At 41.8% G+C, this 72,089-nt stretch overlaps 2 long non-coding RNA genes across 3 annotated transcripts; one reads left to right on the top strand and one right to left on the bottom strand.

Annotated features, from left to right (window-relative positions):
• Positions 1 to 15,898: 15,898 nt before the first annotated feature.
• On the bottom strand, positions 15,899 to 56,761 carry LOC138878948 (uncharacterized). 2 transcript variants are annotated; one of them, XR_011402666.1, is made up of 4 exons: positions 56,165 to 56,761; positions 18,326 to 19,446; positions 17,218 to 17,305; positions 15,899 to 16,141 (listed from the first exon to the last, which is right to left on the bottom strand). It is a non-coding gene; the product is annotated as an uncharacterized lncRNA (long non-coding RNA). The 2 variants fall into 2 exon arrangements; XR_011402665.1 differs by lacking the exon at positions 15,899 to 16,141 and having other exon boundaries at positions 16,950 to 17,305.
• On the top strand, positions 19,653 to 26,828 carry LOC104240834 (uncharacterized). The gene is made up of 3 exons (XR_714549.2): positions 19,653 to 19,761; positions 23,428 to 23,490; positions 26,541 to 26,828. It is a non-coding gene; the product is annotated as an uncharacterized lncRNA (long non-coding RNA).
• Positions 56,762 to 72,089: the final 15,328 nt, after the last annotated feature.

Genomic DNA, 72,089 nt, shown 5'->3' with positions numbered 1-72,089 from the left:
CGAGCGGGCAGACTCGATGAAACCAAATCTATTCTACAAACTATAAGACCTCAATAGTTATGGTAAAACTGTAAGACCTCAAAAGGAATGACAAACTGTAAGACCTCAACAGGTAAGAAAATTCAAAATACCGAAGTTTAGGCTATACGTCGCATTTGTAAGAATCCCGAAAGGGCATACCCTCGGTGTAGACACCTAAACTATCACTCGGGAACAAAAATGGCTCCGGCCAAACGCATGTGACTATGGTCAATATGGATGATACAACCAAATTAACGTGACTCGGGGACGCCCGACCGTCGCTAAACAAAATCGCAGGCCACTACTTCGAATATTCTTTGGAAAGAATCGATTAAAAACATGCTTCCCTCCACAGGCAAACGAGCTTCGACCACGTCAGCTCCAAATCACAAGGCTTAGACATACTCAGCCTACGAGCTATGAACCTTCTAAGGTGCTCAAACATCACTGATAACGACTTGAAATCAAGGTTCTTCCAGAACCGACGACGAGTCAGGAAAAATTATTTAAAAAGACCTTAACGAGTGGAAAACAAAGCCAATAAAAAGCCCACGGGCAAAAGCATAAGATCTATTGTTGCCAGCCAAAACGAGCCCCCGGGCCGCACACTAAAAGGTCTCAACAACCAAAACAGCGTATGAGCCACTGTCACCAGTTTGAAAATTGACAATTTGAGGAATAAAATGAGCTCGAGTCGTAACCCGATTCAGAGATCGGATCCAAAATAGTTAACTACACATGTCTAAGGGCCACATATATAGAAGGTCGCTTCGACCTAAGGAGGAATAGCCACCATCGCGAGCTCATACAAACGCAAAACTCGAGTGTAAATTAAGCTCGAGTCGGATCCCGACTCGAAGACTGAACCTGAAGATGGTTAAAGCACGCAAGCCCAAGGGCAAGTCCATGGTCGAATCGACCCAATTGAAACTTCAACAAGCAGAAATGCAGAAGATACAAATTACGGGGTTCCCCCTCTTATTTCTATATATTGATGATGGAGCGCAATCTCAGCCTACGGCATATAATGAAAGCTATATACACAACAAAGAAGGCAGGGAATAGACATTCTCCCTTTTTTCGGCAGCAATGGCCCGGTGGTCTCCTCCTTATCATCCTCAGCATCGGACAGTAGGAACTTGGCATCGTGCTCCTCTCCTTTGGCTTACTCGATCTCCCCCGAGAGATCAAAGCCCCTGGAGTGAATCTCCTCGAGGATTTTCCTCCGGGATCTGCACCTCACATACTCCTTGCTATTATTTGCACGATCGAGGATCTTCTTCAGCTCAATTTTAGCAGCGGAGCGCTTTCTCAATAAGCTGCCATTTTTTGTCCCTCCCTAGTATTATTCATCATAACCTTGGCCCAGACATTCACTACCTCGGTTTTCGCCCTCGAAAGCTCGGATGAGAGTCTTGCGATCATCTTTGCCCGAACTGAATCATTTGCACGGGCGGTCTGAATTTGCGCCTCAAGAACGGAGACCCCGGCCTAAGCCCTCTCTTTGGGCACAAAATGGGCGTTCACATGCGCCTGCAGCTCGGTAAATTCGCATTTGGCTTTGCTAACCTAGCCCCAGAGTTGTTCCAGCTCATCCGCCTTATCCTTCAACTGAAATAGCAAAACATCAAGGCGGCAAGAAAAAAAGAAAATGTAGTCCAGCGCGAAATGCAGGATACCTGTTTCTCCAAGAGGGCCTCCCGGGCTCGGCTTCGGTCTACCTTACGTCGTAAAGAGACGAGCTGGCTTTCCTTTGCCGCACAAAGAGGTTTGAGGGATTTCTCCCTATCTCGATCCTCCCACAACGGGGCCTCGCAACAAAGCAGTTCAGCTTTGAGCCTATCAAAGGCCTGAGAAAGAAATCCAGATAAATAAAAAAAGAGGAGCGCAGGGCTAGAACATCCTTATAGCAGTCAAAACTCACCATAAGGACAAAGCGCTGAGCCTCGCCGAAGGCCGAAGCAACGTATGGTGATGCACCAATCCCGAAAGGTGGCTGGTCGGCCGAATCGCTTCCCCTTAACCGTTGCGAAGAAGTCGCCTCACTACAAGCCTTCTCACACCCCGGAGCATCTTTCCTTTTACCGGCGCTCCTTGACCCTGGGGCCAGCAATCTCTCCTCCTCCCTCGGGGAACTCGGCCTCGCTTCAAAAGGATTTTCCCGGCACCTGCAGAAGATAAATCAGATGAGCCAGAAAGAAGGAAGCCATCTCTTAGAGGGGCAGAACGCCAGACACCTACCATGATGCTTCGTCTCCCATCTCCCTTTTGATAAATCTCGCCACCGGCGCCTATCGTAAATCAAGCAAGCTACCAACTTACCTGACCATTTGGCTAAATTGGGGAGCTCGCCGGTCAAATAATGAGTTTCTATAAACAAAGAACAGAAATATATCATTACGGGGCCAACCTCATGTTGAGATAAAGACAGTCCAAACAGAGCACTTACATGTGAATTTCCATTTCTCAGGAAACGGCAAAAACTCTCCAAGGATAACATCGGTCATCTGGATTCAAATGAACTGATTCATCCAATCATGATCCTCATCCTCCTCGCTGCCGATTGCAGGAGCTCGGGTGGATCTACGCTGAAGAGCAATCAGGCCCCGATAGCACAATGGCGGGTACAACCTCATGAGGTGGCTGAGGGTGAATTCTATCCCAGTTTTGTCAACAAAATATCTTATCGACTGCACTATTCTCCAAAGAAAGGGATGAACCTGTGCCAACGTTACTTGATATCTTCTATAGAAATCAAGCACGACCCGGTCCGAGGAACCCGTCGCAAGAACGTGAATATACACACTCAAGAATCCCTCGAGGTTTTCCTCCCTCATTGATGGCCCAGAACATTGGGAGGCCTCCCCGGTGTGACAACCCTCTTCGAGGCAGGGCACCCCGAGCCTCGCTCTCCCGACACCGGAGGCGAGCCGCTGGTACCGACCAAAGGTGAAGCACAAGAGGGACTCCCCTGCATCCGAGGATTAGGCATCGAAGCAGCAGCCATGACTATGGCAGAATAGGGGGAAGAAGATGAGGATCCAGGCAAATATTTCCTGAAAAAGGGAAGCGAAAAGACTAGCACAAAGCGCCAGGCTCTGCAGAGGAGATAGGCTTATCAAGAACTGCAAAATCGCCGCTTAAGAGGCAATGAGAAAATATATAGAGGCAAAGCGACAACTGCTCGCTTTCCTAAGAGGGACAATTAATTTTGGCCGCATTAACGTCACCCTCTCCTAGGGGAGTGTACTGGTAGAATCACTCTGTACCCCACATGACTCATAAAACTGCGGGACCTTGGGAGATCCCCGACATCATAAATATCGGTTTGGGAGGACTGTTTTGTCCAGAGAAAAGTCCTCGAAGGGCCGATGCCGGAATGCAAAAGAAAAAAAGCAAGTAGAAGGGCTAACAGAATGAAAGCTCCATTTATACATTGACAAAAGGAAAAAATGTCTTTACACTATCCTTTTCCCGGGGCAGGGAAACATACGAAGCAAAAAGAAAGGCATACAAAAAGGACTCGGAGACTACTCCTCGTCACTATCATCTTCGCCCTTATTAGGGGAAATCAAGAGTGCCAATCTTTCCTCCACTGCACGAGCCTCCTTGAGGTTAGCTAACAGGTCGAAGCCCCTGGCCCCGAGTTCTTCCAGGGTCTCTCTCTTCTCCTCCGCTTTGGCATGCTCGATAGCTCAGATTAATTTCTGCTCAGCTGCCATAGATATGTCGCAAACCATTGTATACGGTGTGGCCGTGTCCTCCAGATAAGTGGTAGCATCTCGTTCGGCCTTGGACTTAGCCACAACCAAAGCAACAATCTCCCTGCGAGTGTCCGTGAGAAGATCTCGGGATGTCACCAATTCCCCGGCCACTATCTCTTTTCGCTCTCTCAGCCCGGAGATCTCCGCTTTCAATTGACTAATCTGCAAGCCACTCTGCTCGACCTATGGGAGAAGGGAAGTCAATGAATATATGAATCCAAAACATATGTGAATACAGGGTAAAAGGTCGAGTGTGAGTAAGGCAAAATACCTAAGCAGTAAGATTGGCCTTCTCCCGGAGCACCGTCTCCAAAGCGACCCGAAGTTCTCCCAACTCTTTATCTCCCCGGGCAGAGCGAGACTCAGAATCCTCTAGCTTCGAAACAATTTTCTTACGCTCCTTTTTATGACAACAAAGTTCCCTGCGGAACCGAAGTATGGCATGGTCATACATCTCCTTGCACTGCGACATAACGAAAAAGTTAGAAAGACGATGAATAATTCCTGAGAATGAAAGAAATACATGAGGAATGACTATCACCTACTGCATGGACTTCTCCGCCGCTTTAACGGCTCCAGAAATATCAAGATCATCTCTGTCGATTGCACCATCAAAAATGTTGGCAATAAAGTCTCCTCCTTTGGGAGGAGCCCCAGCTGTGGTGCCGATCATCCCTTGGGTATCCCTCAGTTCCCCTGATGAAATCAGAAAGTTCGAAATGAAGTCGTTCGGTTCACCGATTTCTCCAAGTGTCCACCCCCGTTCCAGGAAGGCCCTGAGCTCCGATCCATCGGGATCAATGCCAACGATCCTCCTAGCAGAAGCTACACAGAATCCGGCTGTGTGATTCGAAACTACATCAACGTCCTCTTCCAGGACCCCCGGCCCACGAGCCCGGCCGAAGCCAGCCATTCCGGACTTAGCAGCCTCCAACCGGGATGCCTGCAAGTCTCTCGCACCGGACCTTGTTCTCCACCTTAATGGACTTCCATTATCGTCCTCCCCTTCGATATCAGGATTCAAACCTAAGGTTAGAGCAGCAGTCCCATCAGTGGCTCGGCGCTCGGGTGGCTCGGCCTTCGTGCTAGGCTCCAAGGCCTCTGCTTCACCATCAGGGGGCGTCCTCATCTTCATATTCTCGCCAAGACCTGCGCCAACACAATAACCATGATACGCTTTCGCTAAGGGCTTAGAAGGAAACACAAAATACGAAGCATAGGTGGTGAAGGAACCTCACCGTGATTCTTGGCCACCCAATGCTTCTTAGCCAGGACGGTCCAAGACCGAATGCAGTACAAGAATCTCTCGCTCAACCACCTGATCTTTCCCGACAAATCTGGGACCACCTCCAGATGCCAAGCAGCGGATGCAGAGAGCACACAAAGATTATTGTGACAAACGAACGAGTAGTCGAAAAGTGGCTTAAGGGAAAATCGGTTACGTCGGGCATTCCACCACTCCGGGAAGGGCATCCTCTGGGCCGGGATGATATCTGAGGTCCTCACCCGGATAAACCTTCTCATCTATCCTCAGTCCTTCCCCTCATCAACGCTCGTGATAAAAGAATTTTTGGACCGTTGGCAGAGCTTGATTAAGCCTCGATACAGTCGAGGGCGATATATTCTGATCAGATGTTTAAGGGTGAAAACATCACCTTCAACCCCTTTGGTGAAATGTCGAAGCATCAACACTATCCTCTAAAATGAAGGGTAAATCTGACCATCTGTCACCTGGTATCGGTCGCAGAAGTCAAGAATGATCGGGTCGATTTCCAAGGGAGGAGATTCGACGGATTTATCTGGGCCCAGGGTGAACAAGTAAGTGTATACATAAAGGAAGTCAGCCTTGAAGTCAGTAATATTATCGTTGGGACCGAGAATCTCCACCTCCACTACCTTGCTCCATCGGTAGTCCTCCCTCACCTTGCTAACATCGATCACGATGCTAACGTATCAGGACACGTGCTCACACCGGCCCGACATAGACGAGGGAGTCTCGATGTCAAAATCCTTCAAGATGTCGAGATCGGGTGGGGTACATTGTTCTAAAGTGGGGATCGATCTGGTTTCTTCCTCATATGATCGGGACTACGATGTAACGTCGTTCCGTCGGGGAACTGTCCTAGAAGTTCTAGCCATGTCAAATGGTAAAAACCCTTTTGTGAAAAGAAGAAAGAGTGTCAAATACAAAATTCTGACTCGTGGGCTTGTAAGTGAGGTGAAAATCGGAAGTGTCTAACAACAGGTACATTTACAGGAATCGTTGGGGAAGCAGAAGGGATGAGCTGATGGCAGTTCGTGGTTTTCATGATTACCACATCTGACGGAAGCCTTGCACAGTTCTCTAGGACATGGCATTTGATTCTCTTAGATGGTTGACGTCACAACAACAATGACCTCGAGACGACAGTTCAATATCATTTCCTATTACTTCACTCTAGGAAACACGAAAACTATCTGTATGCAGTGAAATCGGGTGGGGGGTCTATTTCCCACCATTAAGGTACATTCGCGAAGACATATCAGTATTTTGAGGTTGCAGGATTACAATCGAGCTCCCTCCCTCAAGGTTCATCCGCGACCCAGCAAAAGATTCCGATGATAGGGAATTTGTCCGTGATGCAACGAAGGTATCGAGGACGGGGGATTCCCGAGGCAAGCAACTAGAATCAGTAAACACTAGTACCATGCCTAGCCGTCCCATCCCTGTATCTTTACATTCAATGCACTTTGTACTATATGGTATTCCCTCTCCTATATAAAGGGAATCCATGCCACTTTGTAAAGGGCTGATGTTGCTCCATTTCTCCAACTATTCTACTCAAGTGCAATAATATATCTCTTTCTCTCTTCTTTCTAACTTGCTCGTTCTCGCTGGCCCGAGGCCACTTTAATATTTATCACTATCTTACTTATTCTTCATTTTATTGCTTGGCATTGGGTATAACAAGCCTTATTTAATTATATCTTAGCTGTTATTCTATTTTTAACTGTCCTCGATAGCTCGAGCTCGACCCTGACGTCGACCCCGAGGTCCCCCATCGGTCAGTCCTATATCCGGGCAGCAGGCCCCTCGGTTTGATTACTGCCTCGTTTTAGCTTGCATTTCGTCACTAAACTTCATATTCTGAGCATCAACTGCTCTAAACAACTAGCTCAAGAATAGATCATGTATTTTTAGAATGTCATTTACAAATTTAATTGTTGTTACCATTTTCACAGTAAATAATCTCAATACTCTGTTATTCTGTTCATACTTTCTAGTGGAATACTTGTTTGATTCGAAGGCGATCTAGCTCAAGGATCAAAGCAATACATCTCATTTGGTTTGCTTTATTTCCGTTTAATTTTATTATCAATTTTTGTTTTCTCTTTGTTTGTGCCAAGTAAAAAGGTGTCCTTAAAACTATAGTATAAATTCAATTGTTATCTGTTTTAAGGTTAAATAGTTTGGCGCCCACCGTGGGGCTAAGGATAATAGTGACTTCTCGGTATAAATTTTCTTAACACACACTATTTTACACTTGTTCATTGAAGTATCTTTGATTACAGGATTTAAAAATGTCAAACTCTCAGTCAGCACCTCAACACATTAACAATGGTCTCAGCCACCACGCGAAAATGAGAACATTGCACCGGGAAACGTTGTAGCCCCTGCTGGCCTCGATGGAATTCTGCCTGATAATCCAATCGACATCAGTTCACATGTAGACACAAGTGGAAATTTGTCCATCAATCCCGAAAGCAGCATTCGAGGGGGGTACCCGATCAGCTACTCAGAACGCACATGGCGGTGAAGATGGCGGGATCAGCCTGCATGGTGATCTTTGAAATGTTGCAGGCCCAACAGATAGCAATAGCCTAGCTCCAAAATCAAAACCACACACCGAGCAAGGTCGAACTCGAGCCATCCTAGGAAGTTGTACCCAGGGTCAAATCAACTGTTAGGAAGTCGAATGAGAAGGAATCGGAGATCGATCTTGCTATCATAAAATTCTTGAAGAACTGACAAAGCAAATCAAGACAAGGTAAAAGAAGATCGAGGAAAATGAAAAGAAGGTGGAAACCTACAATTCCATGGTCAACCAGATCCCGGGGGCTCCACCAATATTAAAAGAACTAGATTCCAAAAAGTTTGTACGAAAACCTTTCCCCCCGAGTGCAGCTCCGATACGGATCCCAAAGAAGTTCCTCATGCCCAAGATTCCTAAAAATAATGGGATGACTGATCCAAATGAACACGTCACCTATTACACGTGTTCTATCAAAGGTAACGACTTAGGAAGACGATGAGATCGAATTCGTCTTACTGAAAATATTCGGGGAGACTTTATTGAAGGGTGTCATGATATGGTATCATAATGTACAGCCTAATTCTATTGACTCATTTGCTATGCTTACAGATTCTTTTGTAAAGGCACACGCTGGGGCCATTAAGGTGGCAACAAGAACGCCGGACCTTTTCAAGGTAAGGCAGATTGACAATGTGATGCTTAGAGTATCTCGATTCCAAATGGAACGGATGGATTTGCCACCGGTCACCGACGATTGTGTTGTTCAAGCTTTCGCTAAAGGTCTCAATGTTTGGAGTTCCATAGCTTCATAGCAGTTGAAGCAGAATTTGATCGAGTATCCAGCTATCACTTGGGCAGATGTACATAATCGGTATCAATTGAAGATCATGGACAAGGATGATCAACTAGGGACTCCTTCTGGGTCTGTTTATCCTAACATGCACGTAAATAGAATTGAGAGATACTGATCGAGAACCAAGGTGAATTAGAGATCGATATCAACTATATAATAGGAACCGTAGAGGCAACGAATCTGGGCGAAATTTAGCACGGAATGAGAGGAGAAATGATCGAGGTCAAATTTCGCGGGGACTTGGTTCTGAGGAAGGTCACATTAAATAATCAGGTATGACCCCATTTCAATTCTTTCTATTTTTTTACTAACACTTGTAGGTTGTTGATGAGGAGCGGCACGAAGCCTTAGGTCTTAAAGCACGCGTTGAACTCTTTTTCCCTTGAGCCATTTTGTCCCCATTTGGGTTTTCGGGAAGGTTTTTAACGAGGAAACAGTGGTTCGTGCTAACTTAGAATCAAAGGCCGATCACGAGCCGGTGCAAAAACAGCATTAATAGTATCTGAGGTTCCTCTACAATCAACCTTGAATACTGGAGGGGGGGGCGTTGCCCTTGGATGTCAACTTTGTTGTGAGAAAATTACTTTATAGTAAAGGGGTGAAATTTGTAAGCGCCAAAAGATCGAACAAATCGTTCCCACATAGATTGCTCGAGTCCTGGCACAAAACATGTACGCATGTGTAATCATTTTTTACAAGAATAAACAAAATTAGTTTTCCTTGCAATTACCTCATGTCTTGGAAAATTTTTTCCTACTTTACAATTCCATACTTTCAATCTATTATGTAAACGAGCTCAAGGGCTGATCATAACCAGAGTTTGGATAATCACCCCCACATTCGGGGATTGCCTTCCAAAAAATAAAACCCGAACATATACGTGCTATTCAGCGTCGAGGGAATAAGACCTTTTAGGTGACCCTCAAATTTTAAAGGCCATGGCTGCCCCACTCGGGGACTGTTATCTCAGGCAAGCCCAGATAAAATGGGAAAACAAGTCCAATCGGCAGATCCCAAGCTAAAAGGCTGCGACAAATTTATCACGGCACGGAGATATCCGAAACTCGTAACAAAATAGGCCTTCAAAAAAGAAAAAGTTCTTTCACAACCAATTCTAAAGGCTACACTTGGTAGAATCTTAAACTTAAGATATTTTGGGAGAAATCATCGGTTACTTCGAAGATAATGCCTTAACCAAGAAAGGTATAAAGACAAGGTTTTGTTCGAACCCTCGAACACAACCTTATTATTTCATGCTAAGCCATTCCAACCTTTATAAATACGAATGATAAAGCAAATGAAAAAATTTGAGAGCAAAAAAGGGTACACCTTAACCCGAGTTCGAGCAAATTCTCACTCGAGGACTATCTATCAAGCCAAAGGGCTACCTTATTTAGAGTTCGAGCAAGTCCTCACTTGACAATAAAGCCTAAGGGTTACTTTTACTTCGAGTTTGAGCAAAATTCTCACTCGGGGACTATCTATCAAGCTCGAGGGCTACCTTATCTTGAGTTCGAGCAAGCCCTCACTCGACCACAAATCCTAAGGGCTACTTCAAGTTCGAGCAAATCCTCTCTTGACTATTAAACCTCAGGGCTACCTTATTTTGAGTTCGAGTAGGTCCTCACTCTATCATTAAACTTAAGGGCTACATCAGCTCAAGTTCGAATAATTATTTCGGGGTCCATCGGTTAGAAATGGTCGAGGGCATTACTTATTTCCTGTCCATACCATCTTAAACCTTGGACCCTCAAACACAAATTTATAATTTTATGCTAAGGTGTTTTGAACGTTACATAAATTAATAAAAAGACAACATATTCAGAAGCCATGGAAGGGAAAAAGTTTTATATATTCATCAAAACCTTTTTACAAGGGCAACACGACCCAATTGAGGTTCTTTACAAAAGGCCAAAGCCGCCTTGACATAAATACAAAAACTATTTAAAATCCTAAGTGGCATGATCATCTCCGGGAGTGGAATCTCCACTCTTGGTGTTTTTTGCACTTTCGTATTCACTCAAGCTTTCATATTCATCATCATCATCGGGATAAGCTAATTTCCCAGCTTCAGTTTCAAGCTTCTTAGCGTTCTCGATCTCGGTTGAGAGATCAAAGCCCCGAGCATGGATTTCCTCAAGAGTCTCCCTTCGCGATTGACATTTGGCATGCTCGGTAATCCTCTCTGCTAGAATCTGAGCGGCCTCGGTAACCTCCTTTGCTCGAACTTGAGCAGCATCAGCATTGTCCCGGTAGATAGCCACCACTGCATCAGCATTGGCCTTGGTCACTTTGACCTCCGATTTCGCCGCTTCGATCTCTGTGACCAGTGTCTCCCAATCGGAAATTGATGAACCCAATTGAGATGGGAGCTCCTCGATTATCTTGGCTTGCACCAAGGTTTTCTCTTTTATACTTCGGAGCTAGATTTCAGTTGAGGCTAGCTGGGCCCAGGCAGTTGCCTTTTCTGAGGCCAAGTGATCCATGTTCTTCTTCCATTCTTCAGCCTCAGTTTTTATAGTTTCTACCTCATCACGGAGCTGCCCGATTATGTGAATCTTTTGTTGGACCTACGGGTTCAGATCTTTAGTTACTGTGCCCGATTTGTCTTCAGTAATTTCAAAAATTCTGTTTACTTGCTCAACTAGATTGGCATGCTTTTTTTGGGCCATCTCTAAATCAGCTTGAAGGCTCTTAACCTCCACTTTTCTTTGCTCGCTGAGAAGTTCGAAAGCATCCTTCTTCTCGGTAAGACCCTGGATCTCGGCCTCATACCGGCTCAACTCCTCTCAGGATCGGACGAAGGCCTCATGATGAAGCACCGAAGCCTGCAAAATACGGAAAAGAATATTATATAAAAAAGCATAAGTGCAGAACTTGAAATTGTCAAAGATATCTAACGGTGCCTGATTCAACGCCTGTTGAGCTTCATTAAACAGGCAGGGCATCTCCATTTCGTCCATCTTAGCCTGGTCCTCTTCAGTTACCAAACACCAAAGATAGCTACCACCCCTACGGGGGCAGAAAGGACTCGAGCATCCTCCGGGACCAAGATGATAATTGATCACTTGCCCTCGATATCGACACTTGGAGCTGGAAACCGATTGGTCAGTTTAAGGCTCAAGGAAGCCTCGCTCGAGCTCTTCCTCGGTATTTCCAAATCACCCAGGCCGGTGGCATCCTCCACTCCAATTAAGTAACCGCGGAAAGGGTCCTCCGCTTCATGGACCTCTTCACCGTGGCTAATCTCCACCGTCTGAGCTTTCTTGATCATTGACTCAGTAAATGAAGGAAATGAAGGAGAATCCTCGATATTTATCATCCAAGTGAATCTTTTGAGGCGCCTTCATCTTGGGAAGTCTCGGGCCTAGTTTCTACATCAGCATCAACCGCCTCCTCGATAGCTTCTTCACCTTGAGGCAAAGCATGTTCGACCTTTTATGGTTTGGGGACTTCGGCTAAGGATCCATCAACGTCGTCAAGTTGAGGCAGAGCAATTTCAGCTCCCACAGGCTTAGTAGTTCCTTGAATCTCGGTGCCAGCTCACACACGGGTCACCAACCCGAAATCTTCTTTTTCTTCTTTTTCTTTTTCTTTTTCTTCTTCTTCTTCTTCTTCTTCTTCTTCTTCTTCTTCTTCGGCCTCATCCCTTAGCCATTGGACTGACTCCAGAGTTAGGGGGATAATGTGCTCCTTGGGTTTACAAGATATTTTCTTTTTGGGTTTCTGCCCTTTAGAGTTCGTGGAAGTCGAATCCCTTTTCCTCTTCTTCTCCTTCACCAGCTTCGAGACAGATGGTGGGGGAAGGATTTCTTTATCACCAGACGAGGGCCTCATCGTCACTTCCTTCCCGAGACTTACAAAAAAAGGGAAATGTGTAAGCTTGGAAAAATATTCGAACAATGGCCAAATCATTAAGTGAGGAAGAAAAATTTACCATGACCACAAGCCTCCATCGACCCTTCGCCAAATCCGCCATGCACACTCAGCATGTGTCAACTATGATATTATTCTCCTGACCCAGTGCTCGAGTTGAGGAACCGCACCCGGCATCCAGGCAACAACTGCATCAAGTAAAACACTAACAATAAAAAAGGTGAAAAATAAAGACAATAAATATAAATTAAGTACGACATTATACTTACGATTCATATTCCATTTCTCAGAAAATGGCATACTCTCGGTCGAGATCAAGTTCGAGGTCTTCACTTGAACAAATCGGCCCATCCAGCCCCGGTCTTTGTCCTCATCTATGCTCGAGAAAGGTGCCCTGGTGGCCCGATGTTGAAGCTTTATTAGTCCTCCTCGATATAGTTGAGGGATATATAGACGTATGAGGTGGTCAAGGGTGAAGGGAAGCCCATCGACTTTGCTTACGAAGAAACGAAATAGTATCACTATCCTCCAGAAAAAAGGATGAATCTGACCGAGGGTCACCTTGTATTTATTGTAAAAATCTATGATAATCGGATCCAAGGACCCATCGTAAAGGGGTAAGTGTAAACACTTAAGAACCCTTCCACATGGATGGTGATTGATTCTTCTGGAGCAGGCACCACCACATATTTTTTTACCTCAATTGTAGTCTTTTTTAACCCGGGAGAGGAGTTTATCGGTTATCGAGCATATGTACCTCGACACCAACTCACATCGCCCCGGCACCGAGGAAGTCTTTTCAACCTTGAAGTTAGAATTGATGACACAACCCCCGAGAAAAAACTCTTTGGGGCATGGTTCTGCCGCCGATTCCTCACCGTCCGACCATGATGATGAAATCAGTTTTCTTTTGCGAAACAGTTTTTGAAGTCTTAGCCATTTATCCTTTACGAATGAAGAAAAATGGAAAATGAGAAGGAACACTTGGTATTTTGTGATGAGATAAGCGAAGAAACACTAGAGATTTGAAAATACAAAGCTTTGAGGGAGGCAAAGGATTTTGAAGGTTAGAGCAAAGAGGATTTCAAAGTAAAGTTTGGGCAAAGAAGAAAGATATATTTATAAGTTTAAAATGATGGTTCAAATCCGGTAGTGGCCGACTGTCGACTGGCACGCATTAAATGACGGGGCAACTGTATCTACGAGATGTTTCAGTTACCTCTGTTGCTTACGTCACAGTGTATTGAGGTAAAAATCGAGGGCTCAAATTATTTCTTGTCATTACTCTCCAAAAACGAGGGGACTATCTGTATACGATCAAAATCGGGCTTGACCCTTTTATGATTAATCAAGACCGGGGCAATGACAGGCCAGGGTTCGACCCCATGTCATACCGAACAGTGACACAAAATTAGATGGCCAAGCTCGTTACTTAGGGACCGATCGAGTTCGAGACAAGCCAAGATCGAGACCGAGCATGATAGAGATCGAGCAAGATCGAGAGAAGCCTGCCGAGCCAAATAACGAAAAACCAAGATATCTGCGATCGAGCGAAGATCACGGCGGAAATCTCGGCATGTATCAAGAAGAGGCCGATTAATCAACTAATTATGGGATTTCTTACCATATTTAGGATTGTATTAAGAGTAGGACTCCCCTACTATATAAAGGGGGTTTGATCATTTGTAAAAGAGAGATTGACGTTACGTAAAGCAATATACTATCTTCTTCTTAAGCTTTCAATACTCTGTTATTCTGTTCATATTTTCTAGTGAAATACTTGTTTGATTCGAAGGCGAACTAGCTCGAGGATCAACGCTATACATCTCATTTGGTTTGCTTTATTTTTGTTTAATTTCAATATCAATTTTTGTTTTCTCTCAGTTTGTGCCAAGTAAAAACATAAAATTCAATTGTTATCCGGTTTTAGAGTAAACAGTCTTACTATGCTAGTATCAACGACGTGTTTAAAAGAATTCACAAGAAAATTCTTTAAAATCCGGCCCAACATGGGTCGAGCCCTAAACTTATCGTTCAAGGTCAATCTCAATCTTTACTTGCGAGAAGACTAGCCCATTGAGGTTAAAATAATGCTATGTTTTAAGCAGATTAGACTAAGTGAAAAATACATAAACTTGCTTTATATAATTTTTAAGCATAGCTCTTTTCTTCTCTTATTTGAATATTTTCACCAAATGGTCTACGCATAACAAAACATATTATAGCACAAAACAAATTGTCCTAATTCCAACTATGTATATACTATTGTCTAGCTAATAAACGACCACTGAGCATCAAACAGAACTCAAAGAAAGTATAATGTCTGTCTATATTATTGTCTTTCAAAGTTTTCATATATCTCTTAAAAAATATATTTTAAACGTCTCACTTAGTTAGCGGCCATTAATTGGAGCATAAGCAACAAATTTGACGAAAAATACTTCCAGTTTCGGTAAAACAACAATATTCTGAAATAAATTCAGTCTGCCAATATTTTTGACAAGAGCAAGCAGTATTAATTATTGAACCACACGCATTTTCTCTTCATGATCACGAAGAGTTGTTTAAAACTTCTCAACGATGCAGCACCAAAAGAAATGTTAATTACTCGGTAATCTCAATCAATTACCTTAAATACACCAAAATAAAGAGTGAATACTACGAAGAATTTAATGGCATTGGTAAATGGATGATAGTATTGGTTTCGTGGTACGGAGAAGCCAAGAAGGCTTAGATCTCATAGTACTTAGAAGTTTGTGAAATTAAAGCTGTGGCTGCAATTTTCACGCTCTTAATAATCGCTATTTGGGACCACAAGAGACTATTAGTACTCCAAATAATTAAACCAAAGACAACAATGATCGAATTTTATTTAACGTGATTCTTCCTAAATCCTTAGAGGGTTCATTAGCAGTATACTAATCTTATTCTTATATGTAACTGTTATTATTTGAGGTGTCGAATGATCTTTTCTACTACGAACTCTTTTTAATTTCCTCTGGTATCTTTTGGTGCTTGTAAAGTTTTACGTACTCTTTTAAAGTAATGTTATATAACCTTCGTTTTTGTGGTTTAGTTGTTGAATAATTAGTTCTCTCGCAAAATTAAATCTTTTCCTGTTCCCCCCTTGGAATTAGTTTTTAAGATGAGTCAAATTGAGTGGTTAAATGAGTCACGTTAAGAAAGCTCAAGCTTATACACATTGGCTCACAGGATGCTCCAATAAAGTCCGAATCAAAGACCTAAGCCTACGTGAATGGCAAATATAATGAATGCAAAGTTATCAACAACAACAACAATGACCTAGTAGAATCCTACAAGTAGGATTTGGGGAGGGTAGTATGTACACAGATCTTACCTCTACCCCATCGGGATGGAGGGTCTGTTTCCGATAGACCCTCGGCTCAACAAGATGCAAAAAGACTATATATCAGTACCATCAACAAAAAACATAGAAATAATAACAACATCACAAGAACCAGTAAATAGATGGAAAGCGAATGATAACCAGTAAATAAGGTCTGACACTATGAAAACGGAAGAGTAGCCTCACTAGTATGAGTTAGAAATATGCTCAACTACCTCCTAACATATAGCCTTAATGCTCAGCCACCAGAACTTCCTATCGAGGGTCATGTCCTCGGAGATTTGAAGCCTCGTCATATCCGGCCTGATCATCTCTCCCCACTACTTCTTAGGCTGCCCTCTACCTCTCCTTGTACCCACCAACGCCAACCGCTCACACCTCTTTACCGGGGCATCTGTCCTTTGTACATTCCCGAACCATCTGAGTCTAACTTCCTGCGTCATGTTGTGAGCACGTAATGTTTGCCCTGCGAAAATAACTCCTACTAAATCCACAAAAAATAAATTTTTTCTAATTGTTTTTCATTTTATAGAATTTCTAGGAATTTCTTCTTAATTGTTTGTTTGCATTTAATTGTATTTTTTGTGCATATTTAATATCTTAAAATCATAGAAAACACCATAAAAAAATTTAAATCTTCATTTCATGACATCTTAGGTTTAATTGCATTTTAGAAATTGATTACTCATTAATTGTTAGAACTAATACATTAAAATCAAACAAAATACATTAGTAATGTTACATGCATTATTAGTTGTTTAAATTGGTTAAGCGTTAGAAAATAAATAAGGTTAATTTTACAAATTAGATTTAAGTTAAGATTTGATTAAGGACTTTAACTAATTTGTTTAGAATTTAAAAAAAAAAAAAAAAGAATGAAAGAAAGGAAGGTTTTGTTTAAGTGTTATTTCGAATTCGGCCATAGCAGCTTCAGTTGGCCAATTGACCAAAATCTGCCGAGCCCAATCCCCATAAGTCCAATATGGTACAGCTCCCTTTTTAATCAAAACGACCCCGTTTTCCCTTTTTGCTATTCAATCTTAGTTGTTGATCCCCCAGATTAAACGAGTTGCAACTCCTCACCCAAATCTCTTATAATTGTCCTAAGACCACCCTGTCATGATCCAAACTTAGGGAGCGCGACCAGCGCTCAACCGAGTGAACCCGACTGAGCAAGCCTATTAGATTCCTTCTACCCAAGCTCGCTCATAAACAAAGAGAGGACATATTTCAATTAATTAGATAATAGGGAGATCATGCATAAAATACTACGACATTTCATTAGTTACTTCATTAGTTTGTGTCTCCAAAATATACATCCTTTCATTACATGAAGTGGATTAAATAATCCAACACAACATGATTCGTTTGAGTTCCCCGGCACCCATATACATATAACCCACTCTATCTCTACGGAGCCTCTAAAAGTTAGGAAAGAGTGTTAAGTTAGTATTGGCAACAATGCTCCGGCTATACCTCAAAACGTAATAGTAATATGAACAAAAGATACAATACATGACCCCGGGAAGAAGTGGGGCTCACCAAGTCTGCTGGGAAAAGGATGTACCACTATCGCCGATCAACACTGTATGCTGTGGACCACCCGCATCCATTTAAAGATGCAGCACCCCTGGCAAAAGGGATGTTAGTACCATCGAATAGTACTAGTATGTATAACTAAACACCATCTCATTAGGATGAACAATAATACAAAAAGGAATAATCATGAAATCAATAGAAGCCTTAAATAATACCATAACATCTCACATAAGCATTCAAGTAATTTCCATGATTTTAGGTTGGGAGGTCTTAAGCACCAATATATCATCACTCACAATACCACTGTACCTTTATACGAAATTCGATCACAGCCCGATCGGCTAGGTCGTCTCCTTTGAGACATCCACCACAATCACAGTTTAAATTTTAATTTCCAGTTTTAATTTCTAGCACACTCACCACCATGTGTGCGGTATGGCGTTTGATCATGGCCCGATAGGCTAGGCCGTCTTGCCCAAGACATTACCATTTTCTATCAATCATCTTATTTCATACTTGGCTCTTGGTCACATTTCATAATTCAAGTTATTTTTCACATCCCAACATTATCATCATCATCAACAACAACAAGGCTTTTCATTCAAGCCTTTGTTTACACATGTGCACAATTTAGAATCTAAGGCACATAAAGACCTGTAACGACCAAGCCAGTTGTTTCATGAGTTACCGCTCCTTTTCTCCCATTTCTACTTCTTGTTGTCTTGTTCAACTGTATTATGTGTTATCGGGTTGGTTGGCTCGGGTTCCGAAAGGTTTTGGTAAAGTTTGAGACACTTAGTCTCTTTTGAGTAAGCTTAAATTAGAAAAGTTAACCGGATGTTGACTTATGTGAAAAGGGGTCGAATGTGAATTCCGATAGTTCGAATAGCTTCGGGAGATGATTTAGGACTTAGGAGTGTGATCAGAACATGTTTTGGAGGTCCAGAGTAGATTTAGGCTTGAATTGGCGAAATTGGAATTTTGGCATTTTCCGGTTGATAGGTGAGATTTTACACAAAACCCCCAATCTCTCTTTTGAAATCATCAACCAATAACCAAAAACGAGGATATATTCATGAAATATAATCAATACCGAGTAGAGAACACTCACCCCGATCCGTATGGTGAAAATCACTTCAAAAATCATCACTATCCGAGCTCCATAGCTCCAAAATGCAAAAAATGGCTAAAACCCCCCAAAAATAGAGTACTTAAAATCACTGGACGGATTAATGAATCGTGATAACAGAAATACCATCACGATCGCGAAGAAGAAAAATGCATTGCCCCAGAAATACTCTATGCGATCGCAGAACAACCTTGCGATCGCGAAGAACAAAAGGCACTGCCACAAAAATGCAATACGTGGTTGCGATACTAACCACGTGAACACGATGACCACAGCCGTCAAAGCTCCATGAATGATAACCATATAACACGATCGCATTGAAAAATTCTCTAGCTCTCAGCTGCCCACTCTCAACACTACGTGGCCGCAATTCCTCATCCGCGAATGCGGTTCTACAACGCTCCTAACTATGCGAACATGTTCTTTAAGTCGTGACCACGATGAAGAAAGTGCCCAGCTCCAAATTTCCTCTACGCGATCGCATCCCAATCTTCACGATCTCGAAGGACAGTCGAGGCATCAGAAATCAGCAATGAAAACATGAAGAAATATGGTCTGAAATCAATCTGAAACACGTTCGAGCCCTTCAGAACCCCGTCCGAACATGCCAACAAGTCCCATAACATAACACATATCTAATCGAGGCCTCAAATCATGCACAACGACATCAATATCATGAATCACACCTCAAATCAAACTTAATGAACTTTTGAACTTTCAACTCCCAAAACTCGTCCGGAACCACATCAAATCCACCTGGGATGAACTCATATTTTGCACACAAATCCAAAATAATATAACGAAGCTATTCAAATTCTTGAAACAACAACCTGAACTTGATATCATCAAAGTACACTCTCGGTCAAACTTATGAACATTCCAAACCTTCAAATTTCTAAGTTTCACCAATTAGTGCCGAAACATTCTAGAGATATCCAAATGCAAATCCGGGTATACGCCCGCGTCCAAAATTACCATCCAGATCTAACGGAACCACAAAAACTCCGAACAAATGTCAAATAATAGAAAGTCATACTTGATCAACTCTTCTAACTAAAAACTTCCCACTTGAGAATCATTCTTCCAAATAAATTCCAAAACACCTGAAAACGAAAACAGACGATTCACACAAGTAATAATACATCACATGAAGTTACTCAAGACTTCAAATAGCTGAAAGGAATGCAAAAGCTCAAAACGACCGGTCGGGTCGTTACATGGTCATTACACCTTAATTGCTCACCTAACAATACCAACAACACCTAAGAGAATTGGATACAATCTGATAGAAAGAAAGAAAGAAAAAGAAAAGCTTTAGATTTCCTCACTATGTTCTGAGTTCGTCTATTGCTCGAGCTTGAGTTTGGATTCCTAAATGGCTAGACAAAACTCTCGTTTGGTTTGCTGCCCAGCAGAAGGTCAGTGTACAATGACACTCCCTTTTCTTTCGATCATTTGTGTATATTTGGTGATTCTAATGTCTTCTTTGCTAATTTCCTTTCGCTCATGATATCTTAGTAATCTTATGATTGCTTGCTATGTCTTCTGTTGTTCTCATTGATCTAAGACTGATTATTCTCCTAATAACTTATGATTACCTTAGTGTTACTAGTTAATATGTGCTAATGAAATGTATGGCTTAACTAGATAAAATTTCCTATATTAGATGATATAACTCCTGTTGAACTATCATTATTAGCTAAAAGACTTCTGATGTTTTTCATGGCTGTTCTGCTAACTATGCCACCATGCTTAGCTAACCTGATTAAGTTGTGATCTTTGACTTATTTGATGTCCTATTGAGATTTTATGTCTACTACATATGCATTACATTGATTTTGGGTTAATAATGTTATACCACTTGTTGATCCATGCCATACTCTTACCCTGTCTACTTTGATAATGCTGGAACTATGCTTGTTGTGCACACCTAAGAATCTAATGCAAGTCTGTTGTCATAGCCTGAACTCACTAACTTGGCTATTACATTATCTGCCTATCTAATGTATTTTGTAATCTTGTAACTCTTTGGAAACATCATTGTGTATAGGTTTGAGTGTCTTCTGTTAATGCACATGCTTATGTGTTTACCCAGTTACACTCATGGACTTCATGTTTTCCCCTTTTAGAAGGATTCATGCTTAAACTATTATACTTTTACTTAAAACTGCTTTATAGAAGAATAAGTTAAATCTTGTTTGACCTAATAACTTAGCAGCCTGAGCTATGTGAAAATCTAACATAAAACTACTGTTGTCACGTATAGGCCTATGGAAACCTATTGATACTTGTTTTTCTTGTTCAGGTGAACACTGCACCATTCTTGGTTGATATCTTGGCTTAAAAAAAGACTTAATTGTGAACCTGGATGTTTGATTGATGATCTGATAGATTAGTCAACATGTTACCAAATTTAGACTAAATCTAAACTGATTACTCGACCTAATTTGATGTCTCTACTTGTTTAAGAAAGACTGTTAGTATACGTATTCAATATAATGAGGATTCAACCATGTGTGTGGGAACTCTAATTGTTCTGAAGATAGATTGAAATGATTGAAGCATTGTGAACTTAGTTAAAGACTACTAAGAGTTTGAATCTCACAGTAGGACTAATGAGGTTAATGAGCATCACTTAATTATGCATTTTGGATTAGTTTATTGGTGGTCGCCATGAATTCACCCTGTTCTAAATTTGTGATTAGTCTTTGTAACTGTTCTAATATATGTGGAATGTTCCTGAACATTGTTAGTATCTGCAGTATTTGACCTTTACCTTATCAGCTCTGATTTTAAGGATAATGGTGTAATTCCTTAAAGTGTTCATGTCCCTGCATATTGTTCTCATGTTGACTGTTAAGTGAATACCTCATTTACATCTAAACCTTTGGGAAAGAGTGAGTTTGAGTGATTAAGGGCATTTAGGTTGGGACCTAGTTTGTGGTAAAGGTGCCCGTCCCTGACATAAGTACTGCTCGGGGTTCTTGACACCCTTGTGCACTCTGAAGTGCCAGAGATTCAAAGGGTACCCTGTCCACGAATAAGGTTTTGCTCCATGCTCTTAGTCATTGACTCTCACTAATCCCTTTAGGATTAATACAAATAAAAGTTGGTCTTCACTCTAATTATGTCTATCTGATATAGCATTATCTTGCTGGATCTCATGTTGGCTTCACTATACTCTTTAATAAGGCCTATGTGATACAACTTTATTTTGTTTGGCCTAATGTGGCATCACTACCGTATTCTCTGTCTCTTTTATGCTTGTTTGAATTTGGGCCTGCTGAGATTCTTCAGAACTCAAGGCCCAAGTTCCAGTCTAGGGTCCATTTTGCTGAGTGGAGTCTGCCGCAGTTCGTGAACATGCTGGGCTTGGACGACTGGCCCAATCCGAAGAGTCCATTTTTTCTTCCCCCTTTCCTTTAGACAACAAATATTAGTTGCACATTTCTGTGTATATCTATATAATGCTAACATTAATATTGCATATTTTTTTTTTTTTTTTATCATTTTAGGAACCTAGGCAAACCAAGCACCATAGGTAAATAAAGGAAAAGAATTTGAGTTTGTATATTCACTGAAATATCTCGATATCTTTGACTATTTACTAATATCAAATAAGAGGCACCGTTTTAACTATCACTAACTATTTTCATGAAGCTTTTTCAGAGTTTGGACAGATTTGATAAACGAACAACCTTTTTTTTTTTGAAAAAGAATTAGAACTGAATGGGTGTTTACAAGACTGATTTTCGACAAGTAAAATCAATATAGCTTCTAATTCCGAACAAACACCTCCAAAGAGATTTCCGGAAAAAACATAGATTTAACGGGAAGTAATTTTCAAAGGTATAACCATGATGCACCTTCTAGTATTCTTTATTCCATTAAATTGCACAACTTAGCCGCAATGTTTCAAGAAATAAGATTTTCAATACATAAAGTCCTTCTCAATTTTTTAGATACGTTGTCTCAAAGCATTTTCACAAATTACCTAAAACCTATGCTCCTCTTTCTTCAATGTAAATACACTATTCTCTTTTAAAACAAGTAGACTTTCAAGACAAGATTTAGAATAGTTTTAAACCTCAAGCACTTAACTAAGCAGAATATATACATTTACTTCCTTAAACCTAGCCTAAGTCTTAAGGAGCTAGCTTAGATAGATTTTAAAGGGTGTCTAACACCTTTCCCTTAGAAGAACAAGAACCTTCACTCAAATCGCACCGGTTAGTAGACCAATAGGATAATACATAAATAAATAGGTACCTTGGTATACCTTAAAATATTAGGTGCCGACTCTCCTTTATCAACAACAGAAAACCACTAATTGAATCTTGTTTTTACATGCGCAAAATAGGGTGCAACACTCATATGGTGTGGCATAGCCACCCAATCTGAGTTGTAATCATACAATTCGCATATGCATACACCTAAGCATGTTATTGTATCGGTCAAGAAGTATGTGATTTAGTATCCATTAACTGTATACATATATTCTTATATATGCTTTGTGTGTTATAGACTAGTGTGACATCACGTGAGTTGTTCGTGTGAGTTGAATTGATTGTGGACATGAATTGTCCGTGCGGTTATAGCACGTGATTTATCCATGAAGCGTGTGGATAAGATCCATCCCCTAGGGTCGTCCGCTCATGTTTCTCCTTGAAGAAGTCCACACGGATATAAAAGTTGATCAGTGTAGGGTTTTGTGTATCTTCTCTATATATACTCCTTGGATTTATACATGATTTTTACTGCATATTTCCTATATATGTTAGCTACAAAATCGTATACATGTCTTTTTCGCGCATCTTCTCTATATGCTGCTTTAGTTGATGCAATTATACATAGTACATATTTTCTCTATATGTCTCTCTATGTGCACTGTTTGCCTTATTTGTATTTCATGTGTAGATTCCGATATTATTGTTGCATATATGTATACATTCATGAAATGTACAGATTCCACATATGAGTATCATTGTTGATTCTCACCACTAACTCTTCAAGGTTAGTCATGATACTTACTGAGTAGATGAGATCGGTTTTACTCATAATATACTCTACACTTAATTGTGCAGATTTGGGAGTTGGATCCAGCTGTGCTTTATGAACTGAGTTGTTGATGTGTTTTTGACACCGAGGTAGTGTTTCTTTATGTTTGTAGTCCCTTGCGTCTCTTCCTATCCTTTTGTATTGTTTTTGTTGTTGTTGCTCTTGTTACTATTGTTGTTATTTTAAACAATGTTTGTATTATCAGACTTGTATTTGTATTGTAGAGCTCATGTGTGACGACCCGGCCAGTCGTCTCATGAGTTAATGCTCTGTTTCCCCCATTTCTACTTCTTATTGCTTTGTTTATCGGTTCTATGAGTGCTCGGTTTGGTTGGCTCCGGTCCGGAAAGGATTTGGTAAAGTTTGAGACACTTAGTCTCTTTTGAGGAAGCTTAAGTTGGAAAAGTCAATCAGATGTTGACTTATATGTTAGAGGGATCGGATGTGAGGTTCGATGGTTCGGATAGCTCCAGGAGGTGATTTGGGACTTAAGAGCGTGATCGGAATGTGTTTTGGAGGTCTGGAGTATATTTAGGCTTGAATTAGCGAAATTGGATTTTTGGCGTTTTTCGATTGTTAGATGAGACTTTGATATAGGTGTCGAAATGGAATATCGAGAGTTGCAGTAGTTTCGTTGTGTCATTTAGGATGTGTGTGCAAAATTTTAGGTTATTCAGACGTGGTTTGATCAAAAGCGGAATTCGGAAGATTTTTGGAACCTTAGGCTTGAATCCGATGTGATATGGTTGATTCGATGTCGTGTGAGGTGTTCTGAATATTGGTATAAGTTTTGATAGTGGTATATGACTTGTTTGTGCTTTTGGTTGAGGTCCCAGTGACCTCGGGGTGATTTCGGATGGTTGACGGAAGATTTTGGGTTGGGTTTGGCAGCTGAAGTATTTTCTATTACTGTCATAACCGCACCTACGGCTAGGGGACTGCAGGTGCAGACTCGCAGAAGCAGAGACAAGAGGGAGATTGGCTGGAACTGCAGAAGCGGCTACTGGAGCACACCTGCAATAGTGTAGGTGCGGGCATTTTGTCACAGATGCGGAATTGGACCTTTGATCAAAAGCGTATTTTAGAAGATTTTGGAATTCTTAGGCTTGAATCTGATGCGAATTTGGTGTTTTGATGTTGTTTTGAGCGTTTCGAAGGTTGGAACAACTTTGAATGATGTTATGGGATATGTTGGCATGTTTGTTTGAGGTCCGGGGGCCTCATGTGAGTTTTGGGTGGTCAATCGGACCATTTCATATTTTGGAAAAGTGCAGAAAACTGCTCTTCAGTGTTGCAGAGAAATGACCTTCGCGTTGGTGAGTAGGCCCTCACGTTCACGAAAGGTTAGCTGGTGAGGCTGAGATTTTAGCCTTCGCATTCGTGAGGAAGGCTCCATATTCGTGAAGGGCTGGGATCTTGTGCATCGCGTTCGCGAGGGAGGCTCCGCGTTCGCGTAGAGGAAGTTGAGCAGCTGGGGTTCAGGTGGAATTGTTCATCCCGTTCGCGAGAAAAGGAGCACGTTCCCGAAGGTCGGGCTGAGGAACTATCGTGTTCGCGAGGGACTGGACGCGTTCGCATAAGAGGAAAATTGGTCAAAGTAAGATTGTGCTTCGCGAACACGAGGCGTTGACCACGTTCGCGAAAAAGGAATTGAGGCCTGGGCAGATTGTTTAAATAGTAATCTTGTCCGCAATTTTGGGGTTAACTTCCACCATTTTTGAGCGATTTTGGAGCTTTTTGAAGAGGATTGAAGAGGAATTCAAGGGGAAACACTTGGAGGTAAGATTTATGGACTTAATACTCGATTCTAATGTGAATTCTACCTAATTAATCATGGAAATTAAGCCTAATATTGGAGAACTACGGTTTGTAATTGGAGACCTAGATTTTGGGATTTGAGGGGTCGTTTGTGGTTGAATTTTGATGCTTTTGGTATGAATAAACTCGGAGAGCGATAAGGAGTTTATTGATGTAAATTTTATCGGAATCTGAGACGTGCGCTCGGGGGTCAGGTTTGGCCAATTTCGAGATTATTGTTGTAATTTGATCTCTTTTGAATAGGCTTTGTTCCCTTAGCATATTTTGATGGTTTTACACTGATTTTGGTTTGATTTGGAGTATCCAGAGGCCAATTCGAGGGGCAAAGGAATTGCAAGTTAGATATTTGGACCGGGTAGAGGTGAGTAATGATTGTAAATGTTGTCCTAAGGATATGAAACCCCGGATTGCACATCGTTGTGCTATATTGAGGTGACACACACGCTATAAGAAAAACGCGAGGTCGTGCACTATTTGGGATTGTGACTTAGTCCATCCCGAATGATTGTTTAACCGCGTATTTGATTGAAAACTATTTGCTATCATCATGTTTTGGTCTGAATACCATATTTGGGACTCGTGCCAACTATTTGAACCCTTAGGGGATTTTTACTGATATTTCCTCACTGTTTTGACTTTATACTTGAACTCAGTCATGTTATATTCTACTGTTTTCATAACTCAGCCATGTTTACTCTGTTTTAAACATTAAATGATATTTTGGACTGAACATCATGTTTTACTATTGCCCAAGTGGCTTGTGAGAATTCTGATTGAGTAAGGCCAAGGGCTTATGCTGTGAGGAAACACCTGATTATGATTATGAGGCCGAGAGCCTGAGATTTGAACGCCACGAGGTGGCTTGTTAATATGAGGATGAGAGCCTATGTGATTATGCCATGAGATGGCTTGATATTGCACTTGGGCCATAAGGGGCCTCTCCAGGAGTCTGCACACCCCACTGAGCGCGGGTACCTATTGTGATGTGAGATATAGCCCGAGGGGCTGGTATTGTTCCATGTGATGCTCGAGGGGCTGATTCTGTGGTATTGCGCTCGAGGGGCGGTTCTTTATGTGTTTATCTTTCCTAGTTGCCTGTCATTTACTTGCTTAAGTGTTAAAAAGGCAATTCCAAAGAAGTTTTGACTGAATTAAAGTGGCTTTACCTATTTTCTACTGTTTCATTGCTTTTACTGGCTTTTACTGCTTCTTTATAGCCTGTTGACGTGCCTTTGCATGGTTTCTTATTACTTAGTGTGCATTTATTATTATTGCTCACTGAGTTGGAGTACTCACTTTACTTCCCGCACCCCGTGTGCAGATTTAGGCACATCAAGTCATGTTTGCAAGGGTTGAGAGCTATCCAGCAGATTCCGGAGATTCACTAAGTAGCTGCCTGGTGATTCGTAGCCTAGTGCTTCTCCCTCTATCTTATTCCTTCTGTTTTAGTTATGTAATAGTTGAGTAGACTATTTCAACTTGTAGTATTATTATAGATGCTCATGACTGGTGACACCCCGATGTCGGGATATGTCTTTTTCCGCAAACTGTACTATCTACCTTATTTTGGGGATTTATTATTATGATTAAGGCTTAGTTCTGTTGTTTAATTTCTTAAAATGAATTGGGAGTGTGTCGGTTGGCCTTGTCTTCATGAGAGGCGCCATCACGACTGGGTCCGGGTTTAGGGTCGTGACAAGTTGGTATCAGAGCCTAGGTTACATAGGTCTCACGAGGCATGAGCTGGTTTAGTAGAGTCTCACGGATCGGTACAGAGATGTCTGTATTTATCTTCGAGAGGCTGTAGAACCTTTAGGAAGAACTTCATAATCTTGAAATTCTTGTCGTGCGAATTTGTTGATCAGAGTACTAAACTTTTGTTATTCTATTCTCTCACAGATGGTGAGGACACGCGCTACCGGTTAGGATGGACGACCACCAGTACCACCAACTGTGGCCACTATAGGCCGAGGGTGCAGTCGTGGTCGTGGTAAGGGCTGGGGTGTGGCTTGTGATCAGCTAGGGCAGCACCTGCAGATCCACCAGTCGCCCAGTTTAGGATCAGGTCCCAGTTGTGGACGCTCCAGCAGCACCAGCTCAAGCAACATTTGTGGCCATTGTGATTCCGGGTCTTCAGGAGGCCTTGGCTCAGATTCTATCAGTTTGCACTGGCCTTGCTTAGGCGGTCTTAGTTACTACAGCCGCAACTACTTCTCAGGCTGGGGGAGGCACTCAGAATCCCGCCGCTCGCACACCGAGAAGGTCGTGCAGGGACTTCAGACACCAGGGGCGCATCTAGCCCAGTCGGTTGCAGCTTCTCAGGACTACGTAGTTCCTGCCATGCCAGAGGACGACCAACGTAGGTTGGAGAGGTTTGGTAGACTTCATCCTCCGACCTTCAGTGGTGTAGAGGGCAAGTATTCCCAAGGTTTCTTGGATAAGTGTCAGAGGATGCTTCGTACAGCGGGTATTATGGAGACCAGCGGGGTCTCTTTCAGCTCTTATCAGTTTTCTGGAGATGCCTTCACTTGGTGGGAGGCTTTTGAGAGGCATAGGCCTGTTGGTGCAGCACCTCTTACCTAGCAGCAGTTCTCCGTTCTCTTTCTGGAGAAGTATGTGTCGCAGTCTCGCTGAGAGGAGCTGCGCAAGTAGTTTGAGTGGTTGCGTCAGGGAGAGATGACTATGATGCAGTATAAGATGAGGTTCTCTGAGTTAGCTCGCCATTCCATTTGGTTGGTTCCGATAGATAGAGAGAGGATTAGGAGGTTTGTTGATAGCCTCACTTATCAGCTTCTTATTCTCATGACCAGAGAGAGGATGACTGGTGTTACTTTTGAGGAGGTTGTAGACATTGCTCAAGAGACCGAGTCAGTTCGTCACCAGGAGCGAGAGGAGAGGGAGGCCAAGAGGCCTCGAGGATCTAGTAGCTATAGTGGTGCTACTTCGAGAGGTCAGTTTCAGCACGACAGAGGCCGTCCATTCAGGCATGCTCAGCCAGCTCACCTAGGTTATCGTGGGGCGTCATCGGGTCATGGTTCTCACAGTTCTTATCAGGGCCAGTCATCACTTAGTGTCCTTCCAGCTTAGAGTTCATCTCGTGCTGCATCAATTCAGGGCTCTTCTATGCCAGGTGCATCAGCTAGTCATTCCTGTGCTAGGGGTTCCCTTCAGTCCCCTTCTCTAGCACCCGAGAGTTGCTATGAGTATGGAGAGATGGTTCATATGTGGAGGTAGTGTCCTTGTCGTCTTGCAAGTTCATCTCAACAGAGGAGTCAACAATCGGCTTCAGCGCCAGCTACTTCATCACCACCCACCCACCCAACTAGGGGTGGAGGTAAGTCAGCTAGGGATCGCCCTATAGGGGGAGGTCGACCAGGTGGCGGTCAGGACCGTTTCTATGCACTTCCAGCTAGACCTGAGCTATTGCTTTCGATGCTGTTATTACAGGTATTGTTTTAGTCTACCATAGAGATGCTTTTGTATTATTTGATCTCGGATCCACCTTTTCTTATGGGTCATCATACTTTGCTCGTTATTTGGATATGCCCCGCGAGTCTCTTGTTTCGCCTGTTCATGTTTCTACTCCGGTGGGCGATACTGTTGTTGTAGATCGTGTGTAGCGGTCGTGTGTGATGACTATTGGGGGTCTGGAGACCCGAGTGGATCTTTTTATTATTATGTATGGTGGATTTCGATGTCATTTTGGGAATGGATTGGTTATCTACGTGTCGTGCTATTCTGGACTGTCATGCTAAGACAATCACATTGGCTATACTGGGTGTGCCACGGATTGAGTAGTGAGGTTTGACTGATTATGTTCCCAGTAGGGTAATTTCATTCTTGAAGGCCAACGTATGGTTGGGAAGGGTAGTCTTTCATATCTAGCCTTTGTGAGGGATGTCGGTGTAGAGACTCCCAAAATTGATTCTGTTCTAGTTGTGAGGGAGGTTCCCGATGTGTTTCATGCAGACCTATCGGGCATGCTACCGGACAAGGATATTGATTTTGGTATTGACCTGGTGCTGGGCACTCAGCCCATTTCTATTCCTCCGTATCGTATGGCACCAGTAGAGTTGAAGGAGTAGCTTCAGGAACTCCTTGATAAAGGGTTTATTCGGCCTAGTGTGTCATCTTGGGGTGCACCAGTTCTATTTGTGAAAAAGAAGGATGACACTATGAGGATGTGCATTGATTATAGGCAGTTTAACAAAGTAAAAATTAAGATCAAGTATCCTTTGCCTCGTATTGATGATTTGTTCGACCAACGTTAGGGAGCGAGAGTGTTCTCGAAGATTGATCTCTGTTCAGGTTATCACCAGTTAAATATTAGGGACTCGGATATTCTTAAGATAGCTTTCAGGACCCGATATGGTCATTATGAGTTCTTGGTGATGTGTTTTAGGCGGACCAATGCCCCAACAACGTTCATACATTTGATGAATAGCATGTTTCGGCCTTATCTCGACTAGTTTGTCATAGTCTTCATTGATGATATTCTGGTGTATTCGCGTAGTCAGGAGGAGCACGTTGTGCATTTGAGAGTTGTGTTGTAGAGATTGAGGGAGGAGAAACTTTATGCAAAATTCTCCAAGTGTGAGTTTTGGCTCAGTTTAGTGGCTTTCTTAGGGCACGTGGTGTCCAACAAGGGTATTCAAGTAGATCCGAAGAAGATAGAGGCGGTCCAGAGTTGGCCCAGACCGTCTTCGTCCACAGACATTCGTAGATTTCTTAGTTTGGCGGGCTATTATCGCCGTTTTGTCCAGGGATTCTCATCTATCGCATCGCCCTTGACCAAGTTTACTCAGAAGGGTGCTTCATTTGTATGGTCAGATGAGTGTGAGGAGAGCTTTTAGAAGCGCAAGACAGCCTGACCACGGCTCCAGTGTTAATTTTGCCATCAACTTCAGGTTCATATACCGTGTATTGTGATTCTTTGAGAGTTGGTATTGGGTGCATATTGATCCAGGAGGGTAGAGTTATTGCTTATGCTTCTCGTCAGTTGAAGCTCCATGAGAAGAACTACCTCATTCATGATTTGGAGTTGGCTGTCATTGTTAACGCATTGAAGATTGGAGGCATTACTTGTAGGGTGTGTCTTGTGAGGTATTTACTGATCTCTGTAGCCTCTAGCACTTGTTCAAGCAGAAGGATCTTAATTTGAGGCAGTTGAGGTGGTTGAAGTCGCTAAAGGATTATGATATTACTATATTGTAGCATCTAGGGAAGGCCAATGTGGTGGCCGTTGATTTGAACCAAAAGGCGGTGAGTATGGGAAGTTTGGCATATATTGCAGTTGGGGAGAGACCTCTTGCAGTTGATGTTCAGGCCTTAGCCAATCGGTTCGTGAGATTAGATATTTCGGAGCCCAGTCGGGTATTGGCTTATGTGGTTTCTCGGTCTTCCTTATATGATCGTATTAGAAAGCGCCAGTATGATGATCCTCATTTGCTTGTTCGTAGGGACAGAGTTCAGCACGATGATGCCAGAGATGTGACTATTGGTGATAATGGGGTGTTGAGGATGCAGGGCCAGATTTTTGTACCCAATGTGGATGGGCTTTGGGAGATGATTTTGGAGGAGGCCCATAGCTCGCGGTATTCCATTCATCCGTGTGCCGCGAAGATGTATCAGGATCTGAGACAACATTATTGGTGGAGAAGAATGAAGAAGGACATTGTGGGATTTGTAGCTCGGTGTCTCAATTGTCAGCATGTGAAATATGAGCATCAGAGACCGGGTGGCTTGCTTCAGCAGATGAATATTCTAGAGTGGAAGTGGGAGCGGATCACCATGGACTAGTTGGGCTCCCACAGACTTTGAAGAAGTTCGATGCTATTTGGGTGATTGTGGATCGGCTAACCAAGTCCGCGTACTTCATTCCTATGTGTACTACCTATTCCTGAGCAGTTTGCAAGGTGTCCCAGTTTCCATCGTTTCGGATAGGGGCACTGAGTTTACTTTGCAGTTTTGGAGGTCTGTGCAGCGAGAGTTGGGTACTCAGGTTGAGTTGAGCACATTTTCACCCTCAGACGGATAGGCAGTCCGAGCGCACTATTTAGATATTGGATGACATGTTGCGTGCTTGTGTCATTGATTTCAGAGGGTCATGGGATCAGTTTCTACCACTTGCAGAGTTTGCTTATAACAACAACTACCAGTCAAGTATTTAGATGGCTCCATATGAGGTTTTGTATGGGAGGCGGTGTAGATCTCCAGTTGGTTGATTTAAGCTGGGTGAGGTTAGGTTTGGGGGAAGACTTGGTGTAGGATGCTTTAGAAAAGGTGAAGGTAATTCAGGAGAGGCTTCGTACAACGCAGTCAAGGCAAAAGAGTTATGCTAATAGGAAGGTTTGGGATGTGTCCTACATGGTTGGTGAGAAGGTTCTGTTGAAGGTTTCACCCATGAAGGGTGTTATGAGATTTGGGAAGAATGGGAAATTGAGTCCTCGGTTCATTTGGCCTTTTGAGGTGCTTCGGAGGATTGGGGAGGTGGCTTATGAGCTTGCTTTGCCACCCAGCTTGTCGAGTGTGCATCCGGTATTTCATGTTTTTATGCTCCGGAAGTATATTGGGGACCCGTCACATGTTTTGGATTTCAGCACGGTTCAGTTGGATGGTGATTTGACTTATGACGTGGAGCCAACAACTATTTTGGAGCGTCAGGTTTGAAAGTTGAGATCAAAGGATATAGCTTCAATGAAAGTGTAGTGGAGAGGTCAGCCCATGGAGGAGGCTACCTGGGAGACCGAGCGGGAGATGTGGAGTAGATATCCTCACCTGTTTGAAGCTTTTGGTATATTTCTTGACTCTTTCGAGGACGAACGTTTGTTTAAGAGTGGGGGGGGTGGATGTGATGACCCAGACAGTCATCTCATGAGTTACTGCTCCATTTCCCCCATTTCTACTTCATATTGCTTTGTTTATCGGTTCTATGAGTGCTCGGGTTGGTTGGCTCGGGTTCGAAAAGGATTTGGTAAGGTTTGAGACACTTAGTCTCTTTTGAGGAAGCTTAAGTTGAAAAAGTCAACTGGATGTTGACTTATGTGTTAGAGGACTCGGATGTGAGGTCCGATGGTACGAATAGCTTCGGGAGGTGATTTGGGACTTAGGAGCGTGATCGGAATGTGTTTTGGAGGTCCGGAGTAGATTTAGGTTTGAATTGGCGAAATTAAATTTTTGGCGTTTTCCGGTTGTTAGGTGAGATTTTGACATAGGGGTCAGAATGGAATTTCGAGAGTTTCAGTAGTTCCATTGTGTCATTTGGGATGTGTGTGCAAAATGTTAGGTCATTCGGACGTGGTTTGGTTGGGTTTTTGATCAAAAGCATAATTTAGAAGATTTTGGAATTCTTAGGCTTCAATCCGATGCGAATTTGGTGTTTTGATGTAGTTTTGAGCGTTCTGAAGGTTGGAACAAATTTGAATGATATTATGGGATATATTGGCATGTTTGATTGAGGTCTCGGGGGCCTCGAGTGAGTTTCGGGTGGTCAATCAAACCATTTCATATTTTGGAAAAGTGTAGAAAACTGTTGTTCAGTGCTGCAGAGAAATGACTTTCGCGTTCGCGAGTAGGCCCTCGCGTTCGCGAAGGGTTAGCTGGTGAGGATGAGATTTTAGCCTTCGCGTTCGTAAGGAAGGCTCTGTATTCGTAAAGGTCTGGGATCTTATGCATCGCGTTCGCGAGGGAGGCTCCGCATTCGCGTAGAGGAAGTTGAGCAGCTGGGGTTCAGGTGGAATTGTTCATTGCGTTCGTGAGAAAGGGAGCGCATTTGCGAAGGTCGAGCTGAGGAACCATCGCGTTTGCGAGGGACTGGACGCGTGCACATAATAGGATAATTGGTCAAATTTATATTTTGCTTCGCGAACGCGAGGCGTTAACCGCGTTCGCGATGAAGGAATTGAGGCCAGAGCAGAATGTTTAAATAGTCATCTTGTCCTCGATTTTGGGGTTAACTTCCACCATTTTTGAGCGATTTTGGAGATTTTTGAAGAGGATTGAAGAGGGATTCAATGGGAAACACTTGGAGGTAAGATTTATGGACTTAATACTCGATTTTAATGTGAATTCTACCTAATTAATCATGGAAATTAAGCCTAATATTGAAGAACTATGACTTGTAATTGGAGACCTAGAATTTGGGATTTGAGGGGTCGTTTATTGTTGGATTTTGATGCTTTTGGTATGAATAAACTCGGGGAGTGATAAGGAGTCTATTGATATAAATTTTATCGGAATCCGAGACGTGGGCCCAGGGGTCGGGTTTGGCCAATTTCGGGAATTGTGTTGTAATTTGATTTCTTTCGAGTGAGCTTTATTCCCTTAGCATATTTTGATTGTTTTACACTGATTTTGGTTAGATTTGGAGCATCCAGAGGCTGATTCAAGAGGCAAAGGCATCGCAACCTAGAGATTTGGACCGGGTAGAGGTGAGTAATAATTGTAAATGTTGTCCTGTGGGTATGAAATCCCGGATTGCACATCGTTGTGCTATATTGAGGTGATACACATGCTAGATGACAACCGTGGGGTCATGCACTATTGGGGATTGTGACTTAGTCCAACCCAAATGATTGTTTTACCGCGTATTTGATTGAAAACTGTTTGTTATCATCATGTTTTGGGCTAAATGCCATATTTGGGTTTCGTACCAACTATTTGAACCCTTAGGGGAGTTTTACTGATATTTCCTCACTGTTTTGACTTTATGATAGAACTCAGTCATGTTATATTCTACTGTTTTCATAACTTAGCCATGTTTACTCTATTTTAAACATTAAATGATATTTTGGGTTGAGCATCATCATGTTTTACTATTGCCCGAGTAGCTTGTGAGAATTCTGACTGAGTAAGGCCGAGGGCCTATGCTGTGAGGAAACACCTGATTATGATTATGAGGCTGAGAGCCTGAGATTTGTATGCCACGAGGTGGCTTGTTGATATGAGGCTGAGAGCCTATATGATTACGCCACGAGATGGCTTGATATTGCACTTGGGTCGTAAGGGTCCCCACCAGAAGTCTGCACACCCCCAGTGAGCGCGGATACCCATTGTGATGTGAGATATAGCCCAAGGGGCTGGTATTGTTCCATGTGTTTCTCGAGGGGCTGATTCTGTGGTATTGCGCTCGAGGGGCGGTTCTTTATGTGTTTATCTTTCCTAGTTGCCAGTCATTTACTTGCTTAACTGTTAAAAAGGCAATTCCAAAGAAGTTTTAACTGAACTAAAGTGGCTTTACCAATTTTTCACTATTTCATTGCTTTTACTGGCTTTTACTGCTTCTTTATGGCCTGTTGACGTGCCTTTGCGTGGTTTCTTATTTCTCAGTCTGCATTTATTATTATTACTCACTGAGTTGGAGTACTCACTTTACTCCCTGCACCCCGTGTGCGGATTCAGGTGCATCAGGTCCTGGTTGCGAGGGTTTAGAGCTATCCAGCAGATTCCAGAGATTCACTAGGTAGCTGCCTGGCGATTCGTAACACAGTGCTTCTCCCTCTATCTTATTCCCTTCTGTTTTAGTTATGTAATAGCTGAGTAGACTATTTTAGACTTGTAGTATTATTATAGATGCTCTTGACTAGTGATACCCCGATGTCGGGCTATGTCTTTTTCCGCAAACTGTATTATCTACCTTATTTTGGGGATTTATTATTATGATTAAGGCTTAGTTCTATTGTTTAATTTCTTAAAAATGAATTGGGAGTGTGTCGGCTGGCCTTGTCTTCATGAGAGGCGCCATCACGACCGAATCCAGATTTAGGGTCATGACATCATGATTCATTATTACCAATTCTGATGAATTGTGTAGTGATTTGATATTATTTATGATTATTGGTCACTCAAACTTACTCATTCTATACTTTGAATTGTGTTTTATTATTGTTTTATGATTGGATGTCTTAGCAAGTGGGTTAGGATCCATTACGACCGACAGTGATTTTGAGTCGTGAAATCTGTTAATTGGTATTCACTCTATTCTCGATGTACTGTATTACTGTTGCATTATGGTATACTTTGTTTATGCTAAATGGTATTCATATTTTATTATTATTGTTAAATCATAGTGTATTGTGTGGTATACCGGTAATTGAATCATGATATGTTTTATTTATGTTGAATGGTATTCCCAATATTATTGATTAATATATATATATATGTTATACCATGATTACAGTTGAATTCATGGTACACTATGATTACTGTAATGCTTAATGTTATACTCAATAATATTGGTATACTGAATAGTATACCATAATTACATATGATTAATATTGAATCAAAATATACTATGATTACTCGAATGCTAAATAGTATTCACAATAGTTTTGCTATACTATATAGTATACCATGGTTAAAATTTGTGACGATCCGGCCAGTTGTATCATGAGTTACCGCTCCGTGTTCCCCCATTTCAGCTTCTTTACGCTTCATTATCCGTGTTTTATGTGATCAGGTTGATTAGTTTGAGTTCGGAGAGGATTGGGCAAGAAATGAGACACTTAGTCTCTTTTAAGAAGGCTTATGTTGGAAAAGTCAACCGGATGTTGACTTATGTTTTAGAGGGCTCGGATGTAAGTTCCAATGGTTTGGTTAGCTTCAGGAGGTGATTTGTGGCTTAGGAGCGCAATCGGAATGAGTTTTGGAGATGTAGAAAAGATTTAGGCTTGAATTGGCGAAGTTGATATTTCGACGTTTTCCGGTGATAGATGAGATTTTGATATAAACGTCGGAATGAAACTCCGAGTGTTGCAGTAGCTTCGTTGTGTCATTTGGGATGTGTGTGCAAAATTTCAGGTCATTCGGACGAGATTTGATAGACTTTTTGATCGAAAGCATAATTTAAGAGTTCTTGGAGTTCTTAGGCTTGAATCCTATGTTAAACTGGTGATTTGATGTTGTTGTGAGCATTCCAAAGTTTTGAACAAGTTTGAACGATGTCATGGGATATGTTGGTACAATTGGTTTGAAGTTCCGGAAATTCCGGGACTCACCCGCGCGGTCCATACAAAAAGAAGTGAGGTGGCGATATATGCTGTGCGGACCGCACAAAAAGAAGTGCGGTCGTGGTAGGTGTTGTGCGGCTGCGGTGGGGAACGATTCGATGGTCCTACTTCAGAAGCTCATATCTTTTGATCCACAGGGAATTTTGAGATGATTCAAAAATAAAAGTTGTAGCACTTCGTGTCTAGTTTCCAGAAAGGTAAAGATATCATATTTTGGACATCTGTAGCATGGTATGGCCAAAATACTAAAGCCTGTCACTATAGAGGAAAGCCTGTGCGGCCGCGATTGCTTTTGTGCGGACCGCACTGGTTTTGTGCGGACCGCGGCCAATTTTGTGCGGTCCGCGAAGGTGGAAACATGTGGGGTACTCTATAAATACGAGGTTTTGGGTTTTATTTGATATTTTGACCTAGAGAGCTCAGATTTTGGCGATTTTTCGAAGGTTTTTCAAGAAATTCATCGGGGTAAGTGCTTCTAACTCAGATTTGGCTAGAATACATGAATCTATCATTGAATTCATAATTTAATTCGTGATTTGGAATGGAATTTGGGAAGAAAATTGTGAAACCTTTCAAAAATGTAAAATGATGATTTGAAGGACCAAATGGTATCGGAATTGGATAATTTTTATATGGTTAGACTCGTGAGAGTATAAGGATTCTAGTTTTGTGAATTTTGTCAAATTTCGAGATGTGGACCCGGGGGTCGAGTTTGACCAATTTCGGGAATTTTATGGTAATTTGATTATTTTCGAGTGGGCTTTGTTCCCTTAGCACATTTTGATGGGTTTTTACTGATTTTGGCTAGATTTGCAGCATCTGGAGGCCGATTCGCGAGGCAAAGGCATCGCGGGCTAGAGTTCGGACCGAATAGAGGTGAGTAATGATTATAAATGATGCTCGTAAGGTTTGAAACCCCGCATTGCACATCGTATTGCTATATTGAGGTGAGGCACACGCTTGATGACGAGCGTGGGGTCGTGTACTATTGGGGATTGTGACTTGGTCCATCCCGACTAATGATTTTACCGCGTATTTGACTGAAACTTATATGTTATCATCATGATTTGGGTTGATTGCCATATTTGGGATTTGTGCCAACTATTTGAACCATTCGGGGATTTTATTACTATTTTCTCACTGTTTTGACTTATTAATTGAACTTAGTCATGATATTACTCGGCCATTATTACTCCATTTTGAGACTTAAATGACATTTTAAACGATGTTTTGGGCTTATAAATACTGTTTTACTAATGCCCGAGGGGCTTGTGAGTATTTTTGATTGTGTAAGGCCGAGGGCCTAGTTGTAAGGAAACACTAATACTGATTTGAGGTCGAGGGCCTGAGATATATGCGCTACGAGGTGGCTTGTTAATATTGTTTATGAGGCCGAAGGCCTGAGATATATACGCCACGAGGTGGCTTGATTGATATGAGGCCGAGGGCCTATATTTAATGCCACGAGATGGCTTGTTATTGCGTTTAGGCCGTAAGGGGCCCCTCCCGGAGTCTGCACACCCCCAGTGAGTGCAAGTACCCATTGTGATGTGAGATTGAGCCCGAGGGGCGGAAATTACTAATGTTGTGCCCGAGGGGCGAACTTCTATGTGTTTACTTTATCATAACTGTCTGTCAATTTCCTGTTTATTTGTTGTAGAAGTACTTTATTTTGCTTTTCATGGGTTTTCTGCTTACAAATTACCTATTTAATTGCTTCATTATAGAATAACCTGTGTATACATTTTTTCTTACTTTCAGTCATTATTTATCTTTATTACTCACTGAGTTGGAGTACTCAATTTACTCCCTACACCTTGTGTGCAGATTCAGGCATAGCAGGTACCGCTCTTGAGTGCTGATTCCTCTAGTTCCAGGCGATTTTTCGGAGACTACAAGGTAGTTGTTGACATCCGCAGCCTAGTGTCTCTACTTATCTATCATTTTTGTTTCCTTTCAAACACTTGTAGTAGTTTATGACTTTAGCAGACTAGTATTATGGTTTAGAGGTGCTCGTGACTTGTGACACCCCGGTTAGGGCTGTGTCGGGTTGGACTTTCCACATTGTTATCGATATTTCCGCTAGTTACTATTGTTTAAATCATGTTTGGACTATTTTTATGTTGTTTAACTGCTTTAAAGGTTGAGTTAAGTTGAACTAGCTGGCCTTGTCTTCACGAGAGGCGCCATCACGACCGCGTTTGGGGTTAGGGTCGTGACAAGTTGGTATCAGAGCCTATGTTACATAGGTCTCACGAGTCATGAGCAGGTTTAGTAGAGTCTCGCAGATCAGTATGGAGACATCTGTATTTATCCTCGAGAGGCTACAAAATCTTTAGGAAAAACTTCATATTCTTTAAATTCCTATCGTGCAAACTTGTTGATCCAAGCACTAAATATCTGTTACTCTATTCTCCCACAGATGGTGAGGACACGCGCTACCGGGCGGGGTAGACGACCACCAGTGCCACCAGCTGAGACCACCAGAGGCCGAGCACGCGTTTGTGGTCGTGGCAGAGGCAGAGCAGTAAGGGCAGCACCTGTTGATCCACCAGTTGCCCCAACTCAGGATCAGACTCCAGCTATGGATGCTCCAGTAGCACCAATTCAGGAACCAGTTGTGTCCATCGTGATTCCGGGTCTTCAAGAGGCCTTAGCACAGATCTTATCAGTTTGCACTAGCCTGGCTCATGCAGTTTCAGCCACTACAGCAGCAGCTACTTGACAGGCCGGGGGAGGCAATCAGACCCCCGCTGCTCGCACACCTGAGTAGGTAGTGCAGGGACTTTAGACGCCGGGGGCACCTCCAGCCCAGCCGGTTGCACCAGCTCAGGAGTTTGTAGTTCCAATTATGCCGAATGATGAGCAGCGTCGACTTGAGAGGTTTGGTAGACTCAGCCTCCGACATTCAGCGGAGCAGAGGGCGAGGATGCCCAGGGTTTCTTAGATAAGTGCCAGCAGATGCTTCGTACAACAGGGATTCTTGAGTCTAGTGGTGTGGCATTCACTACCTTTCAGTTCTTGGGGGCTGCCTTCACTTGGTGGGAGGCATATGAGAGGCATAGGCCTGTTGGTGCAACACCGCTTACTTGGCAACAGTTCTTCATTCTCTTCCTGGAGAAGTATGTACCGCAGTCCCGTAGAGAGGAGCAGCGTAGACAGTTTGAGTGGTTGCGACAGGGGGATATAACTGTGTCACAATATGAGTCGAGATTTTCTGAGTTGGCTCGTCATGCCATCTGGATGGTTCCGATAGATCGAGAGAGGATTAGGAGGTTTGTTGATGGTATTACTTATCAGCTCTGTATTCTTATGACCAGAGAGAGTGATAGGTGCTACCTTCGAGGAGGTTGTCGATATCGCCCGGGAGATGGAGACTGTTTGCCGTCAGGAGCAAGAGGAGAGGGAGGCGAAGAGGCCTCGAGGATCAGGCAGTTATAGTGGTGCTCCTTCGAGGGGCCAGTTTACGCATGGTAGAGGTCGTGTATTAAGGCCTGCTCAGTCCGCCCGTCCAGGTTATTGTGGGGCATCTTCAGGTCATGGTCATCATGGATCTCAGCAGGGCAAATCATCACTCAATGCCCTCCCAGCTCAGAGTCCATCTCGTGCCCCATCGGCTCAGGGTTCTTCTATGTCGAGTGCATCTGCTAGTCTCTCTGGTACGAGAGGTTCCCTTCAGTCTCCTTCTCCAGCACCTGAGAGTTGTTATGAGTGTGGCGAGATGGGCCACATATGGAGGTAGTGTCCTCGTTGTGTTGCTAGTTCGTCCCAGTAGAGGGGTCAGTCTTCGGCTTCAGCGCCAGTTTCTTCACCACCGCCCGCTCAGCCAGTTAGGGGTGGAGGTCAGTCAGTCAAGGGTCGCCCCAGAGGTGGAGGTTGATCAGGGGGCGGCCAGACCCGTTTCTATGCACTCCCAGGCAGACCCGATGCTATCACTTCAGATGCTATTATCACAGGTATTGTTTCAGTCTGCCACAGAGATGCCTCTGTATTATTTGATCCCAGTTCCACCTTTTCTTATGTGTCATCATATTTTGCTCGTTATTTGGGTACGCCCTATGAGTTTATTACTTTCCCTATTCATATATCTACCCTAGAGGGCGATACTATTATTGTAGACCATGTGTACCGGTCATGTGTGGTGGCTATTGGGGGTCTGGAGACCCGAGTGGATCTCTTGCTATTGAGCATGGTGGATTTTGATGTCATTTTGGGTATGGATTGGTTATCTCCGTGTCGTGCTATTCTAGACTTCCATGCTAAGGTAGTCACTTTGGCTATGTCGGGTGTGCCGTAGATCGACTAGTGTGGTGTGACTGATTATGTTCCTAGTAGAGTGATCTCTTTCTTGAAGGCCCAACATATGGTTAGGAAGGGTTGTCTTTCATATCTAGCGTTTGTGAGGGATGTCGGAGCTGAGGCTCCCAGTATTGATTTTGTCCTAGTTGTGAGGGATTTTCCTGATATGTTTCCTGCAGACCTGTCGGGCATGCCACCGGACAGGGATATTGATTTTGATATTGACCTGGTGCCGGGCACTCAGCCTATTTCTATCCCGTCGTATCGTATGGCACCAGCAGAGTTGAAGGAGTTGAAGGAGCAGCTTCAGGAACTCCTAGATAAGGGGTTCATTCGGCCTAGTGTGTCACCTTGGGGTGCGCCAGTTCTGTTTGTGAAGAAGAAGGATGGAACCATGAGAATGTGCATTGATTATAGGCAATTGAACAAGGTAACAATTAAGAATAAGTATCCTTTGCTTCGCATTGATGATTTATTTTACCAGCTTCAAGGAGCGAGAGTGTTCTCCAAGATTGATCTCCGTTCGGGTTATCACCAGTTGAAGATCAGGGATTCAGATATTCTTAAGACAGCCTTCAGGACTAGATATGGTCATTATGAGTTCCTTGTGATGTCTTTCGGGCTAACCAATGCCCCAGCAGTTCATGCATCTGATGAATAGTATGTTTCGGCCTTATCTTGATTCGTTTGTAATCATCTTCATTGATGATATTCTGGTGTACTCGCGTAGTCAGGAGGAACACGCGAAGCATTTGAGAGTTGGGTTGCAGAGATTGAGGGAGGAGAAACTTTATGCAATGTTCTCCAAATGTGAGTTTTGGCTCAGTTTAGTGGCTTTCTTGGGGCACGTGGTGTCTAGCGAGGGTATTCAAGTTGATCCGAAAAAGATAGAGGCAGCTCAGAGTTGGCCTTGACCATCCTCAGCCACAAAGATTCGTAGCTTCCTTGGTGTGGCAGGCTATTATCGCCGGTTTGTTCAGGGATTCTCATCCATCGCATCGCCCTTGACCAATTTGACTTAGAAGGGTGTTTCATTTGTATGGTCGGACGAGTGTGAAGAGAGCATTCAGAAGCTTAAGATAGCTTTGACCACAACTCCAGTATTGGTTTTGCCATCAGCTTCAAGTTCATATACCGGATGCTTCGAGAGTAGGGATTGGTTGTGTATTGATGCAGGAGGGTAGAGTTATTGCTTATGCTTCTCGTCAGTTGAAACCCCATGAGAAGAACTACCCCGTTTGTGATTTGGAGTTGGCTGTCATAGTTCATGCATTGAAGATTTGGAGGCATTACCTGTATGGCGTATTTTGTGAGGTGTTCACCGATCATCGCAGTCTTTAGCATTTGTTCAAGCAAAAGGATCTTAATTTGAGGCAGCGGAGATGGTTGGAGTTGCTTAAGGATTATGATATCACTATATTGTACCATCCGGGAAAGGCCAATGTGGTGGCCGATGCTTTGAGCCTAAAGACAGTGAGTATGGGGAGTTTGACATGTATTCTAGTTGGGGAGAGACCTCTTGCAGTTGATGTTTAGGCCTTGGCCAATCGGTTTTTGAGGTTGGATATTTCGGAGCCCAGCTGGGTGTTGGCTTTTGTGGTTTCTCGATCTTCCTTATATGATCACATCAGAGAGCGCCAGTATGATGATCCGTATTTGCTTGTCCTTAGGGACAGAGTTCAGCATGATGATGCCAGAGATATGAACATCGGTGATAATGGGGTGTTCAGGATGCAGGGCCGGATTTGTGTGCCCAATGTGGATGGACATTAGGAGTTGATTCTGGAGGATGATCATAGCTCGCGGTATTCCATCCATCTGGGTGCCGTAAATATGTATCAGGATTTGAGGCAGCACTATTGGTGGAGAAGAATGAAGAAAGATATTGTGGGATTTGTAGCTCGGTGTCTCAATTGTCAGCAGATGAAATATGAGCATCAGAGACCGGGTGGCTTGTTTCAGCAGATGGTGATTCTTGAGTGGAAGTGGGAAAGGATCACTATGGACTTTGTTGTTGGACTCCTAGGGACTTTGAAGAAGTTCGATGCTATTTGGGTGATTGTGGATCGGCTGACCAAGTCCGCACACTTCATTCCTGTGTGTACTGCCTATTCTGCAAAGCGGTTGGCAGAAATTTATATCCGGGAGATTGTTCGTTTGCATGGTGTTCCAGTTTCCATCATTTCAGACAAAGGTACTCAGTTTACTTCGTAGTTTTTGAGGGCCGTGCAGAGAGAGTTGGGTATTCAGGTGGAGTTGAGCACAACTTTTCATCCTTAGACGGACGGGCAGTCCGAGCGTATTATTCAGATATTGGAAGACATGTTGCGTGCTTGTGTTATTAATTTTGGAGGGTCATGGGATGAGTTTCTACCGCTTGCAGAGTTTGCTTATAACAACAGCTACCAATCGAGTATTCAAATGGCTCCATATGAGGCTTTGTATGGGAGTTGGTGTAGATCTCCAATTGGTTGGTTCGAGCCTTGCGAAGCTAGGCTATTAGGGACTGATTTGGTACAGGATGCTTTGGAGAAGGTGAAGGTGATTCAGGAGAGGTTTCGTACGGCGCAGTAGAGGCAAAAGAGTTATGCTGATAGGAAGGTTCGAGATGTGTCCTACATGGTTGGCGAGAAGGTTCTGCTGAAGGTTTCACCCATGAAGGGTGTTATGAGATTTGGGAAGAAAGGGAAATGGAGTCCTTGGTTCATTGGGCCTTTTGAGGTGCTTTGGAGAATTGGGGAGGTGGCTTATGAGCTTGATTTGCCACCCAGCTTGTCGAGTGTGCATCCAGTATTTCATGTTTCTATGCTCCGGGAGTATATTGGGAATCTGTCTCATGTTTTGGACTTCAGCACGGTTCAGTTGGATGATGATTTGACCTTTTATGTGGAGCCAATAGCTATTTTGGGTCGTCGGGTTCGAAAGTTGAGGTCAAAGGATATAGCTTCAGTGAAAGTCCAGTGGAGAGGTCGGCCCGTGGAGGAGGCTACCTAGGAGACCGAGCGGGAGATGCGGAGCAGATATCCTCACATGTTTGAGGCTTCAGGTATGTTTCTTGACTCGTTCAAGGACGAACGTTTGTTTAAGTTGGGGAGGATGTGACGACCCGGCCAGTCGTCTCATGAGTTACCGCTTTGTTTCTCCCATTTCAGCTTCTTTACGCTTCGTTATCCGTGTTTTATATGATCGGGTCGATTAGTTTGAGTTCGGAGAGGATTGGGAAAGAAATGAGACACTTAGTCTCTTTTAAGAAGGCTTAAGTTGGAAAAGTCAACCGAATGTTGACTTATGTGTTAGATGGATCGGATGTGAGTTTTGATGGTTCGGTTAGATTTTGAGGTAATTTGTGGCTTAGGAGCCGATCGGAACGGGTTTTGGAGATGTAAAGAAGATTTAGGCTTGAATTGGCGAAGTTGATATTTCGACGTTTTCCGGTGATAGGTGAGATTTTGATATAAAGGTCAGAATGAAATTCCGAGAGTTTTAGTAGCTTCGTTGTGTCATTTGGAATGTGTGTGCAAAATTCAGGTCATTCGGACGAGATTTGATAGACTTTTTGATCGAAAGCATAATTTAAGAGTTCTTGGAGTTCTTAGACTTGAATCCTATGTTAAACTGGTGATTTAATATTGTTGTGAGCGTTTCGAAGTTTTGAACAAGTTTGAACGATGTCATGGGATGTGTTTGTACAATTGGTTTGAAGTTCCGGGAGTTCCGAGATATTTTAGGCCGAAAATCATAGTTGTAGCAGGTCCAGAAGGGTTGCAGGCCTCAGAACTCACCCGCGCGGTCCGCACAAAAAGAAGTGCGGCCGCGGTATATGCTGTGCGGACCGCACAAAAAGAAGTGCGGTCGCGGTAGGTGTTGTGCGGACCGCACAAAATGCTTTGCGGCCGCGGTGGGGAACGATTCGATGGTCCTACTTCAGAAGCTCATATCTTTTGAAATAAAAGGAATGTTAAGATGATTTAAAACAAAAGTTGTAGCCCTTCGTGTCTAGTTTCCAGAAAGGTAAAGATATTGTAATTTGGACATCTGTAGCAAAAGTTATGGCCAAAATACTAAAGCCTGTCACTGCAGAGGAAAGACTGTGCGGCCGTGGTCGCTTTTATGCGGACCGCACTGGTTTTGTGCGGACCGCGGTCGATTTTGTGCGGTCCGCAGAGGTGGAAACTTGTGGTGTACTTTATAAATAAGAGGTTTTGGGTTTTATTTGGTATTTTGACCTAGAGAACTCAATTTTGGCGATTTTTCGAAGATTTTTCAAGAAATTCATCGGGGTAAGTGATTCTAACTCAGATTTGGCTAGAATACATGAATCTATCATTGAATTCATCATTTCATTCGTGATTTGGAATGGAATTTGGGAAGAAAATTGTGAAACCTTTCAAAAATGTAAAATGATGATTTGATGGACCAAATGGTATCAGAATTGGATAATTTTTGTATGGTTAGATTCGTGAGAGTATAAAGATTCTAGTTTTGTGAATTTTGTCAAATTTCGAGATGTGGGCCCGGGGGTCGAGTTTGACCAATTTCGGGAATTTTATGGTAATTTGATTATTTTCGAGTGGGCTTTGTTCCCTTAGCACATTTTGATGGTTTTGTACTGATTTCTTCTAGATTTGGAGCATCCGGAGGTCGATTCGCGAGGCAAATGCATCGCGGGCTAGAGTTCGGACTGGATAGAGGTGAGTAATGATTATAAATGATGCTCTGAAGGTTTGAAACCCCGGATTGCACATCGTAGTGCTATATTGAGGTAAGGCACGCGCTTGATGACGAGGGTGGGGTCGTGTACTATTGAGGATTGCGACTTGGTCCGTCCCGACTAATGATTTTACCGCGTATTTGACTGAAACTTATATGTTATCATCATGATTTGGGCTGATTGCCATATTTGGATTTCGTGCCAACTATTTGAACCCTTCGAGGATTTTTATTACTATTTCCTCACTGTTTTGACTTATTAATTGAACTCAGTCATGTTATTTTCGACTGTTTTACTACTCAGTCATTATTACTCCGTTTTGAGACTTAAATGATATTTTAAACGATGTTTTGGGCTTAGAAATACTGTTTTACTAGAAATAATAACAACAAGAAAGAGAGAAAAAATTTAACGATCCGACCATTTGTTTTGAGTTCTAGCGCGTTGTTCTGCGGTTTGAGGCATTTATTAGCTTCATTTTTTGTATCATAACTTGCACGTGTGGTTGGTTTTGATTTTCGTGGAGTTCGGAGTTCATTTGGAAGGATAATTCTCACTTTCGAAGCTTTAAGTTGGAAGAATTGACTAAGTTTTGACTTGTGATTAAACAAGCTCGAAATAGGGATGCGAAGGTTTCAATAGGTTCCTAAGATGATTTCAGACTTAGGCATACATTCGGGTTGAGTGTCGGATGGTATGGGAGCGTTTCGGCGCTTAATATCAGATGTTGATATTTTGAAGGTTTTGAAATTTGCTAAGTTTGACTTGGAATGGATTTCGGTGTAATCGGACTCCGAGCGGTGTTCGGGGACTTTGATAGGTTCATTTTATTGATTGGAACTTGTTTGTGAAGTTTTGATTGTGATCAGAATGTCTAAGTGCGACTAGCACACGTTCGAAGAATTTTGAATGTTTTAAAGTTAAAAGAAGGATTTCGATCGATGATTCGTGACGTTTCGAGTCTTTGGATAAGTTTGGATAAAGTATTGGACTGGTTGGTGTTTCACCCTATTTTGAACGAGTGAAAGTAAGATTCAACTAATGATTTCCCTGTTGATGATAAGAGAGAGTCGCCACCTAATATTTAAAGGTATACTATGATACCTGTTTTAGTTACCCAATTTGTCTGCTAAATAGTGAAATTTTATAACGATCCGATCGGTCATTTTGAGCATTTATACTTTGCTCGATACTTGACGGGCATGAGTAGCTCCGTATGATATATTATGACTTATGTGAATCGATGGTTTTGGTTTTCTGGTTATTCAGAATTGATTTGGAAGAATGATTCTTAACTAGGAAGCTTTAAATTCGAAGAGTTGACCAAGTTTGAATTTTTAGTATTTGACCTCAGGTTGGAGTTATGATGGTTCCCTTAGCTCTATTGGGTAATTTTGGACTTAGGAACGTGTGTGGATTATGATTTGGAGGTCCGTAGCTGAGTTTGGCTTGAAATGGCGAAAGTTGATTTTTTTAGAAAAATTCATCGTGAGTGGACTTTTTGATATTGGATTTGGATTTTATTTTCGGGAATTGGAATAGCTTCATTATGTCATTTGGGACTTGTGTGAAATAATTGGGGTCAATCAGAAGTGGTTTGATAGGTTTCGATGTCGGTTGTGGAATTTGGAAGCTTCAAAGTTTGTTAGGTTCCATTCAGGGTGCGATTTATCATTTCAATGTTGTTATGCGTGATTTGAGGCATCGAATAGATCCGTGTTATGTTATTGTACTTGATGGTATATTTGGACGCGGTCCCGAGTGGCCCGGGTGAGTTCGAGACGAGGGTCAGATCATTTCCATTTCATGTTGAATTGCCGAGGAGCTGCTGGTTCTTGTGTGATCGCAACTGCGGCTAGTTTTGCGCTGTTGCGATGGTAGCAGAAGCGACAAACAAGTCACAGAAGCAAAGTGAGAGCTGGGTGAGGAAGCCCGCAGAAGCAGAGAATTTGGCGTAGGTGCGGATGCGCAGGTGCATCTAAGAGAAGAGCAGGTGCGAGGAGCTTCGCAGAAGCGGAGTTTGATACTACAGGTGAGGGTTACTGGTTCAGGCTATTTTCACAGAAGCGAAGTTTTTACCGTATAAGCGGTGGTCGCAAATGCAGCGATTGAAAATGCGGAAGATGGTGGGTAGAAGCTATAAAATCGAGGTTTTTTTTAATCATATTTGAGATATGGGACTCTTATTGAGGCGATTATTGGAGAAATTTTCATCACAAGGATTGGGATAAGTATTCTACACTTAGTTTTGATCTTATTTCATGAATCTATCTTCATTGCTGGCAATTGGTTGATGAATTTTAAAGTGAAATTGGGGCTTTTAGCCTAAAGTTTCATAATGTGTATTTTTGAGTTTTGAACATCAATTCAGAGTCGGATTTGATTGAAACTAGTATAGTTGGAAGCGTAATTGAATGGGCTGTCGAATTTTGTGTGTTTCGGCAGTTTCTGAGGTGGGGGCCCAAATTTTGTCTTTTTAACCGATTATGGGCTTTTTTATTAAAGATTCAACATTTATCAATGAGTTTGTTTCCTTTGGCATTATTTGATATATTTGAGTTGATTTTGGCTAGTTTTGAGCCGTTCGAAGGTCGGTACACGTGAGATGGCATTTTGGAGCATCGCTTGGCTTGCTTGGTTATAACGACTCAACCGGACGTTTTATGAATTTCAGCCCCGTTTCCCCATTTATGCTTCTTTATGTCTTGTTCAGTTGTATTATATGGTATTGGGTTTGTTGGTTCGAGCTCATAATGGTTTTGGATAGGTATGAGACACTTAGTCTCTTTTGAGTAAGCTTAAGTTGGAAAAGTCAACCGAATGTTGACCTATGTGTAGAAGGTCTCGAATGTAAATTCTAATGGTTTGGATAGTTCCGTTAGGTTATTTTGGGCTTAGGAGCCTTTTGGAATGTGGTTTGGAGGTCCGTGGTGGATTTAGGTGTGAATTGGCGAAATTGAACATTTGGCGTTTTTCGGTCGGCAGTGGAAATTTTGATATCGGGGTCGGAATGAAATTTCGTAAATTTGAGTAGGTCCGTTGTGTCATTTATAACGTGTGTGCAATATTTCAAGTCATTCGGATGAGGTTTGATAGGTTTTTGGATCGGTTGCGGAATTTGAAAGCTTCTAAGTTCTTAGGCTTGAATCCGAGGTCGATTTGGTATTTCGATGTTGTTTTGAGTGTTCTGAAGGTTAGAATAGGTTTGAATAATGGTATGTGACTTGTTTAAATTTTTGGTTGGGGTCCCAGGGGACTCGGGATGATTTCATATGGTTATCGGAAAAGATTAGACTTGAGGAAATGCAGTTAGTGTGCTGCTCCTGTCATATCCGTACCTGCGGATTGGGGACCGCAGGTACGAGCTCCACAGGAGCGGTCTTGAGGCGCAGGTGCGCAAAGGAACTGCAGGTGCGGCTAGGTCCCCCGCATCTTCATGACCGCAGAAGCGGAGCTTGTCTTGTTAATGAAAATCCACAGAAGCGGAGAGTTGTTTGCAGGTGTGGACTGTAAATGCGACATTGGTTTCGCAGGTGCGGTTTTGCCGGGTAGAGAGTATAAATAGAGACCTTCGCGAAATTTGGTCATTTTTCCACAATTTCGGTTCGGACTTGGAGCTTTTTGAGAGAAATTGAAGAGTGATTCAAGGGGTAACACTTGGGGGCAAGGTTTTAACTCAATACTCAATTCTATGGTGATTTCTAACTAATTAGACATGAAATTAGTGGGATTTAAGCGTGAAATTTGAAGTCCAGGGCTTGAGTTTTGGAGAGCTTTGAGTGGGGATTTGAAGGGCCATTTGAGGTTTGATTTCGATGTTTTTTGTATGTATGGACTTGTGGGAGGGTAAGGATTCCAGTGATATGATATTTATCGAATTTCGAGACGTGGGCCTGGGGTCGAGTTTGTTCGAGAATTTTGAGTTAATTTGATAATTTTCGTATGGGTTTCATTCCTTTAGCGTATATTGATGATAATATACTGATTTTTATTAGATTCAGGGCATTTGGAGGCCGAATCAAGAGGCAAGGGCATCGGGGGCTAGAGTTTTGGCTTGGCTTGAGGTAAGTAACTCTTCCAAACTTGGTTCCGAGGGTTCGAAACCTCGAACTATGTGTTCTATGATTACTATTGAAGTGACACAAATGCCATGTGACGGGTGTGTGGGCGTACACCGTGAGAATAGCGACCTGGATCATTCCATGACACGTCTTAGTGACTCTTCTTGCTGATATCTGTGTTGTGATTATGTGATTAAGTTAATGAGCTGTAAATCATGCTAATTATCATGTTAAGGCTTCACGCCGATACAGTTGAGACCCGAGAGGTCATTTCTTGTTGTCACATCATTAGCTTCATTGATATTCTGTACTCAGTCCTGTTCATGCATATTATATCATGTCTCAGTCTCGATTATTGTTATTTGGCACATCATATCATTGTTTCAGGCTAGTATCATGGCATTTTGAGCCCGTGTGTATTGAGACTATAGAGTGATGACTGAGTGAGGTCGAGAGCCTGATATTGAGTGATAGTATGGGATCGGGCTGCATGCCACAGTGAGATATTGATTACGCCTTCGTTGGCTTGTGTCATACCTCCCTTTTACCACCCGAAGGGGAGTATAAGGGAGTTTTTCCACTATAAGTGACATTATTCGAAATGAGATTATTTGTTCATTTTCATTCAGAGTCGCCACTTGGGATAGTTTATTTATGTCTCAAGTCACCGATTTATTTTAAATCCCAAATCGGTCGCTTAAACTATTATAATTGGTCTATTATCTGATTTTATTACATGTTTTAGCCTATGGTACAATTTTAACTTACTAAACCACTTTTAATTATTTTTAGGAAGATTCAACGTTATTTAAAACACGTCTTGAACCACGCCACATGAAATGCACCCGCGATCCACGATACATTTAATTTAACGTTGTTGAGATTTAGAAATGGGTCACATGAAATGTACACCCGGATTATAGCATGTTTATTTTATTATCATTCGAAATTATGGTCGGGTCACATGAAATGCACACCCGAAATGAGATTTACGTATCGCGACCATGCCACAGGAATCGTACCCATAGTCATAATGATTTATCATTGATTGTGCGTGAAGTAAGCTACGATATTTATGAATATTAACGGCCTAAGCATGTTCCTAATGGTCCAATTAAACAAGATAAAATGACAACGAGAATAATTAGCCAAAGTCTAACATTTTATTCGAACTCTCATGACCCAAGTTCATTTAGTCAGAAATGTCCTCTACGGGCATCTATCGTCTCCATTCTACTAACATGTCAACATGTATTCATTCACAAGAATTCACAGATTGTTTGAAAATTTAAAAAAAAATTGAATCTTTGTAAAACGTAAATTTGCAAGTCACTCACAAAATGACAGTTAAAGCATAAATTGCAAGCAAACACAAACAACTCATGGGAGATAAATTAAAAACAGAGGAAAGGAAAAGAATAGACTTTTGACGAATCTTCCTTTTATATTAAACAACAATAGAGCTCCAAATCAAGTGCACATATACAATTGCTTCAAGCTCACGAGCTCGGACTGGAACCCTCGAATCAAGCACAACCTCAGATGGCCTCCATTTTTGTGAAACCAAAATTTGAAGGACAATACTTCCGTTCGTCTCTTTCTAGACAAAAACAAATCCATGTGCTTTCTATCTCTTATTCAACCTTCTATTTTTTTTGTGTGTTGGTGTATCCATTTTCAATTTTAGGAGAAGATTTCCAAAAATTTGAAAGGGAGGAGCTGGGTTCTCTTTTTTGGAATTGGGTTTCTGCCGTTGCCTCCCCATTTTTGTTTTTTTTTCAACCAGATTTTCTTGTTTTATCTCTCTGTTTGTACCTATAGTTGTTCTCTATCTCCCTATCATATGTGCGTGTTTTCAATTTTGAGAAAAGGAGATTGATGCTCTGAGTTCTTCAGCCTTTTGAATTTTTGTTCAAAGAAATCCGCTACCGTCTCTTTGCTTATTTTTGGAATTTGGAATTGAAAACTTTATTTTGTTCTTGAAGAAGATGAAGGACATGGGGGTGTCTTTTTGTAAAACGGTGGAAGATGTGTGTAGGTCTTTATCTTAGGGTGTAGGTCTTTTATAGTCTAAGTCCAGAGTTTTACGGGTATTGGGCTTAGGTTATTATGGGCTAGGTTCGAAAATTAGGCCTAAATGGGTTGTTTGAGCCCAAATTTATTCTTTTTCGGTGAACGAGAGTAAAAAAACGACCTCATTTAATCATACTTAAGTAAAATAACTATTAAAATAAGACTAACCGTTAAAACAAACCTATTTTTTTATATTTTCAAATATCATATTAAAATAAAAATAAGGTACTATTTTTGTATTTTTTTTTAGCTTTATGAAAGGTTCGTAAAAATAAAAAGATTTTTTCTTGTAATTTTTATTTTTGTGACGAAATAAAGTAAAAGAGTCGAAATTAGTTGAAATAACTATATTAGGCCTAAACTAAATATTTACATGCTAAAATATGTGAAATTTCGGGGAGGGTCAAAAATTACATGTCTACAGTTGTCCCTCTTTGACTGGATACACGAAGAGTTTTCAGACAAAGAACGACTAGACAGGTTTTTTTTGACCTGACCCTTATTTAGGGAGACCAAAACTAAGAGGAAGGAGAATGTGACCGAGCCCTGGTATCTGAGCTTCCTACATATCCTTGGCTATAAAGGAATCAGGCCACGTGTAGTTCAAAAGTGAATGTGGTGATGGAGTATGCTGAGGTGGAGAGCCGATTGAGGTGCCGTCGAGGTTCTGATCCGTGGTCCCGTTATTATATCAAAATCAAAAAAATGAAAAAGGAATAACTAAGACTGTCAACTATGAGTTACAAAATTCCTATCTATAAGTCTTCTGATGTCACTGCCTTGGATCACAATCAAGTTTTCCTGGATCATCCTTTCTATTTCTCTTTTCAAATCCCGACAGCTTTCAACATTGTGCCCCTGGGCATTGGAATGCTATTCACACCTTTTAGAAGGGTCAAAGCTTCTCGCACGTGGGTCCACATGATTTGGAGGAATATGTGCAATCATGTCATAATGCTTTAACTTCTCAAATAAGCTTGCATAGGACTCTTCTATTGGTGTAAAATTATCTTTTAACCTTTGTTCCCCTTTATACCTCTGGCTTGGATGTGCGTTATAGGGCACCTGAAAATTTTATGGAGGCTGTTGAAGATTTCGTGATGCTCGTGCTCGCCTTCTGGGGTGTTTTGGTGGCTGGACAACATACTGAGGTGGAGCGACAGAGTATTGAGGGTTCTGAGGTGGATAATACTGCTCAGGGAAGTCATGGAAAACTTGAGGAAGCTGCTCATACTTTCGAGATGTTCTCCTGGGACCTCTTCTCGACCCTGATGTCATCATGATTTCTTCAACTTTCTCATTTGTGTCGCTAAAATTTTCAGACTCAACCTGGACAGCCTGAGTTGCGGCTTTAAAAGCTGCTTGACTTATAATTTTGCCTGTCTTAAGACCATTCTCTACCATTTCTCCCATTTTGATTGCTTTCGAGAAAGATTTGCCAACTGCGGACATCATATTTTTAAAATAATCTGGCTCTTGAGCGTGAAGGAAGGCAGTAATTAGCTCGTGGTCATCCATGGGTGGCTTAACTCTAGCTGCTTGCTCTCTCCATTTAATGACATATTCCCTGAAACTTTCAGTTGGTTTCTTCTTCAAGTTTGAAAGGGAATTGCGGTCTGGGGCAATGTCAATGTTATATTGGAACTGTTTGACAAAGGTCTGTGTCATGTCATCCCAGACATACCAGCGAGACGTGTCTTGATCCATAAACCATTCGGAGGCTACTCCCGTAAGGCTTTCCCCAAAATAAGCCATCAATAATTCTTCATTTCTTCCCGCACCTCTTAGTTGATTGCAATACCTTTTCAGGTGGGCTATGGGATCTCCATGTCCATCATACTTTTCAAATTTGGGAGTCTTGAAACCAGGAGACAATTGGACATCGGGAACATACATAGATCTTTGAAGGCAACACTCTTTTGACCTGCCAACCCTTGCATATTTTTCAACCGTTGTTCTAAGCTTTTCACTCTTTGGGTCATTTCTTCCTGTACCATCTTTCGGGCAGACTTCTCAATGTTTGCAGGAAGATCAAACGAGTACGAGTGGTACTCAGGATAGTGGTACTGCTCTTGCTGTGTAGCAAATTGTGACTCATGACGAGGCTGTCCTCGACCACTGGCCCATGCTTGACACATTTCAGTCATTTGTTGTTTTAATATTCTGTTTTTCTCAAACATAGTAGACTCTGGTTGAACCCTCTGATCCTGAGTCTCTTGAGCACTTGTAACAGCTTCGATGTCAGTTATCATTTTTCCTTGGATCTTGTGTTTCTAGCTTACCATAAACCGACCACCTCAACTTTCTTCACAATTTAAAACAAAACATGTTAGAATGGACTCAGTCGGTCCTTATTATTATCAACATTTTTTCATTTTTTCATTTTTTTCATTTCTTTTTAATGGTGATTGAACCTGATGTGGGTTGCCTACGTATCATATGGGAACATGAATCAGATCTTGCGTAGTTCGGGAAGATCAGGAATAAAGTAAATAAACCAACTTTTTTTTTGGATTTTGAACTTTTCAAAAGAAAGACATATAAAGGATAAAAAAAATATTTGTTGGATTTTGATTTTTCTTCAGCATTTTTGCAAAGAAAGACTTCTAAAGAAGAAAGATTTTTTTTTTCCTTTTTTTTTTTTGAATTTCGACTTTTATTGTTTTTTTTTGGAATTTCGATAGAAAAACTTCTAAAGAAGAAAGAAAAATATTTTTGCATTTATGGATTTTTATTCTGAAGTTAGGAAAGAAGTACTTCTAAAGAAAGAGAAAGTATTTTTGAATCTTGAATTTTCTTTTCAATTTTCGAAAGAAGAATGAAAATATTTTTGTATTTTTTGATTTTGAGAAGCAACTAAAAGAAAATATTTTTTGTATTTTTAAAAGTTGGGGTCTCAAAGAAAAACTTCTCTAAAGAAGGAAGTAAAAGAGTTCTTTTGGATTTTTGAAAATTGGGGGCCAAAACCGATAAGATTTGCTTACGTATCTCACATCCGGTGAGAATCAGACCCACGTAGTGATGCCCGTTTTGACGGAACAGGAAAACATGACACTTGAAAATTTTGGCTCGTTTTGAAATGACTTTTTTTCAGAATTTTGGCAGATTTAGAATTATCCAAATACCTACCTCTTACTTTTTTTTTGATTTTGATTTTTTTCTCTTTTTTTTTCATTTTCTTTCCCTATTCTAGAAGTCAGTCAACGTGTAAGCCGAAACAGATAGATACACAAGGAGCACGTAAAATGCATTAGAATTGTCTTTTAATTTGGGTACACCTGTCCTAGACGGACCCAACCCCTGTGTTGAGTTCCCAAAGTCAAATGCACGTGATGCAAACAAGCGTTCCTACTAGGGATCCAGCATGAGGCTATGTTATTCTAGGTTTAAAACCTCGGTGTATTATTCTAGACCTGGCTTACCCGAGCGGATAGCTCGAGCCGGGGGGGAGCGTACCGGGAATACAGAAGCTTCACCAATTTTGCAACTTGTCCGAACCTCGTTCTAAAATTGGGATATGACTCTAACAGAAAAGAAGTCACACGAAGTGCACACTTTCCAGATGATTTAGAAGACTCAGAGAGAAGAGGGTTTCGTAACAATTTATATACAGTCCAAATAATATCAAAGCGGTAAAAAGCGATATTTAGCACATTAGGCTCAAACATGTAAAAATTATATAACAAATATAAGCCAATCATAACAACTATTCTAAACTCGAATTCTGAACCAGAGATTCTTGGTTCTTCTCCCCAGCAGAGTCGTCAGAGCTGTCATACCTCCTTTTTACCACCCGAAGGGGAGTATAAGGGAGTTTTTCCACTTTAAGTGACATTAATCGAAATGAGATTATTTGTTCATTTTAATTCAGAGTCACCACTTGAGATAGTTTATTTGGTGTCACAAATCACCGATTTATTTTAAATCTCAAATCGAGGAAATTCGACTTTCCTTTTGAAGTCTGCGAATAAGAAATTCTGAATAAGGAATTCTGTTAACCCGGGAGAAGGTGTTAGGCATTCCCGGATTCCGTGGTTCTAGCACAGTCGCTTAAACTATTATAATTGGCCTATTATCTAATTTTATTACATGTTTTAGCCTATGGTACAATTTAAACTTATTAAATCGCTTTTAATTATTTTTAGGAAGATTCAACATTATTTAAAACACGCCTTGAACCACGCCACATGAAATACACTCGCGATCCACGACACATTTAATTTAACGTTGTTGAGATTTAGAAATGGGTCACATGAAATGTACACCCAGATTTTAGCATGTTTATTTTATTATCATTCAAAATTATGGTCGGGTCAAATGAAATGTACACCCGAAATGAGATTTACGTATCGCAACCATACCACAGGAATCGTACTCATAGTCACGATGATTTATCATTGATTGTGCGTGAAGTAAGCTACAATGTTTATGAATATTAATGACCTCAGCATGTTCCTAATGGTCCAATTAAGCAAGATAAAATGACAACGAGAATAATTAGTCAAAGTCTAATATTTTATTCGAACTCTCATGACCCAAGTTCATTTAGTCAGAAATGTCCTCTAAGGGCATCTATCGTCTCCATTCTACTAACATGTCCACATGTATTCATTCACAAGAATTCACAGATTGTTTGTAAATTTTAAAAAAAAATTCAATCAAAGATTTAATTCACAAAATATAAAATGTAAATTTGCAAGTCACTCACAAAATGACAATTAAAGCATAAATTGCAAACAAACACAAACAACTCATGGGAGATAAATCAAAAATAGAGGAAAGGAATAGAATATACCTTTGACGAATCTTCCTTTTATAGTAAACAACAATAGAACTCCAAATCAAGTGCACATATACAATTGCTTTAAGCTCACAAGCTCGGACTGGAACCCTCGAATCAAACACAACCTCGGATGGCCTCCATTTTTCTGAAACCAAAATTTGAAGGACAATACTTCCATTCGTCTCTTTCTGGACAAAAACAAATCCATGTGCTTTCTATCTCTTATTCAACCTTCTTTTTTTGTGTGTTGGTGCATCCATTTTCAATTTTAGGAGAAGATTTCTAAAAATCTGAAAGGGAAGAGCTGGGTTCTCTTTTTTTGGAATTGGGTTTCTGCCGTTGCCTTCCCGTTTTTGTTTTTTTTTTTCAACCAGATTTTCTCGTTTTTTCTCTCTGTTTGTACCTCTCGTTGTTCTCTATCTCCCTATCATATGTGTGTGTGTTTTCAATTTTGAGAAAAGGAGATTGATGCTCTAAGTTCTTCAGCCTTTTGAATTTTTGTTCAAAGAAATCCGCTACCGTCTCTTTGCTTATTTTTGGAATGTGGAATTGAAAACTTTATTTTGTTCTTGAAGAAAAAGATGAAGACATGGGGGTGTAATTTTGTAAAATGGCGGAAGATGTGTGTAGGTCTTTATCTTAGGGTGTAGGTCTTTTATAGTCTAAGTCTAGGGTTTTAGGGGTATTGGACTTGGGTTATTATGGGCTAGATCCGAAAATTAGGCTTAAAATGGGTTGTTTGAGCCCAAATTTATTATTTTTCGATGAACGAGACTAAAAAACGACCTCATTTAATCTTACTTAAATAAAATAGGTATTAAAATAAGACTAACCGTTAAAACAAACCTATTTTTTTGTATTTTCAAATATCATATTAAAATAAAAATAAGGTACTATTTTTGTATTTTTTTAGCTTTATGAAAGGTTCGTAAAAATAAAAATATTTTTTTTGTAATTTTCATTTTTGTGACGAAATAAAGTAAAAGAGTCAAAATTAGTTGAAATAACTATATTAGGCCTAAACTAAATATTTACATGCTAAAATATGTGAACTTTCGGGGAGGGTCAAAAATTACATGTCTACAGCTTGGTATAGCGCTTGGGCTGAGAGGAGCACCTCTAGAGTCTTTACAGCCCCAGTGAGCGCAGTTGATATTATTGAGGGATGGACCTTCCCTAGACATGGATCTTGTCCGAAGTATTTTTACATGGAGATGGATCTTCTCCATAGGGCTGGAATGACCTTCCTCGGTACTGGGTGACTACGGTCATGATGTGTATATATTCCGGGATAGATCTTTTCTAGGCTGGATGGCCATATACAGTGTCGAGTGGTTTAGGACTTGAAAGTGGAGGTACATGGTGCATTTTGCAGCCTTTTGTGCATTGGTACATAGAGTTTTGCTAAGCTTTATACTCCACACTATTCAAATTGTATTTATTTACTGTTGAGTTGAATATTTGAACTGCAAGCATGCCTACTTTACTTATAGTTTAATTGTATTATTTGTTGAGGTTTTGGTTCGTCACTACCTGTCAGTCCATAGTTTGGGCTTATTACTTACTGAGTTGGTGTACTCACATTACCCCCTGCACCCTGTGTGAAGATCTAGGTATCTCAGGACTCGGTAGCAGCTGTTGACTATTCTAGTCGTGGATTTCACGGAGATAACGAGGTATCTGCCTAGCGATCGTAGTTTCGCTTTTCTCCTTCTCTATCTTCCTATTAGTACATTGTTCTTATTTCCGGACTTTTTTGGTCTTATCTTGTTTCGGAACTATTGTAGCGTTGCTCATGATTTAGTGATACCCGAGGTCGGGCTTTTATCTTTCCACTTTGTTTGATTTTGATTTTATATCTTTTATCGGATTTCAGTTGAAAAATGGTTTTAGTAAAGTTTTAATATGAAATATGGATTATTTTTGGAAATGAGTTGGCTAGCCTAGTTTCACGATAGGTGCCATCACGACCGGTCGATTTTGGGGTCGTGACAAGTTGGTATCAGAGCCTAGGTTACATGGATCTCACGGGTCATGAGCAGGTTTAGTAGAGTCTCACGGATCAGTACAGAGACGTCTGTACTTATCTTCAGGAGGCTGTAGAACCTTTAGGGAAAACTTCACATTCTTGAATGTTTGTCGTGCGAATCTATTGATCTTAGTACTAAACTTCTGTTATTTTATTCTCTCACAGATCATGAGGAAACGTGCTACTAGTCGGGACGGACGACTACCAACACCACCAATTGGGGCCACTAGACGCCAAGGTCGCGATCGAGGCCATGGTAGGGACAGGGGTGTAGCCCGCAAAGCAGCCAAGGCAGCACCTATAGATCCACCAGCTGCCCCAGTTCATGATTAGGCTCCAGCGGGGAATGCTCCAGCAGTACCAGCTCAGGCACCGATTGTGACTATTGTTATTCTGGGTGTTCAGGAGACCTTGGCTCAGATCTTGACCATGTGTATTAGTCTTGCTCAGGCGGTCATAGTTTCTACTACAAAAACTACTTCTCAGGCCGGGGGAGGCACTCAAAATCCCATGCTCGTACACCCGAGTAGGTTGCTCAGGGACTTCAGACACCGGAGGCACCACCAACCCAACCGGTTGCACCTGCTCAGGATTATGTGGTTCCAGTTATACCTGATGACGAGCAGCACTGATTGGAGAGGTTTGGTAGACTTCAGTCTCCGACTTTCAGTGGTACCGAGGGCGAGGATGCCCAGGGTTACTTGGACAAGTGTTAGAGGATTCTACGTACAATGGGTATTCTGGAGACTAGTGGAGTCTCATTTACTTCAATTTTCTAGAGATGCCTTCACTTGGTGGGAGGCTTATGAGAGGCGTAGGCCTGTTTGTACAGCGCCTCTTACCTGGCATCAGTTCTCCAATCTCTTCTTAGAGAAGTATGTACCATATTCCCGCAAAGAGGAGCTGCACAAGCAGTTTGAGTAGCTATGTCAGAGGGATATGACCGTGACGCAGTATGAGATGAGATTCTCCGAGTTGGCTCATTATGCTATCTGGCTGGTTCCCACAAATAGAGAGAGGATCAAGAGGTTCGTTGATGGCCTCACTTATCAGCTATAGATTTTCTTGACCAGAGAAAGAGTATCTAGCACTTCTTTTGAGGAGGTAGTTGACATTGCCAGAGAGATAGAGTCAGTTCGCCGCCTGGAGCGAGATGAGAGAAGGATCTGGTAGTTTTGGTAGTGTTCCTTCGGGAGGTTAGTTACAATACGGTAGAGGCCGTCTATTCAGACATGCTTAGCCAGCCCGTTCGGGTTACCATGGTGGATCATCTGACCACGGTTCTCATAGTTCACATAAGGTTCACTCATCTCTCAGTGCCCTTCCAGCTCAGAGTTCGACTTAGATACTATTAGTTCAGGTCTCATCTATGCCTGGTTCTTCTAGTGGGTATCCTAGTGCTCGGGGCTCCCTTTAGTCCCCACCGCCATTTGCTGGGAGGGGTTGTTTCGAGTGTGGAGATTTGGGTCATATCAAGAGGTTTAGTCCCCGTCTTACGGGAGGTTCATCCCAGCAGAGGATTCATCCTTTGGCTTCAACACCAGTTACTTCCCCACCCGCCCAACCATCTTAGGGTGGAGGTCAGTCAGCTAGGGGTCACCCTAGAGGGGGAGGTCGATCCGTCGGTGGTCAGACCCATTTCTATGCACTCCCAGCCAGGCCAGATGCTATTGCTTCAGATGCTACGATTAAAGGTATTGTCTCCGTATGCCACAGAGATGCCTCTATATTATTTGACCTCGATTCCACTTTTTCATATGTGTCATCATATTTTGCTTATTATTTTGAAACGCCCCGCGAGTCTCTTGTTTCATCCATTCGTGTATCGACTCTGGTGGACGATACTATTATTGTGGATTGCGTATATCGGTTGTGTGTGGTGACTATTGGGGTTTGGATACCTGAGTGGATCTTTTGTTGCTTAGTATGGTTGATTTTGATGTGATATTGGGCATGGATAGGTTATCTTCGTGTCGTGCTATTTTGGATTGGCTATGCCAGGGGTGCCACGGATTGAGTGGGGAGGTTCGACGGATTATGTTCCTAGTAGAGTGATTTCATTTTTGAAGGCCCAACGAATGGTTGGGAAGGGTTGTCTTTCTTATTTGGAATTCGTAAGGGATGTTAGTGCAGAGACTCCTACCATTGACTCGGTTTCGGTAGTGATGGAATTTCTGGATGTGTTTCTTGCATACCTACCGGGCATGCCACCGAACAAGGATATTGACTTTGGCATTGATTTTGTGCCCGACACTCAGCCTATTTCTATTCCACCGTATCGTATGAAACCAGCGGAGTTGAAGGAGTTGAAGGACCAGCTTCAGGAACTCCTTGATAAGTGGTTTATTCGACCTTGTGTGTCGCCTTGGGGTGCGCCTGTAACATCCCAGACTTTAGACGGAGTCCCATATCGGCAAAACACAAGAGAGATGTTGGGTATAGAAGTTAACAAGCATTAGACCCTAGTTATGTGTTTTAAATCTGTGAGAGCCTAGGCCTAGAGCAGACAATATCACTAGCGGGCTGGGTTGTTACAGTGGTATCAGATCCACTCTTGTGTCAGCCTTGCCGAAGGTGGGTCAAAGTTCAACTGAGTTTAGTCAAATCTCGATTAGGGGGGGCAAACCTCAGTGCTGAGTTTAGGCGAATCCCATGCGGTGGGGCAAACCTCAGCAAGGACATTGAGTCCATAAGAGGGGGTGTCTGTAACATCCCAGACTTTAGACAGAATCCCACATCGGCAAAACATAAGGGAGATGCTGGGTATATAAGTTAACAAGCCTTAGACCCTAGTGACGCATTTTAAATTCGTAGGGGCCAAGTTCTAGAGCGGACAATATCACTAGCGGGCTGGGTTATTACAGAACCCGTCCTATTTGTGAAGAATAAGGATGGCACGATGAGGATGTGTATTGATTACAGGTAGTTGAACAAAGTTACAATCAAGAACAAGTATCCTTTGCCTCATATTGATGATTTATTTGACCAGCTTCAGGGAGCGTGAGTGTTCTTCAAAGATTGATCTTCGTTCAGGGTATCACCAGTTGAAGATCAAAGACTTGGACATTCCTAAGACAGCTTTCAAGACTCGATACGGTTATTATGAGTTCCTCGTGATGTCATTTCTGCTAACTAATGCCCCAGCAACGTCCATGCATCTGATGAACAACACGTTTCAGCCTTATCTTGACTCATTTGTAATTATTTTCATTGATGATATTCTGGGGTACTCGTGTAGTCAGGAGGAGCACACCGAGCATTTGAGAGTTGTGTTGCAGCGGTTGAGGGAGGAGAAGCTTTATGCAAAGTTCTCCAAGTGTGAGTTTTGGCTTAATTCAGTGGTTTTCTTGGGACACGTAGCGTCTAGTGAGGGTATTCAAGTTGATCCGAAGAAGATAGAGGCGGTCCAGAGTTGGCCCAGACCATCCTCAACCATAGAGATTCGCAGCTTTCTTAGTTTGGCGGGTTATTACCATCGGTTCATTTACTGATTTTCATTTATAACATCACCCTTGACCAAATTGACTCAAAAAGGTGCTCCTTTCAAGGGTCGGATGAGTGTGAGGCGAGCATTTAGAAGCTCAAGACTGCCTTGACCACAACTCTAGTATTAGTGTTGCCATATGCTTTAGGTTCATATACAGTATATTGTGATGCTTCTAGAATTGGTATCGAGTGTGTGTTGATACATGAGGGTAGAGTGATTGCATATGTTTCTTATCACTTGAAGCCCTATGAGAAGACCTACCATGTTCATGATTTGGAGTTGGCTGCCATTGTTCATGCATTGAAGATTTGGAGGCATTATCTCTATGGTGTGTCTTGTAAGGTGTTTACTGATCATCGTAGCCTCCAGCACTTGTTCTAGCAGAAAGATCTCAATTTGAGGCAGCGGAGATGGTTGGAGCTGCTAAAGGACTATGATAGTACTATCTTGTACCAACTGTGGAAGGCCAATGTAGTGGCCAATGCTTTGAGTAGGAAGGTGGTAAGTATGGGCAATCTTGCATTTATTCCTAATGGGGAGAGACCTCTTGCCGTTGATGTTTAGGCCTTGGCCATTCGATTTGTGAGGTTGGATATTTCGGAGCCCAGTCGGGTCTTAGCTTGTGTGGTTTCTCGTTCTTCCTTGTTTGATCGCATCAGAGAGCGCTGGTATGGTCATCCTCATTTGCTTGTCCTTAAGGACAGAGTTCAGCACGATGGTGCCAGAGATATTAATATTGGTGATGATGGGGTATTAAGGATGTATGGCCGAATATGTGTGCCCAATTTAGATGGGCTTTGGGAGTTGATTCTGGAGGAGGCCCATAGCTCGCGGTATTCCATCCATCCGAGTGCCGCAAAGATGTGTCAGGATTTGAGACAACATTATTGGTGGAGAAGAATGAAGAAAGATATTGTGTGATTTGTAGCTCGGTGTCTCAATTGTTAGCAGGTGAAATATGAGCATCAGAGACCGGGTGACTTGCTTCAGTGGTTAGATATTCCAGAGTGGAAGTGAGAGCGGATCACCATGGATTTTGTAGTTAGACTCCCATATACATTAAAGAATTTTGATGCTATTTGGGTGATTGTGGATCGGCTGACCAAGTCCGCTCATTTCATTCTTGTGTGTACTACCTATTCTTCAGAGCGGTTAGCAGAGATTTATATCCGAGAGATTGTTCACTTGCATGGCGTCCCAGTTTCTATCATTTCAGACAGAGGTACTCAGTTTACTTCGCAATTTTGGAGGGTTGTGCAGCGAGAGTTGGGTACTTAGGTTGAATTGAGCACAACTTTTCACCCTCAAACGGATCGGTAGTCTGAGTGCACTATTCATATATTGGAAGACATGCTGCGCGCTTGTGTCATTGATTTTGGGGGTTCATGGGATCAGTTTCCACCACTCGTAGAGTTTGCATATAACAATAGTTATCAGTCGAGTATTTAGATGGCTCCATATGAGGCTTTATATGGGAGATGGTGTAGATCTCCAGTTGGTTGGTTTGAGCCGGGTGAGGCTAGGCTTTTGGGTGCAGACTTGGTGTAGGATGCTTTGGACAAGGTGAAGGTGATTCAGGAGCGGCTTTGAATAGCGCAATCGAGACAAAAGAGTTATGGTGGCAAGAAGGTCCGTGATGTGTCATACATGGTTGGGGAGAAGGTTCTATTGAAGGTTTCAGCCATGAAGGGTGTTATGAGATTTGGGAAGAAGGGTAAATTGAGTCCTCAGTTCATTGGGCCTTTTGAGGTGCTTAGGAGGATTGGGGAGGTAGCTTATAGGATTTCTTTGCCACCCAGCTTGTCGAGTGTGCATTCGGTATTTCATGTTTCTATGCTCCGAAAGTATGTTTTGGATCAGAAAGTTGAGATAAAAGGATATAGCTTCAGTGAAAGTGTAGTGGAGAGGCCAGCCTGTGGAGGAGGCTTCTTGGGAGACCGAACGGGAGATGCGGAGCAGATATCCACACCTGTTTGAGGCTTCAGGTATGTTTCTTGGCTCGTTCGAGGACGAACATTTGTTTAAAAAGGGTAGGATGCAACAACCCGGCCAGTCATTATATGAATTTCAGCCCCGTTTCCCCTATTTTTGCTGCTTTATGTCTTGTTTATGTGGTATTGGGTTGGTTGGTTCGGGCTCTGAGTGATTTTGGAGAGGTATTAGAGACTTAGTCTCTTTTGAGTAAGCTTAAGTTGCAAAAGCCAACCGGATGTTGACCTAGGTGTAGAAGGTCTCTAATGTGAATTCTGATGGTTTAGATAGATTTGTTAGGTGATTTTGGGCTTAGGATCCTATTCGGAATGTGGTTTGGACGTCTGTGGTAGATTTAGGTATGTATTGGCGAAATTGGAAATTTTGCATTTTTCGGTCGCTAGTGAAAATTTTGATATCGGGGTCAGAATGGAATTACAGAAATTTGAGTAGGTCTGTTGTCTCATTTTTTATGTGTGTGCAAAATTTCAGGTCATTCAAATAAGGTTTGATAGGTTTTTGTATCAGTTGCGGAATTTGAAAGTTTTTAAGTTCTTAGGCTTGAATCCGAGGTTGATTTGGTGTTTCGATGTTGTTTTGAGTGTTCCGAAGGTTGGAATAGGTTTGAATAATGGTATGTGACTTGTTTGTATTTTTGGTTGGTGTCCGATAGGCCTCGAGATAATTTCAGATGATTTTAGAAAAAGATTAGACTTGAGGAAATGCAGCTGGTGTGCTGCTTATATCACATCCGCACCTGCGGATTGTGGACCGCATGTGCGAGCTCCGCATGAGCGGTCTTGAGGCGTAGGTGCGTAGAGGAACCGCAGGTGCAGCTAGTTCCCCCGCGTCTGCGTGACCGCAAATGCGGTTAGGCGATGACAAAAGCAGAGTTTGGCTGGTTAATGAAAATTTGGAGAAGCGGAGGTGTGTCTGCAGATGCGACATTGGTACCGCATGTGGGGTTTTGCTCGGCAGAGAGTATAAATAGAGACCTTCACGAAATTTGGTCATTTTTCCACCATTTGTGTTCGGACTTGGAGTTTTTTGAGAGGAACTCAAGAGGTATTCAAGGGGTAACACTTGGAGGTAAAGTTTTTGAACTCAATACTCGATTCTATGGTGATTTCTAACCAATTAGACATGAAATTAGTGGGATTTAAGGGATGCAATTAAAGGCTAGGGCTTGAGTTTTGGAGAGCTTTGAGTGGGGATTTGAGGGGCCATTTAAGGTCCGATTTAGATGCTTTTGGTATCTATGGACTCGTGGGAGGGTAAGGATTCTAGTGATGTAATTTTTATCGAATTTCGAGACGTGGTCCCGGGGGTCGGGTTTGATCAATTTCGAGAATTTTGAGTTAATTTGATAATTTTCGTATGGGTTTCATTCCTTTAGCATATATTGATGATAATATACTGATTTAGTTAGATTCGGGGCATTTGGAGGCCGAATCTAGAGGCAAGGGCGTCGCATGCTAGATTTTTGGCTTGGCTTGAGGTAAGTAACGCTTCCAAACTTGGTTCTGAGGTTTCGAAACCCCGAACTATGTGTTCTATGATTACTATTAAGGTGACACAAATCCCAAGTGATGGGCGTTTGGGCGTGCACTATGAGAATTGTGGCCCAAATCATTCCATGGCACCACTTATTGACTCTTCTTGCTGATATCTGTGTTGTGATTATGTGATTAAGTTAATGAGCTGTAAATCATGTTAATTATCATGTTAAGGCTTCACACCGATACTATTGAGACCCGAGAGGTCGTTTCTTGCTATCATATATTTAGCTTCATTGATATACTGTACTCAGTCTTGTTCATGCATATTATATCATGTCTTAGTCTCGATTATTGTTATTTGGCACATCATATCATTGTTTAGGGCTAGTATCATGGCATTTTGAGCCCGTGTTTGTGAGACTGGAGAGTGATGACTGAGTGAGGCCGAGAGCCTGATATTGAGTGACAGTGTGGGATCGGGCTGCACGACCCAACGAGATATTGATTATGCCTCCATTGGCTTGTTATAGCGCTTGGGCTTAAAGGAAGCCCCTGTGGAGTCTTTGCACCCTAGTGAGCGCAGTTGATATTATTGAGGGATGGATCTTCCCTGGACATGTTTCTTGTCCGAAGTATTTATTCCCGGAGATGGATCTTCTCCATAGGGATAGAATGGCCTTCCTCGGTACTGGGTGAATGCGACCATGATGTGTATATGTTCCGGGATGGATCTTCCCTGGGCCGGATGGCCATATACCATACCAAGAGGTTGAGGACTTGAGAGTGAAGGTACATGGTGCATTGTTCATGCCTTCTGTGCATTGGTACATAGAGTTTTGCTGAGCTTTATACTCCACACTATTCAAATTGTATTTATTTACTGTTGAGTTGAATATTTGAACTGCAAGTAGGCCTACTTTGCTGTACAGTTTAATTGTATTATCTTTTGAGGTTTTGGTTCGTCACTACCTATAAATCCATAGTTTGGGCTTGTTACTTACTGAGTTGATGTACTCATTTTACCCCCTGCACCTTGTGTGCAGATCTAGGATCTTAGGGCACGATAGCGGTTGTTGACTATTCCAGTCGCAGACTTCACGTAGATAGCGAGGTAGCTGCCTGGCGATCGCAGTTCCGATTTTCTCCTTCTCCATCTTTCTATTAGTACATTGTTGTTATTTCCAGACTAGTTTGGTCTTATCTTGTTTCAGAACTATTGTAGCGTTGCTCATGACTTACTAACACCTGAGGTCGGGCTTGTATCTTTCCGCTTTGTTTAATTTTGACTTTATATCTTTTATAGGATGTCAGTTGAAAAATGGTTTTACTTTAGTTTTAATATGAAATATGTATTATTTTTGGAAATGAGTTGGCTGGCCTAGTTTCACGATAGGCGCCATCACGACCGGGTCAATTTTGGGGTCGTGACATCGTTATTGGAAATGGCTTGTTTGACGTAAGTAACACTTATATACTTTGTGTTTAGGGTATGAAACCCCAAATTACGTGTTATGTGATTGTTGTTGAGGTGGCGCACATGCTAGGTGACAGGCGTGTGGGCGTGCGCTGTGTAAATTGTGACTCCGTTACTTCTATGGTACTGTGTAGTTACCTGATCTTACTTGTAACCATGAAATTTCTATGTATTTGAGCTATTGGACTATGATCCATGTTAGAAACCATGTCTAGGCACATGTTTATCCTGGTGGGGCCCACTTAGGTCATTTTTGCTATTGAGTTATTTGCTTACATTGCCTTATGTACTCAGTCATACGCATTCATATGCATATCATATCTCTGTCTCTGTTACCATCTATTAGCATATCAGATCATCATTTTGGGCTAGTTTCATGGTACTGTGAGCCCGAGAGACTAGAGAGATTAATGATTGAGTGAGGCCGAGGGCTTGAGTGCGAGTGATATTGTGGGATTGAGTTGCATGCCAGAGCATGTTATATTGATTATAGATATGGGATCAGGCTGCACGCCGCAACGACTATGCTGATTTATGATACAGCTTGGGCTGAAGAAGCCCCTCTAGAGTCTGCACACACGCCCAGTGAGCGTGGTTAATTATATTGAAGGATGAATTTTTCTTGGACATGAATCTTGTCTGAAGCATTGGTATACCTAGGTATGGATCTTCCCTACGGGATGGATTTGGCCCCACTCAGTACTGAGTGACTGTTGGTCAGTTGATGTATATATTACGGAATGGATGCTCCCTGGGCTGGATTGGCCATATACAGTATTAAGTGATTGAGCATGGTGGAAAGTGTGAAACAACGAGATTGAGTACTCTAAGAGTATGAGTACATGAGTTCATCTATGAGATACATGGCATTGAGATGCACACATGACATACAGACATAGAGATGCATTTTCCTCATGTTGTACGGTATCACATCATTCATGACCTCTCAGACATATTGATATATGGGCATACAAAGGTATTTCAAACTTGCTATCTCGAAAGAAAATAAAACATCTTATGTATTGTGGAAATGATTTTTGCAAAAAATTTACAGTTTTCAAACATACTCGTATTTTTGATGATTTTGGTAAAGGATTTGAGTTTTCACTTATATACTTAAAAAGAGAAAATATTTTACGGGAAATTATGAAAAATCTTAGAATTTTATCTCTGAGTTACTTCTTTTATTACTTGCATTGTGTTGTTATGAACTGTTGTTAGCTATTGGATGTTGGACCCGACCTTTGTTCCAACTCGTCACTACTTTCAACCTAAGGTTAGGTTTGTTACTTATTGAGTACATGGGGTCGGTTGTACTCATACTACACTTCTGCACCTTGCGTGCATTTGTTGGTTGTAGATGTTGCAGTGTTCGATGGGAGCTGGATTTGAATATGTACCTACATTCCGTTATAGCTGCCTCTTGTTCATGGTAGCCTTAGATTCATAAAACTATGTTTATGTACTTTTCAAATAGATGCTGTATTTACTTCATACCAGCTTTGTAAACTCTATTCTTAGAAGCGCATGATTTATACTACCAATCCTTGGGGAATATATCACATTTAGATATTTCTTTACTTAATTGCATTATTAAATTGTTATTGGAACTGGTTAGTTGTTAAATTGGCATACCTAGCGGGTCGGGTTAGGTTCCATCACGACTAGTTGGATTTTGGGTCGTGACAGATTGGTATCAGAGCTCTTGATTCACAGGTTCTACAAGTCATGAGCAAATATCTAGTAGAGTCTTACGGATCGGTATGATGACGTCCATACAGATCTTCGAGAGGCTACAGTACATTTAGGATATACTTCCCATCTTTCTTTCCTTATCGTGCATCATCAATTTAGCTTGAAGCGTAACTCTTTAAATTCCTTCCACGCATTCATTTGCGCATGTGACCACTCGGTATTAGCATTGCATCACTTATTTGTGATTCCAGGGATGAGGTGCCAGATATGATTTTGGTGTGCAGATGGTGGGCCAGTCTAGAGGACTTGAGGCTAGGTTTTAACTATAGCTTGAGCATGGAGATTTTTATTGTGTGAGCGCGTGCTTCTGAACTTATATGTCCGGTAGCGTCCCTATGAGTGGAATTTGTGGCTCGATGAGTGGTTGGATGACAATATGACGAGTATTATATGACTCCGAGATGTGTTCAGACATATTGAATGTGATGAGAAGAGTTTGCTTATGATGTAAAAGGGGCTATTAGGTGCTTGATGTCTTCCATGACTTGACATATCGTCTTGAGTTATGAGTATATTGGAGGATCTTTCATGTTGTTTAACTTCGAAACAAATTAGGTTCTCATGCCTTGTTGGTGAGTTCAGACTAGGAAGATTAAGTTATTGCGTAGTAGTTGTGTTGTGAAAGGGCATAAAGAGATGTCACTTTAAAGCTAAGCAAGTTGGTTATAACCTGCAAGGTAATATACTGATGTGTGATTTTTATGATGTTGTGAGGAGGCTTTCTTTTCTACCAGTGGGTTATATTTGTTCGATTTGAGTTTGGATCGGTTGTATTAGTTGACCTGACCATCATGAGGATGAATGCGAGGTTTGCAGATGATTTGGCGTATTATATGGTTAGTATTACATGAGCTTATGAGGGATTGATTTGAATTCCAGTGTGGGATTATGGCAGTAATAGAGTATGGGCATTTTGAGTTATCGAGTGTTTTGTCCTATGGTTTTGAGCTAAGTGGGGGAGTTTATTTTTGACGATTTGATTGCATGGTTATATGTTGCATCGGTTTCAGTCTGAAGCATACTTGTGGATCGATTATGACTTGAAAATGTTGGATTGAGCATGAATTAAGTAAGGGAATTTCTAGATACGGGCTGTATTACACTATTTGGATATATGGAAATTATGGAATGGATGAGTGGTTATTCATAAAGATGTGGTGTGTAGGGAGTAGGAATTTGCTTGGTTGCATTAGGGAGGGTTTACTTCCTTGGGTGTTGGTGTGCTAATGGGGCACAAGGCATTCAATCCGTTTGGTCAGTTTAATTAAGATTTGAGTAGAGTAGATGAATCTCGAGAATGGTTCTAATGGGTTCAAGATTTATATGTGGCAATTGGGAATCTTCCGGATTTGTATATGGCTAGAAACTGAGATTTACATTGGATGGTGTCGAGACTTGCGGTATTTCTGTATCACTATGGATTCTACATTCTAGAATAATGAAGGTAAAATGAATAAATTTAAATCCACATAAGGTCTCTTTAGAGTGGGTATCTCGGTTGTGGTACTTTTGGGGTGTTTAAGAGAGAATACAATGGGTTATGTGCTTTAGGACGTGTGGTTTTATGTTAGGACCTCTTGTGGTGAGTTTTAAAGGCAATTTAAAAGGCAATTCAGAAATAACTCAGAGAAATAGGACAGCTTGATAATACGGTGGAGCAGCATAGCGATGGGTATGATTGGTTTTTTGGGTATTTATGATATGATGAGTTTCTATAGGTGTTTTGTGGCAATAATCTTGGGTTTGGCATCCTGCGTGGCTTGTTTGAGTTAGAGAGATCCAGTTTTGATGGGTTGGTTATGTGAAAATGGGTTTCGAAGAGTTCTCGATGATTTCTATCACGGTTCAAGGTGTATATTTCCTATCGGTATGTGGAATATGTTGTGAATTGTTATTTTCTCCCGAGCGAGATAAAATGGAAGGTTTCCGACTAATCGGGTGTGTATTCTGCTAGTGACTCAGAGTTGGTTAGGAGATTCTAGTGCTTTTAATATAATGGAATGATAGATGTGGTATGTTGTGTAGAGTTGAGATTTGCATGTGTAAGGTCACATTTTAGTTTTGAAAAGAAGGTTATGAATTATTAGGCAGTGTGGATGGTTTCAAATGACTTGGGGAATGATGCTGCTATATGGTATCGCCTGAGAAGAGTGTACATTTTAGAAGGCACACTGTGCTATGGCTTGCAGATACTTCATCGGTATTCCTGTACTCGCCGAGTTGATCTAATGCTAATATTCAGATTTTTGCTACGCAGTGCAGAGGGATCATAAAAGTATTCCTCACAGGATTATTGTGTATGAGAGATGTGTTAGACATTCAGTCGATGGATGTTGGAATCAGATATGGTGAATCGTGTGTTCTATGGATTTGGAGACTGGGAGTTCTTGGGAGTAGATTATTTCATGGTTGTGGATTGTAAAAATAAGGCCAAGTCTAGTAAAAGGGTGATATGTGTTATGGTTAGGTCATTGTGGACCTTCAAAGGATTATTTATCTAATTGTGGATGACCAGAGTTGGGTTGGGGACCATTGGTAGGCCCAATGAGGATGTGTAATATGCACCAGGTCGGATTGGTTAGCTCTGTACTGTTATTGTTGAGGGATGTGTTATTCGGTTAGAGATGAGTTTATTGTTGTTCTGATATGATCTATATGTTACTCTTCTATGCTACGAGGGGTTGTAATTTGTTGGTTATATACACACATGGTGCGGTTCTATTTGGGCCTTATGGCGGAATTTGAGCAAGATGGGTATTTGTGTGTTGAATGATTGATTGTGCATTGATTATGATCATTCTGGACTGTTGTATTGAGTATTTGCTTCTTAGTGCTTATAGTCATGCACTTTTGGTACTAGACGTCAAATTGCGCGTGGTTGTTGATTTTGAGCATTGTGACTTGAGGTATTCCATGTGGACCACTGATTGGATGGAGTCACACATTGCAGTGGGGATATGTTGAGATATTATTCTTTGGGTTATGGTTCTGGTGCATGAGGGATTTCCAGCATTTCGTTGTGGCGGTACTTGCTGAGCTTGCGGGATGGTTCTTTTGTTTGAGTCATTTTCCATGTTTGAGTACATTTGAATTCTTATGTATTGGGGCACGGATTACATGTTATGTGGCTATGGGTAGTATTGGTGTGGAATGTCAGTAGAGTAGTCGGTATTTGATAAGATAAGGTCATTGAACCTAGAATGGGTGCTGTCGGATTTGATTGTTGTATATTAAGAAGGATAATGTCGCTGATCAACTTAGAAATTTGCTATAGTTCTTGTTGAAGGAGAGAGAGATCCATGACTTGTTGATCTGATGAATGGTTATGAGTTCTGCACGTTTCTTTTATCATCGGCAGTGTACGAAGGTTTTAGAATGAGGTTTATTACCAGTATTGGATTGTTTTGACCAAATACTGTAATTAGAGTATTTGAGTATGTGGTATACCATGCGATTGCATCTTGGGTTATGGTTATGGCTTGGTATAGCTTGTTCAGTCTTATACAATGTGTAAATGCAAAGTTTGGGTCTTGTAGTAAATTTCAGATGTGGAAATTGGATTCTAAGGCTTATGGGCTAGGTTGAATTAAGACCTATATGGGATAGGGTGACATGTGATCACCACTCGAGTATATGCATGGTAAGGTTACACGGCGCTTTGATGGCCTTTGGAACAACTTCGGGCACGTTCGAGGACGAACGTATGTTTAAGCGGCGGAGGA

The sequence above is a fragment of the Nicotiana sylvestris genome, chromosome 1 (assembly GCF_000393655.2).
Source record: "Nicotiana sylvestris chromosome 1, ASM39365v2, whole genome shotgun sequence".
NCBI classification, from domain to species: domain Eukaryota; kingdom Viridiplantae; phylum Streptophyta; class Magnoliopsida; order Solanales; family Solanaceae; genus Nicotiana; species Nicotiana sylvestris.
This window is presented reverse-complemented; position numbering and strand designations above follow the sequence as displayed.